General features: G+C 41.6%; 2 protein-coding genes across 3 annotated transcripts; both read right to left on the reverse strand.

The window, feature by feature from the left end:
• Positions 1 to 3,355: 3,355 nt before the first annotated feature.
• On the reverse strand, positions 3,356 to 21,582 carry LOC142209818 (FXYD domain-containing ion transport regulator 5-like). 2 transcript variants are annotated; one of them, XM_075278866.1, is made up of 10 exons: positions 21,409 to 21,582; positions 18,679 to 18,727; positions 17,802 to 17,843; positions 15,642 to 15,716; positions 14,484 to 14,555; positions 11,563 to 11,643; positions 9,107 to 9,148; positions 7,222 to 7,296; positions 5,055 to 5,097; positions 3,356 to 3,514 (listed from the first exon to the last, which is right to left on the reverse strand). In XM_075278866.1, the coding sequence occupies exons 1-10, from the start codon at positions 21,442 to 21,444 to the stop codon at positions 3,490 to 3,492; spliced, it is 540 nt and encodes a 179-aa protein (XP_075134967.1). In that variant the 5' UTR covers positions 21,445 to 21,582; the 3' UTR covers positions 3,356 to 3,489. The 2 variants fall into 2 exon arrangements, with proteins under 2 accessions (XP_075134967.1, XP_075134968.1); XM_075278867.1 differs by lacking the exon at positions 17,802 to 17,843.
• An 8,709-nt stretch (positions 21,583 to 30,291) lies between these two features.
• LOC142208998 (sodium/potassium-transporting ATPase subunit gamma-like) lies at positions 30,292 to 59,518 on the reverse strand. Its single transcript, XM_075277925.1, has 6 exons — positions 59,247 to 59,518; positions 37,653 to 37,688; positions 36,758 to 36,832; positions 34,795 to 34,828; positions 33,691 to 33,731; positions 30,292 to 31,151 (listed from the first exon to the last, which is right to left on the reverse strand). Exons 1-6 carry the CDS (start codon positions 59,275 to 59,277, stop codon positions 31,132 to 31,134), a joined length of 237 nt encoding a protein of 78 aa, XP_075134026.1. The 5' UTR covers positions 59,278 to 59,518; the 3' UTR covers positions 30,292 to 31,131.
• Positions 59,519 to 72,089: the final 12,571 nt, after the last annotated feature.

Consider the following 72,089-nt stretch of genomic DNA (forward strand, 5'->3'; position numbering starts at 1 on the left):
GTACATAGGAGCAGTATTATAGTAGTTATATTCTTGTACATAGGAGCAGTATTATAGTAGTTATATTCTTGTACATAGGAGCAGTATTATAGTAGTTATATTCTTGTACATAGGAGCAGTACTATAGTAGTTATATTCTAGTACATAGGAGCAGTATTATAGTAGTTATATTCTTGTACATAGGAGTAGTATTATAGTAGTTATATTCTTGTACATAGGAGTTGTATTATAGTACTTATATTCTTGTACATAGGAGGTAGTATTATAGTAGTTGTATTCTTGTACATAGGAGAAGTATTATAGTAGTTATAATCTTGTACATAGGAGCAGTATTATAGTAGTTATATTCTTGTACATAGGAGCAGTATTATAGTAGTTATATTCTTGTACATAGGAGCAGTACTATAGTAGTTATATTCTTATACATAGGAGTAGTATTATAGTAGTTATATTCTAGTACATAGGAGCAGTATTATAGTAGTTATATTCTTGTACATAGGAGTAGCATTATAATAGTTATATTCTTGTACATAGGAGGTAGTATTATAGTAGTTATATTCTTGTGCATAGGAGTAGTATTATAGTAGTTATATTCTTGTACATAGGAGCAGTATTAAAGTAGTTATATTCTTGTACATAGGAGCAGTATTATAGTAGTTATATTCTTGTATATAGGAGTAGTATTATAGTAGTTCTATTCTTGTACATAGGAGCAGTATTATAGTAGTTATATTCTTGTACATAGGAGGTAGTATTATAGTAGTTATATTCTTGTACATAGTAGCAGTATTATAGTAGTTATATTCTTGTACATAGGAGCAGTATTATAGTAGTTATATTCTTGTACATAGGAGCAGTATTATAGTAGTTATATTCTTGTACATAGGAGGCAGTATTATAGTAGTTATATTCTTGTACATAGGAGGTAGTATTATAGTAGTTATATTCTTGTACATAGGAGTAGTATTATAGTAGTTATATTCTTGTACATAGGAGTTGTATTATAGCACTTATATTCTTGTACATAGGAGGTAGTATTATAGTAGTTGTATTCTTGTACATAGGAGAAGTATTATAGTAGTTATAATCTTGTACATAGGAGCAGTATTATAGTAGTTATATTCTTGTACATAGGAGTAGCATTATAGTAGTTATATTCTTGTACATAGGAGCAGTATTATAGTAGTTATATTCTTGTACATAGGAGCAGTATTATAGTAGTTATATTCTTGTACATAGGAGCAGTATTATAGTAGTTATATTCTTGTACACAGGAGCAGTATTATAGTAGTTATATTCTTGTACATAGGGCAGTATTATAGTAGTTATATTCTTGTACATAGGAGGTAGTATTATAGTAGTTATATTCTTGTACATAGGAGTAGCATTATAATAGTTATATTCTTGTACATAGGAGGTAGTATTATAGTAGTTATATTCTTGTGCATAGGAGTAGTATTATAGTAGTTATATTCTTGTACATAGGAGCAGTATTAAAGTAGTTATATTCTTGTACATAGGAGCAGTATTATAGTAGTTATATTCTTGTACATAGGAGTAGTATTATAGTAGTTCTATTCTTGTACATAGGAGCAGTATTATAGTAGTTATGTTCTTGTACATAGGAGGTAGTATTATAGTAGTTATATTCTTGTACATAGGAGCAGTATTATAGTAGTTATGTTCTTGTACATAGGAGCAGTATTATAGTAGTTATATTCTTGTATATAGGAGCAGTATTATAGTAGTTATATTCTTGTAAATAGGAGCAGTATTATAGTAGTTATATTCTTGTACATAGGAGCAGTATTATAGTAGTTATATTCTTGTACATAGGAGCAGTATTATAGTAGTTATATTCATAGTGGCTAGTATTATAGCATTTTTGTAATTTTGTGTACCATAATTCTATTTAAGAGTATTTTTGCATAGTATAATGTCGGAGGGTTTTGTTTCCTTTACTTTCCTGTGACAGTGTATTTAGGTCACTCTATATAGAGAGAAACATTACTGAAAATGAGACATAGGCAGCTGTAAGATATATGAGAGAAAGGAAGTTTCATCTTTTGTGCTATGTTGATGTCCTGTTCTTATTTTAAGCACATTATTTCCCGTTCTCTGTGTCTGGTCTTCTGCTTTGTTTCCTGCCTATTACTTTACCATTGACACCGATGAATCTTTATTGTAGCAGTAAAAGATTTCTATTTTTCTGACCTTTTTCTGCAGCCTTGGACGTGTCGCTCATAGGATTTATAATGACGGCAATCTACACAATCACACAATTATGTAAGTCCGCATTATTTTGTTATTTTGTCTTTATACCTACCCTTTATATTACATTAATGTTTACCAATATATTGAGCTTTTTCCCCAACTATCGATATCTTGTTTATTTCTACTTTTATACGTCGGATTTGAGTAAATGTGAGGGGTCTCCAATCTCAGGATTCCCAGGCGCTGCTGAGAGTGAAGCTGGCGACATAAGTAGTATAGTATCATCAATAGGAAATTTTAATAAGGGTACTATATTGTAGCGGTCCGTTTTATATTGAATAGAATTGGCAGTATTATTTTACCTATCAACTGATTTACAAAAAGTTATTTTGTTCCGATTATCCTGCTGTCTACATAGGTGTCAGTGTTCACTGTAGTTCTGGATTGTATTCATAAATCAAATTAAGTTATCTTTATCTACTTCTGTCATCGTTTTTCAGGTTACTGATACTGAAGATCCCCGAATAATCGGTTTTATGCTGTCCTATATATACTCTGAGGACATTGAGCAACCAAGAAGCCGGAACATGGCGGAAGACCCAGCCGATGAGGAAGCCGATGTGCTCCTCCTACCCCTATGAAGTTGATAGGACTCATTGAGATAAATATGTGATGTCATCGCTCCGGGTCGCATGACATCACTAGCCAGTATTTTGCCTATTCCTGTGCAATACTCTGTCTTTACTAGGGGGAACTTTCTCTTTGACTATATTAAAGATAATATTTTCTCTGTCATATATTTTTTATTCTATGTCAAGAATTATGAAAGTTTAACCATTGCATCATCAGGGGCATATGAGACACTGAATGATATATTTCTTCTCTCATGCAACCACAATTTTACAATTCCAAAAAAAAAAACACCCCAAATTATTTTATATGAATGAACCTGGTATTTCATGTGTGATGCCATCAGCCAAGATGATGTCGGACTGTCCTGGAATTTCACAGGTGGCAGACAATTGCCGCGAAGCTAGAACACTGAGAATCTGTCACCAACGCTATTTCCACTAACTTGCACTTTTCCAGAATAACAGTAGGTGGCGCCGGAGAACCATCAGAGTCAATTAAATGGCATGAATATAATTTTATTGTACAGTCCAGTAAAAAAAAAAGACAAACAAAACCAGAGATTTACAGCAAAATGGATTCTTCTTACACAAGAAATGTGGCGTCTTCTCTTTTGGCCAGAGTTACAACTTTGTCTACAACTGCCTAGATCCCTGATACATTGTATCTCCTGAAAATGAATACATGGACAATGTCAGTAAATATTATTCTCAACCAGCGAAGCCACAATTTAAAGTAATAAAACATAAAAAGTGAGCGCAGCTCTGGAGTATAATACAGGATAAGTAATGTAATGTATGTACACAGTGACTGCACCAGCAGAATACTGAGCGCAGCTCTGGAGTATAATACAGGATGTAACTCAGGATCAGTACAGGATAAGTAATGTAATGTATGTACACAGTGACTGTACCAGCAGAATAGTGAGCGCAGCTCTGGAGTATAATACAGGATGTAACTCAGGATCAGTACAGGATAAGTAATGTAATGTATGTACACAGTGACTGCACCAGCAGAATAGTGAGCGCAGCTCTGGAGTATAATACAGGATGTAACTCAGGATCAGTACAGGATAAGTAATGTAATGTATGTACACAGTGACTGTACCAGCAGAATAGTGAGCGCAGCTCTGGAGTATAATACAGGATGTAACTCAGGATCAGTACAGGATAAGTAATGTAATATATGTACACAGTGACTGCACCAGCAGAATAGTGAGCGCAGCTCTGGAGTATAATACAGGATAAGTAATGTAATGTATGTGCACAGTGACTGTACCAGCAGAATAGTGAGTGCAGCTCTGGAGTATAATACAAGATGTAACTCAGGATCAGTACAGGATAAGTAATGTAATGTATGTACACAGTGACTGTACCAGCAGAATAGTGAGTGCAGCTCTGGAGTATAATACAGGATATAACTCAGGATCAGTACAGGATAAGTAATGTAATGTATGTACACACTGACTGTACCAGCAGAATAGTGAGCGCAGCTCTGGAGTATAATACAGGATGTAACTCAGGATCAGTACAGGATAAGTAATGTAATGTATGTACACAGTGACTGTACCAGCAGAATAGTGAGTGCAGCTCTGGAGTATAATACAAGATGTAACTCAGGATCAGTACAGGATAAGTAATGTAATGTATGTACACAGTGACTGCACCAGCAGAATAGTGAGCGCAGCTCTGGAGTATAATACAGGATAAGTAATGTAATGTATGTACACAGTGACTGTACCAGCAGAATAGTGAGCGCAGCTCTGGAGTATAATACAGGATGTAACTCAGGATCAGTACAGGATAAGTAATGTAATGTATGTACACAGTGACTGCACCAGCAGAATAGTGAGTGCAGCTCTGGAGTATAATACAGGATAAGTAATGTAATGTATGTACACAGTGACTGCACCAGCAGAATAGTGAGCGCAGCTCTGGAGTATAATACAGGATGTAACTCAGGATCAGTACAGGATAAGTAATGTAATGTATGTACACAGTGACTGTACCAGCAGAATAGTGAGCGCAGCTCTGGAGTATAATACAGGATGTAACTCAGGATCAGTACAGGATAAGTAATGTAATGTATGTACACAGTGACTGTACCAGCAGAATAGTGAGCGCAGCTCTGGGGTATAATATAAAAAATGGAGTTCATATTTCCTTTCCATATCATTCTCACACAAACAATTGTTACCAGTGGAAACTTACTGCTTTTGTCGTCTTCGGCAGGAGATTCCTCGACATCTTCCACCTGTAGAAAGCAATTTTAAAGGTGATTATAACTTTTTATATTTTTTTAGCCAGAGAGTGAAATGTAGTAGTTTTTTTTTTTTTTTTTTTTTTACATCTCAGACATGTCAACTTATTTTCCCTGGTTCTCCATTATTCTTACCTGGTCAATATTCACTCTTTTCACTATGATACTGTGATGTTATCTCAGTGCAGTGAATACTAATGAAGATGATGTTTTTACTATGTCCATCCTGGGTGTTGACCTCAGGACTTTGTGTATTAGTGGTCGGCATCCTCATAGTTGAGTCACAGCACCCACTACTCTAGATGAGTGGATTTCTTTGAACCACAACTTTATCAGTATTGTTCTATAGACGTGTAATGTATTGGTATATAGAGCTATATCTTTATGCCACTACATTGTATGAAATATATACATTTAGTAAGTATACAATGTACTGCCATATAGCCATATACCGTGTTGGCCAAAAGTATTGGCACCCCTGCAATTCTGTCAGATAATACTCGTTTTCTTCCAGAAAATGATTGCAAGCACAAATTCTTTGGTATTATCTTCATTTAATTTGTCTTCAATGGAAAACCACAAAAATAATTGTCAAAAAGCCAAATAAATATAATTCCACAGCAAACATAAAAAAGGGGGTGGACAAAAGTATTGGCACTGTTTGAAAAATCATGTGATGCTTCTCTAATTTGTGTAATTAACAGCACCTGTTACTTACCTGAGGAACCTAACAGGTGGTGGCAATAACTAAATCACACTTGCAGCCAGTTGATATGGATTAAAGTTGACTCAACCTCTGTCCTGTATCCTTGTGTGACCACATTGAGCATGGAGAAAAGAAAGAAGACCAAAGAACTGTCTGAGGACTTGAGAAACAAAATTGTGAGAAAGCCTGAGCAATCTCAAGGCTACAAGTCCATCTCCAAAGACCTGAATGTTCCTGTGTCTACCGTGCGCAGTGTCATCAAGAAGTGTAAAGCCCATGGCCCTGTGGCTAACCTCCCTAGATGTGGACAGAAAAGAAACATTGACGAGAGATTTCAACACAAGATTGTGCGGATGGCGGATAAAGAACCTCGACTAACATCCAAACAAGTCCAAGCTGCCCAGCAGTCCGAGGGTACAACAGTGTCACCCCGTACTATCCAGCGTCAGCGTCTGAATGAGAAGGGACTGTATGGTAGGAGACCCAGGAAGACCCCACTTCTTACCCGGAGACAGAAGCCAGGCTGGAGTTTGCCAAAACTTACCTGAGAAAGCCAAAAACGTTCTGGAAGAATGTTCTCTGGTCAGATGAGACAAAAGTAGGAAAAGGCCTCAACATAGAGATTACAGGAAAAAAAGAGGCCTTCAAAGAAAAGAAGACGCCCCCTACAGTCAGACATGGCAGAAGGTCCCTGATGTTTTGGGGTTGCTTTGATGCCTCTGGCACTGGACTGCTTGACCGTGTACATGGCATTATGAAGTCTGAAGACGACCAACACATTGTGCAGCATAATGTAGGGCCCAGTGTGAGAAAGCTGGGTCTCCCTCAGAGGTCAGGGCTCTTCCAGCAGGACAATGACCCAAAACACACTTCAGGTCAGCGCTAGAAAATGGTGGTGAGAGAAAGCCCTGGAGACTTGTAAAGTGGCAGCAATGAGTCCAGCCCTGAATCCCATAGAACACCTGTGGGGGAGGGGGAGAGATCTCCTGATGGCAGTTTGGAGAAGGCCCCCTTCACATCTCAGGGGGGACTGCGAGCAGTTTGCCAAAGAAGAAGGGTCTAAGATTCCAGCAGAGCCTTGTAAGAAACTCATTGCTGGTTACCGGAAGCGGTTGTGCGCAGTTATTGTGTCTAAAGGTTGTGCTACCAAGTATTAGGCTGAGGGGGCCAATACTTCTGTCCGGCCTATTTTTGGAGTTTTGTGTAAAATGATCAATGATTTGACTTTTTTTTCATTCTCTTTTGTGTTTTTTCATTGCAAGCAAAATAAATGAAGATATTACCAAAGAGTTTGTGCTTGTGATCATTATCTGGAGGAAACTGAGTATTATCTGACAGAATTGCAGGGGGGCCAATACTTTTAACCAACACTGTACCAATAAAAAAAAAACATACCGCACAAGTATACTCACTCATCAACACCAGGATCCCAATGATGCAGAGTATCAGTGCACAGATGAGGCCCCATTTTCTCAAATTACTGTAATCTGCAATGTGGAAACAATGTAACAATGTACAAGATATAAGTAGATAGATAGATAGATAGATAGATAGATAGATAGATAGATAGATAGATAGGAGATGGATAGATAGATAGATAGATGATAGATAGATAGATAGATAGATAGATAGATAGATAGATAGATAGATGATAGATAGATAGGAGATAGATAGATAGATAGATAGATAGATAGATAGATAGATAGATAGGAGATAGATAGATAGATAGATAGATAGATAGATAGATAGATAAATAGATAGATAGGAGATAGATAGATAGATAGATAGATAAGAGATAGATAGATAGATAGATAGATAGATAGATAGATAGATAGATAGTGAATTATCATTAACCCTTTAACCACCAATCATCTCTCTTTTCTAGGGTGACTGATATGGGGCCTTAATCCATAGGGCCGGTTTTTTATGGTGCTGTAGAGTGAACCCTGCCTGGTTGTTCTATGACAGGTCCAGGTGGTGGTTGACCATCTAATAACAGCCAAGCTCTTGCTCCAATGGCAGGGACCAGAGGAAACTGATCCTGACTTTCAACTCCTAAATCATAAATGGTCTGCAAAAGGTGGAGGCGACGTCTGTAAGTCTATCGGTGAGCCCACCATTTGCAGGGGACCAATAGCTTAACATGGCAGTCAGGAGCCTAAAAAGGGACTCCGGGTCCGACATGGGCATTATCCTATTAGGTTCCGCATAATGCAGGACCTATTAGGTTGTTTATTAGTATATAACTATCAATCCCATAGAAAAAAAATAAATAGAAGTAAATGAATAAACCACATGTATCACAAATGGTAAAACTTGCTCTGCAAAAAACAAGCCCTGATTGGGGAAAAATAAAAAAGTATGGGTGCAGAATGTGACAATGAAACAAAAATGCTTGGTCATTAAGGCCCACACTGTGTTGAGATGCCCAGCCAGATAGTCTGGGCACTTAGATGTTCTGTTACTTGATGGTGATCGCATGGGAAGTTGTGTCCTGCCACACAGGACAGAGGGGTCTGTAGTGGACCGAGGAGTCATGAGGGGGCAGAGGAGTCTGGAGGAAGCAGAAGAGTCTGGAGACAGCAGAAGAGTCTGGAGACAGCAGAGGCGTCTGGAGAGAGCAGAAGAGTCTGGAGACAGCAGAGGCGTCTGGAGAGAGCAGAAGAGTCTGGAGACAGCAGAGGCGTCTGGAGAGAGCAGAAGAGTCTGGAGACAGCAGAGGCGTCTGGAGAGAGCAGAAGAGTCTGGAGACAGCAGAGGCGTCTGGAGACAGCAGAAGAGTCTGGAGACAGCAGAGGTGTCTGGAGAGAGCAGAAGAGTCTGGAGACAGCAGAGGCGTCTGGAGAGAGCAGAAGAGTCTGGAGACAGCAGAGGCGTCTGGAGAGAGCAGAAGAGTCTGGAGGAAGCAGAAGAGTCTGGAGACAGCAGAGGCGTCTGGAGAGAGCAGAGGAGTCTGGAGAGAGCAGAAGAGTGTGGAAGAGGCAGAGGACTCTATAATGGGAAGATGAGTTTAAAGAGGACGGAGGTGTCTGGAAGGAGTAAAGGAGTCTAGAGAGGACAGAAGAGTCCGGAGAGAGCAGAGGAGTCTGGAGGGAAGAACAGAGACTGGTCATAGTTATTTCCAGATATTCCATGTCACAGAACAAAACATGCAGCGCTCAGCCAACAATGTTCTATGAAACGTATTAGAATTGTTAGTAATAATTAACATCAGTGCTAATAATAATAATAATAATAATAATAATAATCTAATATATGACACTACTTGATACAAGGAGATTAGTAAATGGCTCTCACCGTAGTGGAAAATCTCTCCATGATCTTTTATTTCCGTCTCATCTGGAATGTAAAGAATGTTTTATTAGATGATAAATGTCATTTTCTTTTCCTCTCCGCAGTAATTCATTTCTGTATTTCATTACATCTATTATTGATCGCCCGCACGCTGCTCCGGGACACGTGTTCTGCAGACTGCGCTCACTAATCCAATCATACTGTTAGTAACTCGTGTCACATGACGGATCATTCATCATCTAAGACTGGAGTATGCGAATAAACAATTGTATGAGACTGAAAAAAACATGGCTGCTTTCCTCTAAAAACAGCGCCACTTCCCTCCTTGGCTGTGTCTGGTATTGCAATTCAGCCCCATTTTGCAATACCAGACACAGCCTCCAGAGGGAGAAGATGCTATCTGTTGTCTATCTATCTATCTATCTATCTATCTATCTATCTATCTATCTCTTATCTATCTATCTATCTATCTATCTATCTATCTCCTATCTATCTATCTATCTATCTATCTCCTATCTATCTATCTATCTATCTATCTATCTATCTCTTATCTATCTATCTATCTATCTATCTCCTATCTATCTATCTATCTATCTATCTATCTATCTATCTCTTATCTATCTATCTATCTATCTATCTCCTATCTATCTATCTATCTATCTATCTATCTATCTATCTATCTATCATCTATCTATCTATCTATCTATCTATCTATCTCCTATCTATCTATCTATCTATCTATCTATCTATCTCCTATCTATCTATCTATCTTCTATCTATCTATCTATCTATCTATCTATCTATCTCCTATCTATCTATCTATCTATCTATCTATCTATCTATCTATCTATCTATCTCCTATCTATAGTATCTATCTATCTATCTATCTATCTATCTATCTATCTATCTATCTCCTATCTATCTATCTATCTATCTATCTATCTCCTATCTATCTATCTATCTATCTATCTATCTATCTATCTATCTCCTATCTATCTATCTATCTATCTATCTATCTATCTATCTCCTATCTATCTATCTATCTATCTATCTATCTATCTATCATCTATCTATCTATCTATCTATCTATCTATCTATCTCCTATCTATCTATCTATCTATCTATCTATCTATCTCCTATCTATCTATCTATCTATCTATCTATCTATCTATCATCTATCTATCTATCTATCTCCTATCTATCTATCTATCTATCTATCTATCTATCTATCTATCTCCTATCTATCTATCTATCTATCTATCTATCTATCTATCTCCTATCTATCTATCTATCTATCTATCTATCTATCTATCATCTATCTATCTATCTATCTATCTATCTATCTCCTATCTATCTATCTATCTATCTATCTATCTATCTATCTCCTATCTATCTATCTATCTATCTATCTATCTATCTATCTATCATCTATCTATCTATCCATCTATCTATCTATCTCCTATCTATCTATCTATCTATCTATCTATCTCCTATCTATCTATCTATCTATCTATCTATCTATCTCCTATCTATCTATCTATCTATCTATCTATCTATCTATCTATCTTCTATCTATCTATCTATCTATCTATCTATCTATCTATCTATCTATCTCCTATCTATAGTATCTATCTATCTATCTATCTATCTATCTCCTATCTATCTATCTATCTATCTCCTATCTATCTATCTATCTATCTATCTATCTATCTATCTCCTATCTATAGTATCTATCTATCTATCTATCTATCTATCTCCTATCTATCTATCTATCTATCTATCTATCTATCTATCTCCTATCTATCTATCTATCTATCATCTATCTATCTATCTATCTATCTATCTATCTATCTATCTATCTATCTATCTCTCCATCCATCCATCTATTGTCAGGAGTGGATGTAATGATAGGCCAGTGGTGTTATCTATAGAGGTGTTATCTTCTATTATAATACTGTCTGTGATGTCAATGAGGTGTCTACTATAAAAAAAAAAAAAAAAAAACTACAGAATTGGCAAGAGTCAGTCTATTATTAGGCTTAGTGGCCAGTGTGACAATTGCATGATGTAGCACTTTAAAAAAAAAAAAATACAGTAATAAGGAAAATATTTCATAAAATATAAAAATAATGAAAATATGTTTAACATAAAAACTTAAAATATAGGTAATGTTCTGGAGACTGAGCTATTATAATTAATAAGTAGAGCCCTACGAACTTTAGGTACCATTAATGGTCAGTTCCTACTGATATACTTTCCATGATGTCTCCCCATATGCTATATACAGGCTTTGTCACGGCAGAAGTCCTCATAAGACCCCTTTATATGAAGTCTCTTGGGTTTGGGGAATTCAATAATAATGGATACATAATAGAATTTGCATTAGTTCCATTCTTTCTTCCGATGCTCATGTCTATATAATATCTATAGGGGGCGCTGTGGGACACATCACTTCTCACCTAGGGTCCTGGTAGTGGTGGTGGTGGCTGCTGCACCGCGGCTTGGGGTTTTAGCTGGAGCTGTCATCACAGTGGTATATTCTGTATGGAATAATCGGATCACATATTAGTACATATGTCTGGTCCAGGAGATGGATATACATTAGAGATGAGCGAACAGTAAAATATTCGATGTTCGTTATTCGTTATGAATAGCTGCTCAATATTCAACGATTCAAACAAATATCGAACCCCATTATAGTCTATGGGAGAAAATGCTTAGTTTCAGGGGATCCCACCATTAGACTCAGGAGGGTCACCAAGTCCACTATGACACCTCAGGAAATGATGCCAACACCTCTGGAAGGACACTGGGACAGCAGGGGAAGCATGTCTGGGGGCATCTAACACACCAAACTCCCTCTATTACCCCAACATCACAGCCTAACAACTACACACTTTCCACACTCCAAAAAAACCTCTATCAAAGTGGGAAAATACCTGGAGGCCCTTAAGCTGAGCTACCAGCAGAGTGTTAGCCCCTTTAAAACTCTTTGCCCCTAAAACAGCGGCTCCAGAACCATCCCTCTCATTGTGTTGGATTGATGCAGTGGATTGGGCTGAGGACCCAGACATTGACCTTCATTTTGACTGTCAAATTGATAACATTTTGGCATCAAGTCCTGGGGGTAACTTTTATTTAGAGGACCGCAAAGGTGGAGAATTGGCTGCAACCACTACTAGCGGTAATGGTTCTCTAATATCGGACTCTACATTACCTCTACAGGGTTCTGATCAGGTGTTAATTATCCAAACAACATGCCCCAGTACTTTACATGTAGATCAGAAACCACTTTCCCTTCCGACACCGGATTTAACCAAGCTTCACCATCACCATCCTGCTGAGATGGAGCCACTAAAGCAAACCTTGCCTTCAAAGGCATGTCCTGGAGCTGCGACTGAGCCAAATCTAAACACAGAGTCCTTTTGAACGGAACAACATTCACCAGCAGTGTTTTTGGCCCTTGGGGTTAGTTGAGCCTTGCACCAGCGTGTGTCCCGTAACATCAGGCGGACCCTAAGCTCTGCGCTAAGTTGCACAAAGTTCCAAAAAGTGGGCAAGTGCATGCGGCCAGGGACGCTACATCTCAATCGCAGCACACTGGCTGAATGTAGTTGAGGCTGGGACCGGGTCGCAAACTGTGGCGGCCTGCCTTGTCTCCTCGCCCAATATTCCTGGCAGGAGTGCTGAAACACCACCCTCCTCCTCCTCCTCCTCCTCCGCCATTAAATCGACCCCACCTATGAGCAGCAAACGCTGCAACACTGGTGTGGGGAGATGTCAGCAGGCCGTGCTGAAGCTCATCAGCTTGGGGGACAGACAGCACAGTGCCTCCGAGGTGAGGGATGCCATCCTGGATGAGATGGCAATGTGGTTTTTCCCTGCTACACCTGGGGCCAGGCATTTTTGTCATGTGTGATAACAGCAGGAACCTGGTAGCGGCTCTGGAGCTTGCCAGCCTCCAACACAGTCCATGCTTGGCCCACGTTTTCAACTTATTGGTGCAACGGTCTTTAAAAAACATACCCCAATGTTCTCGAGCTACTGGTGAAAGTGCGACGCTTGTGCGCCCACTTTTGGCAAGTCTATAGTACCTGGTGCCAGCCTCAATACACTCCAGCAATGCCTACAATCTGCCTGAAGCACCGGCTGTTGTGTGAGGTCACCACACGCTGAAACCCTAGATACTGTATGATGAACAGGGTGTGTGAGCTGCAGAGACCTTTGATAGAGTACCATCTCCAAAACCCAAGGGTTCATCAACGTCAGCTCCCTCAGTTTCTGCACCACGAGTGCCCATGGGTGGCAGAGTTTTGTGAAATCCTACCCCATCCTTTCCACTGGACACTTTACAAACTCACTAGAACCTCTGAAAGTGGGAAAATTATTTGAAAACTTCTTTCCTCTACATTAATATGGACATAAAAATAATAATAATAATAATAACAATAATAATAATAATAATAATAATATAACATAATAATAATAAATAACATACTACTACTACTACTACTACTACTACTACTACTAATAATAATAATAATAATAATAATAATATTATAACATAATAATAATAATAATAATAATAATAATAATAATAATAATAGGAGCCCCATTATAGTCAAAGGGATCCCTCGGACTCCATTTATGTCCATTATTTTTGGGGTCCATTTTTCTATTCTTCTGATCCTGCCATGGAGCAGAAGAATGGAAAACAAAGTTGAGATGTGAAAGTAGCATCAATGCTACATATAACAAATCACTTGACCGGTATACAAAGTATCATTTGGCTTCTGGGTTTGAGTTTATGACAATTTTTAGGAACCCTCCTTTATGTCAGTAAATGGAAACATTTCTACAATTGTATTCAGTCTAGACAATACTTTGTGAATCCTAAATTTTGGCGGTGCTGATAGTTTGCAACAATGTATCACTGCAGGTAAAATGTCTCAATGTCTTGTGCTAGTTCTGATGCCTTGTGGATCCTTCGAAAGCTGATCAGTGAGGGTGCGGGAGTCAGATCCCCACCAATTTGGTATTCGTGACCTTTCCTATGAATCAATAATATTATTTCCTAGCTCATATATATTAAAGGGGTTTTCCAGGGTTAATAATTGTTGACCTATGGCTTGTGAAGTGGAAGCAGTGCACAGGGTACGTCGATGCTGCTTTAAACAGCTGATCTGCAGGGTTTCTAGGTGTTGGACTCCCACTGATCTTCAATTGATGATTTACGATAAGGATAGATAATCAATTAATAAGTTACAGAAAATCCCTTTAAAGTCCTGGAATATCCCTTTAAGACAAGATGAGCCTTTAAACATTGACTCGCTAAGACTTTACCATCCATTTAGATGTTACGTGTTCCATAGTTTCTCACCTGGACCCTCTGTAGTTTCTAGGGGGTCTGTAGTGTCGTCGCTGGGGCTGCTTTGTGATTGGTCAGAATAACCTGCATGAAATACAGAGACACAGGTTATAAATATGACCGTATACAGTGACTACTGGGGAGCGCTTGTACCCTCAGAGCAGCCTTCTGGTCACTGATATTATACGTAGAGACCTGGATATACCCCCAAACTGTAAGGGCCCATGTTACGGACCCCATACAGTAAGTGCCCCCATAGAGACCCCCACATACTGGATTATTCCAGCAGGTATCAGCCAGTTGTCACTTACCTATCTCTGCTCCTAGCTGTCTCCGCTTAGGCCAATAGGGGGTGCTGCATTGTACGTTGTCACAACATCTGGGATGTAATGTATAGCGCCCCCTAGATGCTCAAGCAGAGGTGGATGTGAGCAGGAGCAGGGATAGGTAAGTGAAAATAATCCATCATTGTCATCTGCTGGAATAATCTACTATGGTGGTAGGTGTACCCCTGAGTGGGGGTCTGACTGCTGACACCTCCGCTGATCATGGGAGCTGGGGTCCCATTTATGGAGCGACCAATAGCAGCCCCATAGAGTACGAACACAGCGGCACACTCAATGCTCCGCTCCATTCAGACAGGGGAACGAGACCCCCATTCTCATAATCAGAGGGGTCCTATAATTTGGGACAGAAATCAGAAATTACCCCCGATCCTATTGTGCATTCCTCCACATCTGCACAATCTCTGCTTACTGTCAATGAATAACAATAGTCTTATAAATATCCAGAGATGAAACCTCCCAGAACCTGACACTATTCTCAGCTGCAGATTTGCTACAATTGTATCCAGTCTTACAGCATCTCTCTCCGATTCTGATGATTTGCTACATTTTGTCTTCAGTGATACATTGTATCAATCTGGAATTCTAAAGAGATTGTAGAGACTGAAACAATTGTAACAAACCCTCAGAAGTCTCTACAAGATATCAACGGACAACAAGCAGAGATCTCAAGATAAAAGCCACAAAGCCGTGGAATAGCTGAGCCCGGATCCCGAGAGAGGAGAGGAAATCACTTCATATATTTATCTTATTGAGGGGTTTTTTTGTAACATTTCCCCCTTTTAGTTTTAGTTTTCATGGTGTGCGCCTTGGTGTGGATTATTACCCAGGGTCGTCCTCTGTGCTGCTGAATCCTCCGGGCTGTGCCTGGTACTGCCTGGTAATGTCGGCGCTGTAGGCCCTGTGTATAGGAAGGATGAGATCAGTACAGTAATCCAATATCAAATGGTATGAGATGGATAGATAGATAGATAGATAGATAGATAGATAGATAGATAGGAGATAGATAGATAGATAGATAGATAGATAGATAGGAGATAGATAGATAGATAGATAGATAGATAGATAGATAGATAGGAGATAGATAGATAGATAGATAGATAGGAGATAGATAGATAGATAGATAGATAGATAGATAGATAGATAGGAGATAGATAGATAGATAGATAGATAGATAGATAGATAGGAGATAGATAGATAGATAGATAGATAGGAGATAGATAGATAGATAATAGATAGGTAGATAGATAGATAGATAGATAGATAGATAGATAGATAGATAGATAGATAGGAGATAGATAGATAGATAGATAGATAGATAGGAGATAGATAGATAGATAAATAGATAGATAGATAGATAGATAGATAGGAGATAGATAGATAGATAGAAGATAGATAGATAGATAGATAGATAGATAGATAGGAGATAGATAGATAGATAGATAGATAGATAGATAGATAGGAGATAGATAGATAGATAGATAGATAGATAGATAATAGATAGGTAGATAGATAGATAGATAGATAGATAGATAGATAGATAGATAGATAGGAGATAGATAGATAGATAGATAGATAGATAGATAATAGATAGATAGATAGATAGATAGATAGATAGAAGATAGATAGATAGATAGATAGATAGATAGATAGGAGATAGATAGATAGATAGATAGATAGATAGATGATAGATAGATAGATAGATAGATAGATAGATAGGAGATAGATAGATAGATAGATAGATAGATAGATAGATAGATAGGAGATAAATAGATAGATAGATAGATAGATAGATGATAGATAGATAGATAGATAGATAGATAGATAGATAGGAGATAGATAGATAGATAGATAGATAGATAGGAGATAGATAGATAGATAGATAGGAGATAGATAGATAGATAGATAGATAGATAGGAGATAGATAGATAGATAGATAGATAGATAGATAGATAGATAGATAGATAGGAGATAGATAGATAGATAGATAGATAGATAGATGATAGATAGATAGATAGATAGATAGATAGATAGATAGATAGATAGATAGGAGATAGATAGATAGATAGATAGATAGATAGATAGATAGATAGGAGATAGATAGATAGATAGATAGGAGATAGATAGATAGATAGATAGATAGATAGATAGATAGATAGGAGATAGATAGATAGATAGATAGATAGATAGATAGATAGATAGATAGGAGATAGATAGATAGATAGATAGATAGATAGATGATAGATAGATAGATAGATAGATAGATAGATAGATAGATAGGAAATAGATAGATAGATAGATAGATAGATAGATAATTAAATGAAAAGATCCTGAAAATACAGATTTCATTCTAGTAAGTGCTATTCATAATCCTGGTGCTGTGTTATATGGTGGAGGGTCTGTTGTGCCCCCTCATCCTCCAATCCCTGGGTGTGACTGTATTCTCTGCTCTTAGACGTCTTCTAGTGCTTTCTCTCAGCTAGCCACCAGAGGGCACTCTGCTTCATTGCCTATTCCAAAGCAATGGCTTTGATGTTCTGGTCTCCTGTATAATTGACATTAGACCTCCCACCTAAGCCCCATTGACTTCCCATGTCACCTGCTCTATAATATCTACATCCATGCTGCTTTGTACAGTACGAGTTGGTTCTGTCTTACTGCTGCTGCACCGTCACTTATCTGCTGCGCCCCCTATAACATGTATGTACATACAGTATATGTACCATGATTTCTAAACTGCTATGGAATATGTTGACGCTGTATAAATAAAAATTGTTATCATTTATAGGATTTAGCTATAGTGAGTGCAGACGTATTAGTCTCACTCGGGCGCCCTCTATCACATAGGAAGGCACTGGTATTACACATAGCACATGGTAGGTGGGGGCCATGTTACAGATTAGGCATTGGGGGATATGAGCTATACATTATGTTATAGATTATGGGCCCTCTAGAGCCCCAGCACCGCCCTCTTGTTCTTCCTTACTTGTTGTGCTGCCCTCTGCTGGACTGGTGACTGTAATGGAGGCTGCAGAGAAGTAACACAAGTTTACGTATTACAGCGCTATTCAGTATATAATGAATATAATCTATATACTGTGCAGTTATCTGGCCGTAAAGAGAGGCCGCCCTCTCACTAAAGCTTCTATACAGGGAATGTGTGGTGAGAAATTACCTATGGCTGGCATCAAGTATTTTAGGATTTTTTATTTCCTATATTTATTCCTATATTTATTATTTTTAAGTCAATGTTTTAGATTTTTAATGAATTTTTTTATTTTATTGAAAATTTCCCATGTCACTCTATAAGTAAAAAAAAAAAAAAAGCAATTTTCACTCTGGTGACAAAGCCTAATTATAGATTTCTGTAAGAGTTTTCTTTGCAGAAGTCACCTCGTTTACATCATAGACAGGATTACAATAAAAGATAAGACCTCTATAGATAAGACCATTGGCCCATCATGACATCAACTATTTATAATAGATGATGTCACGGCTTAACCCCTTCCCCCGCTGCACAGAGCATGTCTACAAAACTCTCTTATAGACCTCGATGAGTTGGCTCCAGATTATTTCTGAGTGGCTGTAAAGCAGATCACTAAATGCTGTTAACAGAGCGGAGAAAAAAAAATGGCCGTGGACAGAAAATAGAATTTCAAAATATCTACAATCAAAAAATAAAAAATAAAAATCTTAGAAAAAAAGTGAAAGATTTCAGTGTCTGGTGATATGAAATATTGATGACACATTCCCTTTAAAAAATATGTTCAGCCTAAAAACAAGATGTAAACAATCGGTCATTTTTGGCCACACATTCCCTTTAAGATGTACAAAAAAATCATCTTAGTTCTTTGACATCTTACCTGAATGTACCGGAAGGATGAGAAGAAGTAGGAGGAGGCCGGGGACGTTCTGAGGAGGAATAAGAGAAGTACACCAATAATCCAACTCTGTGAGGGATGGGATGGGATTGGGCGGGGCCCTGCAGGAGAAGCTCCACCTCTTATTAACCTCTTCCTGTTTTGGAATCTTTTTACATTCATTTGTTTCATTGTTGCCACAGCCGTAGCCTTATGAGGGCTTATGTTTTACAAGATGAGTTGTATTTAGTATCTATGGCCATTATAGGGTAAGTGTAACCGATTTTATATATTCACTGTCCATAGCTGGGAATCTGTTCCTTTTGGAATAGAAATATTGGTTTGGCAATAATTCCCACACCATATCACTAGGCTTATTAACTGAGTCATGCATGATGTTAAGGATGCTGCCCTCTAGAGGGCAGCATACAGAGTGCACTGTTCTCCTAATTACATCCTGGAGAATAGATTTGCATATTTTTTACCCAGATTCCCCAGCGGAGCAGGAATGACTTGTAAGTCTCCGTACGCCTATGTAGTCGCACACTCTCCCTAGATTATCCCCTGTACCTGGAAACCGTCAGCAATCAGAGGAGTTGCCTGTGATTGGGCCTCAACGGTGATGTTGGGCGTGTCAACGATATGATGCTTTGGCACAAGCGTTAGGGTAAGTTCACACAGAGGTTTTTTATGGTCCGGAACCTGAGCCAAATACGGACCAGACCAAAATACAGGTAGCTGCGACTGGATGCCGGTGCACAGCTGCGCACTCCACTCCAGATTAGGCCAAAATGAATGGGCCTAGTCCGGAGGAGGGAGTGTCTTCGGGCAGATGTCGCGAGGTGAATCCGCCTGATTTCAATGGGAGCTGTCTTTTTGGTCAGAATTTTGAGGCAGATACGACTTCAAACTCCTGACCAAAAAACCCAGTGCGAACTTACCCTTATGATGCTAATGTCTCCCAAGTGACCACTAAGGCCTAATCATAGATCTCAGCGGTCAACCAGGTCCAATTGTTACAGAGGAGCCCCAAAAAAGGTGAGTGTGACCGTTTCTTATGTTTCCACAACTCCCCTAGAAAAGACCCCGCAGTATAATAATCATTTGTGGATGGTAAAACTCAAAAATCTTGCATCGACCCGAAATTTTTCGGAGACTGTTAATAGACTTGGCTCATTCCTGGCAACTTTGCTCACTCACACATTGGAATATACCGCTTATTCGGGGGTGTTTCCACCCCAGAATCCATGGCAGATTCCGCCCCTAATGTGCCTCACATTGTCTTCAAGGGAAGGGGAGGGGGGGGGGTCAGAGTTCCCAGTAGGACACTTTAAAAAATCAGTGTCTGCTAAGTCTTGCCGCGGATTCTGTGGCTGGGAGTCTCGAGCTGATTAGACCTATTTATCTGGAGCGGAAAGCCACGAATGAATACTGATGTCCTGAATCGGCATGCCGTGGCCGCTACTCCACGGCCAGAGACGGCAGCAGAAAATGAAAAGGAATTACTCTTCATTTTCATCTGTATGAATTAACCCTAAGTCACTTTGTGAGGGGTCCCAGCTAGGGTCGAGCCAATATTGACTTTTCAGGATCGATTTTAAAATCCGATTTCCGATCATTTTTCATTCAAACCCGATCTCGATCCCAATTCCGATCCCAATGCAAGTCAATGGGATTTTTTTTTATTAATCAGAGATCAGATTTTAAAATTAATCCTATTCACTATACAGCATGGAATCTAACAATTGAACGCTTTAATTGTTAGAATCCACGCTGTGTAGTGAATCACTAAGTAGCCAGAGGATTTTTTTTAATCCTCTGGCTACTTAGTCCCCCCTGGTGTCCACTTACCTGCAGAGATGGCTGGTCCTGTGCCCGGTGTTCTTGTTCTTCTTCGCCTCGCTGCCCCCTGCCTTCCAGGTTCGGAGAGTGTGGGCGGGTACTGGGAGGGGAGACGTCACGTTTCCCTGCCCTGTACCCGCCCACAGTCTCCTAAGTCACAAGCCCCGCCTTCTTCCTAGCTCTTTAACACTTACCTGGGGGCAGCGAGGCGAAGAAGAACGAGAACACCGGGCACCGGACCTGCCATCTCTGCAGGTAAGTAGCTACTAGAGATGTTAGCTAGTCTCTCATTAGAATGAATGGACGCAGCCAGCGCGCAGGGGGTTAAGGCTGTGTGCCGGCTGCTTCCATTCATTTCTATGGAACCGCAGCGGAGCCTTCACACTGAGTATACACTCCGCTCAGAATGAGCGGAATGTATACTCAGTGTGAAGGCTAAGCATTGTGGGAAATAATCACCGATCTCGATCCCACCTAAAAAGATCGTGTTCGGATTTCTGATCGCGATCATGAAATTTTCTCGAACGCCGATCGGAATCCGATCTTTTCCGAACACGATCGCTCAACCCTAGTCCTGGCCTAAAGGTGACTTGTGCTGTTCACTTTAAGACTCCTTCTTTACTGGAGAAACAGCACATGACGTGTAATGTAGCGATAGAATGTAACAATATAAAGTAGCAATACAATGGAACGATATAAGGTTAGGATATAATGTATGGATAGAATGTAACGATATAAAGTAACAATAGAATGTAACTATATAAGGTTACAAATATAATGTAGGGATAGAATGTAACAATATAACGTAACTGTAATGTAACAAAGTTTCCGCCCTGTTCTCCTGTTCTCTCCATCTGTTCAGTTCCATGGTCTCTTCCCTTCGCCGCTTACCTTATTGATACATGGATCTCGCTTATAAGAAATCATGGTGAACAAGTCCAGATGTGCTGAGGCCCCGAGTAACCCGAGATCTGCAGTTTAGTGGGGTGCCGGCGGCCGAAGGGGGCTGTACTGGGAGGATGAGAAGAATCAGCTCTGAACACGTGAAACTTGTGCCTCTAACATGAGAGGAAGTACCACCGCGTGCAATTTCCTCCACTCACCACATCCTCTAATGACTAATCCGATATACTGCTAGGAAGGTGGAACACAACCAGAGCGAGAGGAGAAAATCTCCAGACACCTCACATACAGTGCCCAACACTACGCCCAAAACCCACACATAGTAGTCAATAGGAAACATAGCCCCAGGGACTGTCTGCTGAGCCGGTGTATCTAAGCCTATTATATCTGATACCGTCTACTGAGTTACTGCATCTAATTCTGTCACTATGATACTACCTGCTGAACTACCGTATCCCAGTACTGTGACATCACTGTGTGTATTATCTCTGTACTGTGACATCACTGTGTGTATTATCCTGTACTGTGACATCACTGTGTGTATTATCCTGTACTGTGACATCACTGTGTGTATTATCCCTGTACTGTGACATCACTGTGTGTATTATCCCTGTACTGTGACATCACTGTGTGTATTATCTCTGTACTGTGACATCACTGTGTGTATTACCTCTGTACTGTGACATCACTGTGTGTATTATCCCTGTACTGTGACATCACTGTGTGTATTATCCCTGTACTGTGACATCACTGTGTGTATTATCTCTGTACTGTGACATCACTGTGTGTATTACCTCTGTACTGTGACATCACTGTGTGTATTATCCCTGTACTGTGACATCACTGTGTGTATTATCCCTGTACTGTGACATCACTGTGTGTATTATCTCTGTACTGTGACATCACTGTGTGTATTATCTCTGTACTGTGACATCACTGTGTGTATTATCCCTGTACTGTGACATCACTGTGTGTATTATCCCTGTACTGTGACATCACTGTGTGTATTATCCCTGTACTGTGATATCACTGTGTGTATTATCCTGTACTGTGACATCACTGTGTGTATTATCTCTGTACTGTGACATCACTGTGTGTATTATCCCTGTACCGTGGCATCACTGTGTGTATTATCCCTGTACTGTGACATCACTGTGTGTATTATCCTGTACTGTGACATCACTGTGTGTATTATCTCTGTACTGTGACATCACTGTGTGTATTATCCCTGTACTGTGACATCACTGTGTGTATTATCTCTGTACTGTGACATCACTGTGTGTATTATCCTGTACTGTGACATCACTGTGTGTATTATCTCTGTACTGTGACATCACTGTGTGTATTATCCCTGTACCGTGGAATCACTGTGTGTATTATCCCTGTACTGTGACATCACTGTGTGTATTATCTCTGTACTGTGACATCACTGTGTGTATTATCTCTGTACTGTGACATCTCTGTGTGTATTATCCCTGTACTGTGACATCACTGTGTGTATTATCCCTGTACTGTGACATCACTGTGTGTATTATCCTGTACTGTGACATCACTGTGTATTATCCCTGTACTGTGACATCACTGTGTGTATTATCCCTGTACTGTGACATCACTGTGTGTATTATCTCTGTACTGTGACATCACTGTGTGTGTTATCCCTGTACTGTGACATCACTGTGTATTATCCCTGTACTGTGACATCACTGTGTGTATGATCTCTGTACTGTGACATCACTGTGTGTATTATCTCTGTACTGTGACATCACTGTGTGTATTATCTCTGTACTGTGACATCACTGTGTGTATTATCCCTGTACTGTGACATCACTGTGTGTATTATCTCTGTACTGTGACATCACTGTGTGTATTATCCCTGTACTGTGACATCACTGTGTGTATGATCTCTGTACTGTGACATCACTGTGTGTATTATCTCTGTACTGTGACATCACTGTGTGTATTATCTCTGTACTGTGACATCACTGTGTGTATTATCTCTGTACTGTGACATCACTGTGTGTATTATCCCTGTACTGTGACATCACTGTGTGTATTATCCCTGTACTGTGACATCACTGTGTGTATTATCCCTGTACTGTGACATCACTGTGTGTATTATCTCTGTACTGTGACATCACTGTGTGTATTATCCCTGTACCGTGGCATCACTGTGTGTATTATCCCTGTACTGTGACATCACTGTGTGTATTATCCTGTACTGTGACATCACTGTGTGTATTATCTCTGTACTGTGACATCACTGTGTGTATTATCCCTGTACTGTGACATCACTGTGTGTATTATCTCTGTACTGTGACATCACTGTGTGTATTATCCTGTACTGTGACATCACTGTGTGTATTATCTCTGTACTGTGACATCACTGTGTGTATTATCCCTGTACCGTGGAATCACTGTGTGTATTATCCCTGTACTGTGACATCACTGTGTGTATTATCTCTGTACTGTGACATCACTGTGTGTATTATCTCTGTACTGTGACATCTCTGTGTGTATTATCCCTGTACTGTGACATCACTGTGTGTATTATCCCTGTACTGTGACATCACTGTGTGTATTATCCTGTACTGTGACATCACTGTGTATTATCCCTGTACTGTGACATCACTGTGTGTATTATCCCTGTACTGTGACATCACTGTGTGTATTATCTCTGTACTGTGACATCACTGTGTGTGTTATCCCTGTACTGTGACATCACTGTGTATTATCCCTGTACTGTGACATCACTGTGTGTATGATCTCTGTACTGTGACATCACTGTGTGTATTATCTCTGTACTGTGACATCACTGTGTGTATTATCTCTGTACTGTGACATCACTGTGTGTATTATCCCTGTACTGTGACATCACTGTGTGTATTATCTCTGTACTGTGACATCACTTTGTGTATTATCCCTGTACTGTGACATCACTGTGTGTATGATCTCTGTACTGTGACATCACTGTGTGTATTATCTCTGTACTGTGACATCACTGTGTGTATTATCTCTGTACTGTGACATCACTGTGTGTATTATCTCTGTACTGTGACATCACTGTGTGTATTATCCCTGTACTGTGACATCACTGTGTGTATTATCCCTGTACTGTGACATCACTGTGTGTATTATCCCTGTACTGTGACATCACTGTGTGTATTATCTCTGTACTGTGACATCACTGTGTGTATTATCTCTGTACTGTGACATCACTGTGTGTATTATCCCTGTACTGTGACATCACTGTGTGTATTATCTCTGTACTGTGACATCACTGTGTGTATTATCCCTGTACTGTGACATCACTGTGTGTATGATCTCTGTACTGTGACATCACTGTGTGTATTATCTCTGTACTGTGACATCACTGTGTGTATTATCCCTGTACTGTGACATCACTGTGTGTATTATCTCTGTACTGTGACATCACTGTGTGTATTATCCCTGTACTGTGACATCACTGTGTGTATGATCTCTGTACTATGACATCACTGTGTGTATTAGCTCTGTACTGTGACATCACTGTGTGTATTATCTCTGTACTGTGACATCACTGTGTGTATGATCTCTGTACTGTGACATCACTGTGTGTATTATCCCTGTACTGTGACATCACTGTGTGTATTATCCTGTACTGTGACATCACTGTGTGTATTATCCTGTACTGTGACATCACTGTGTGTATTATCTCTGTACTCTGACATCACTGTGTGTATTATCCTGTACTGTGACATCACTGTGTGTATTATCTCTGTACTGTGACATCACTGTGTGTATTATCTCTGTACTGTGACATCACTGTGTGTATTATCCTGTACTGTGACATCACTGTGTGTATTATCCCTGTACTGTGACATCACTGTGTGTATTATCTCTGTACTGTGACATCACTGTGTGTATTATCCTGTACTGTGACATCACTGTGTGTATTATCTCTGTACTGTGACATCACTGTGTGTATTATCTCTGTACTGTGACATCACTGTGTGTATTATCTCTGTACTGTGACATCACTGTGTGTATTATCTCTGTACTGTGACATCACTGTGTGTATTATCCCTGTACTGTGACATCACTGTGTGTATTATCTCTGTACTCTGACATCACTGTGTGTATTATCTCTGTACTCTGACATCACTGTGTGTATTATCTCTGTACTGTGACATCACTGTGTGTACTATCCCTGTACTGTGACATCACTGTGTGTATTATCTCTGTACTGTGACATCACTGTGTGTATTATCTCTGTACTGTGACATCACTGTGTGTATTATCTCTGTACTGTGACATCACTGTGTGTATTATCTCTGTACTGTGACATCACTGTATGTATTATCCCTGTACTGTGACATCACTGTGTGTATTATCTCTGTACTGTGACATCACTGTGTGTATTATCTCTGTACTGTGACATCACTGTGTGTATTATCCCTGTACTGTGACATCACTGTGTGTATTATCTCTGTACTCTGACATCACTGTGTGTATTATCCTGTACTGTGACATCACTGTGTGTATTATCTCTGTACTGTGACATCACTGTGTGTATTATCCTGTACTGTGACATCACTGTGTGTATTATCCTGTACTGTGACATCACTGTGTGTATTATCCTGTACTGTGACATCACTGTGTGTATTATCTCTGTACTGTGACATCACTGTGTGTATTATCCCTGTACTGTGACATCACTGTGTGTATTATCTCTGTACTGTGACATCACTGTGTGTATTATCTCTGTACTGTGACATCACTGTGTGTATTATCCCTGTACTGTGACATCACTGTGTGTATTATCCTGTACTGTGACATCACTGTGTGTATTATCCTGTACTGTGACATCACTGTGTGTATTATCCTGTACTGTGACATCACTGTGTGTATTATCCTGTACTGTGACATCACTGTGTGTATTATCTCTGTACTGTGACATCACTGTGTGTATTATCCCTGTACTGTGACATCACTGTGTGTATTATCTCTGTACTGTGACATCACTGTGTGTATTATCTCTGTACTGTGACATCACTGTGTGTATTATCCCTGTACTGTGACATCACTGTGTGTATTATCCTGTACTGTGACATCACTGTGTGTATTATCCTGTACTGTGACATCACTGTGTGTATTATCCTGTACTGTGACATCACTGTGTGTATTATCCTGTACTGTGACATCACTGTGTGTATTATCCCTGTACTGTGACATCACTGTGTGTATTATCCTGTACTGTGACATCACTGTGTGTATTATCCTGTACTGTGACATCACTGTGTGTATTATCCCTGTACTGTGACATCACTGTGTGTATTATCCCTGTACTGTGACATCACTGTGTGTATTAGAAAAACGTTTTCCCTATAGGTATAACGGAAGCAAATAGTCTGCAGAGGAAACCTCTGCGGATTTTCTGTGAAAAGCTTTGCGGAAAAAACTGTGATGTGTTTCCGCCACGCTTTTTCCCACAGTGCTTTATGGCTGCGGCCCACTACGTGGCGCCTTAACCTCATCGTAAATTCACATGGGTTTTTTTGGTCAGGATTTTGAGGCCGTATCCGTCTCAAAATCCTGACTAAAAAGACGGCTCCTGTTGAAATCAATGGGATCCGGTCAGTTCTTTTTTCTGGGAGCCGTTTGTTCCGGCAAGGCGAAGGCGAATCCGCAAGGCGAATCCGCCTGAAGACACTCCCTCCTCCTGACTAGGCCATTTATTTGGGCCTAATCCAGAGCGGAGTGCGCGACTGGATACCAGTTCACTGCACCGGGATCCAGTCACAGCTACCCGTATTTTGGACTGGAATCTGAGGCGGCCTTAGTAGGGTGGGGCCCAGTTCTTGCTATGGGGCCCATGCCTATCATGTATGATCCCGTGTGCCATATCTGAGCTCATACATATGTGACAGTGTCTCCATATACTGATAACAGTAACTATTGTGTATTTTGTTACTATTATTCTTCACTTTACGTCTCTTTTACAGCAATAACTTTTAGATTGAAAAGAGATGAAGACATATGATACGTGACGGCAGTGTAATCGGCCATTGAAGGGTTAATAGTGCAGCGTTTTCTGGCCTTGCGCAGCAGCGGTGGAGACAGTGATGCATTGCACAGCACAATGGCGGTGGTTATGGGGTTAATACTGCAGTAGATTGCAGGGTTTCCTCTTAGTTGTGCATAGACTCTGCATATTATTGGGTCTGTGCAGCGCAGGGTTAATGGCAGGGGCAGGCGTCCCTGGGTGGGGGGGGGGGGGGTGCTGGCAGGTGGAGGAGAAAACAATGAAATTCCTTCTCCATTATTTATAAGAATCATTCTCTTTAATAATTCACCTTCCTGTGTACAGACGAGATGTATGAAATAAAGAGGCCTGAGGCGCGGGGGATGGGGGCTGCGGTGGGGGGTAATATCTGTATCTCTCATCTGATGACATCATCATTATTCCTACACCCCCCTTAATATGCCTAATCAATGGCCTAACTGGTGCAGGGACCCACCAGAGTCTTTGGCGTCTTCATAAATCTGCGCCAAAGTGGACTGGAAGGAACTAGAGTAGATTCTATTGGGAGTTATAATAGATTAGTGTACCCCAATCCCAGCCCTTCTCTGCCCTCATTTGCACAATCAGGGCATCTGATCCATGTTTGGGACAAAAGAGGGGCTTATGCCAAATGGGCACCTCAATATCATCCCTCTGCACCACAAGACTGGCATGGAAGGAATGATGGGTTCCTTGGGTGGTTGCCTTTTGGCTGCTTTCTGAGGTGGCCATGTTGGATTCTCTCTGAGGTACTTCCGTTGACTGATCTTCCAGCGTGCCATTTGTTGACTGCAATCTAAGGTGGTTCACCTGGCTGGTACTTGATGGTAGCTCTAGTGACTGCCCTCCAGGGAGGGATCTATTGACTGCTCTACAGTGTACTTATTTCGTCTGCTCCTTTGGGATGGCTCCCTTGACTACTCCTAGTATGTAGCACTGTTAGCTACTTCTTTGGAATGGCTCTAACAGTTTTCCAGGATTATCTTGCTTGACTGGTCCCAAGGGTGGCTCCGTTGGGTGATCCCTAGGGGTGGACACCCTGCCTGCTATCTGAGAGTGGCTCTGTTGGCTGTCCCCTGAGAGTAGGACCATTGGCTGCTCCCGAGGGTACTTCTGGTGGCTTCCCTGCAGGAATGGCTCTGATGGATGCTTCTGTTGGCTGCTCTCTTTGGGGGGATTTATTGTCTGCTCCTTGGTGTTCTTCTATTGGCTCTATAGGCACCTTGTTCCACCATTGGCTACGCACTGGGGTGTTTCTCATGGCTTCTCTGGGGTGGGTACTGTTGAATTCTCCCTTAGATGGCTCTGTTTCCTGTTTCCTAACCAGGGGCTCTATTAGCTATTCCCTGGAGTCATTCTGGTGGCTTCTACCTTGGATTGGTTTTGTTGACAGTTTCCTAAGCAAGGGCTCTATTGGCTACTCCATGAGGTGCTTCTGGTGACTGCTGCCTGGGGGTGGGTCTGGGGGCTGCTCCATGGGGGTGGGTCTATTGGCTATGTCCTGGGGTGGGTCAAGTGTCTGCTCCATGGGCGTGGTTCTATTAGCTGCTACCTGGTGGTGGGTCTATTGGCTACTCCATGGGGTGCTTCTGGTGGCTGCTCCCTGGGCGTGGGTCTATTGGCTATTGCCTGGAGGTGGGTCTGGTGTCTGTTCCGTGAGCATGAGTCTATTGGCTATTGCCTGGGGGTGGGTCTATTGGCTATTGCCTGGGGATGGATCTGGTGGCTTCTCCCTGGGCATGCTTCTATTGGCTATTGCCTGGGGGTGGATCTGGTGTCTGCTCCCTGGGCATGGGTCTATTGGCTATTGCCTGGGGATGGGTCTGGTGTCTGTTCTCTGGGCATGGATCTATTGGCTGCTGCCTGGGGGTGGGTCTGGTGTCTGCTCCCTGGGCGTGGGTCTATTGGCTATTGCCTGGGGGTGTGTCTGGTGTCTTCTCCCTGGGCGTGAGTCTATTGGCTATTGCCTGGGGATGGGTCTGGTGTCTGTTCTCTGGGCATGGATCTATTGGCTGCTGCCTGGGGGTGGGTCTGGTGTCTGCACCCTGGGCGTGGGTCTATTGGCTATTGCCTGGGGATGGGTCTGGTGTCTGTTTCCTGGGCGTGGGTCTATTGGCTATTGCCTGGGGATGGGTCTGGTGTCTGTTTCCTGGGCGTGGGTCTAGTGGCTATTGCCTGGGGATGGGTCTGGTGTCTGTTCCCTGGGCGTGGGTCTATTGGCTATTGCCTGGGGGGTGGGTCTGGTGGCTGCTCCCTGGGCGTGGGTCTATTGGCTACTCCATGGGGTGCTTCTGGTGTCTGCTCCCTGGGCATGGGTCTATTGGCTATTGCCTGGGGGTGGGTCTGGTGTCTGTTCCCTGGGCGTGGGTCTATTGGTTATTGCCTGGGGATGGGTCTGGTGTCTGATCCCTGGGCGTGGGTCTATTGGCTACTCTCTGGGATGCTTCTATTGACTGATCCCTGAGGGTGTCCTGTTGTCTGGTCACTCTGATAACTATTATTTTTTACCATACAAGTTTTATTCGCCATTATATTGAATGAGAATATTCATATTCTTTTTTTGCACCTACAGTTTTATCTCCATTCGCTGTGCAGGTGAATATATCGCTCTCTGTTATCAGCCATTTCTGGTTGGGTAGCGGCTGACTGTTGTGTTTTTTATGTGATGTGTAACCTCCACGTTCCATATCATCACTATTTATCACTTCACATTTCCGGAGACATTTACCACCACACATGACCCTGACGTGAAACATACTACATGTAACTCATGGCTCCATTAATCCTGAGACACAAGAAACACACGCGGCCAAATATAGAAATAACTTGTTTTATTGGCGCGTCCGGGGAAGAAGAGCGAAAAACCCAATTTGCATATATTATCCATGCGCATGTATCATATATAGATCTGTCCTCTTATAGCCATTTATTAATATAGATATAGATTTATGTCACATGCTATATACAAATAATTTAAAGGGGCAGGGGTCACTTTTACTGCAATGTCCACCCAATTAACCCTTTCATCCATAAAAGAGAGACCTGCAGGAGAGCAATAAACTTTGGTGGTCCATGGTCAAGCAGACCACATAGAGTGCTAGCTTCTTAGATTAATATGGGGGGGGGGGTCAATATTACCCATAGCCCCCCAATATTCCTGTCCCCTAAAGCTAGTAGATTGGGAATCTGTCTAATTCTCTATTATTAGGTCCAATTTTTTTTGGGTTGCTGCTTAAATCTATCTATATCAACACTCTAGATGGGGAGGAGGTGGGGGAGGGGAAGAGGTAGCCTGCAGCTTTGTGCTAAGACTTGATATCCTAAATTACGGGGGGATAACCTTACTAGATGTACGTCAGTGCTTTAAAGTGTCTGCTCAGTTATAGTGCCCCCTGTCTGAATCTCTTTGTGCATCTTGCTCAGTGTATTGGGTTGGAGGTGTCTTGGAGTCAGTCTTCTAGGAGGAGAAATGGAAGCTCTGTGTGTTTTTGGTCGTAGGAAGGGGGTTGTCACGCGAGGGAGAGTCAGGCATGCATTGAACACGCTATCCGGGACATTGACATTGATGGGAGGGGGCAAATTCCTCTCTATCCCTTTCCCCATCGTATGGTCACGAGGGGGAGACCGGAGACTGGATCCAGCAGCAGAAATGAAGGATGGAGGACCGTTGACTATACACTTCCACCAGGAGCTGGGGGAAAAACAGACACAAAAAGGACAACATGGTTACCTTCAATAATATCGAAGGAACATTTCCCATCCTCTTCAAGAAAATCTGTGAACATTTCCCAACCCTCTTTAAGAAATCTGGCAGGACATCCCATATCCTTCAAAAAATCCTTCAAAAAACCCCAAAACCCTAACAATATCATCTCCACCCTATCTCTCAAATCTAAGCCCCCTACTCTCTTCAAAAAATCTGGCTTCACTCCACGTTCCTTTCAAGAAATATGACACCACTCCTTCTTCTCCAAACTTACCATCCTCTTCAAGAAACTTGTTGTTACCTCGATACCTTCAAAAATATCTGAACTCATCACTATCCCCTTCAAAATACTTGGCACCACCTCCACGCCCTTCAAGGAATCTTGAATAAATCTCCATCCTCTTCAAGAAATCTGTCATCCTATCCATCGTCTTCAAGACTAAAGATGGGTGGAACCCAACATTTTTGGAAAATTCTGGTCGAATCTAGTTCTATATGAACTGGTTGGCTCATCTCTACTCAAGATTTGGTAGTATGTCCTACCAACCTTCAATAAATCTGCCAATACCTCTACACATCTTCAAGAAATCTGGCAGCTACTTGGTATCCTCTTCAAGAAGTCTTGCAGGGGTGTCTTCTTCAAGAAATTTGATAGCACTTACCTTACTCTTCAAGAAATCTGCCACTAGCTACACCCCTTCAGAAAAATTTGGACTGCCCTCCCGTTCCCTACAACCTCTTCAAAAAATCTGGCATCAGTTCCACGTATTTAAAGAAATTTGCCACCACTTCCCATTCCTTCAAGAATACTGGCACTTTCATCTTCTTCTAAACATGTTCCCATCTTCTTCAATAGATCTCCTCTCCTCCATCTGCTATCTTGCTTCCGACCACTACAAGAAATCGTCCATAAAGCCTCATCCCTTTCAAGAAATCAGGCACCACTTCTACCTTCAGAAAAATGTTGAATCTTCTCCACCCTATTGAAGAAATCTATCACCATCTCCACGCCCTTCAACACATCTTCCACCACTTACCATTCCCTTCAAGAAATCTTGTATCACTATCCATCCCCTTGGTTCCACCTGGCATCAAAGCCATCTTCTTCAAGACATCTGGCACCACTTCCCATCCTCTTTAAGAAACATGGCACCATCCCCATTCCCTTCAAGAAATCTGCCCCTACTTCCCATCTCCATCAAGAAATCTTGCACCACGTTCATCTTCAAAACATTTGAAGAGCTCAACGGAAAAATGGCCTAAGTCCACATTTTGTCATATTTCAAATTATTACCTAGAAAGCTTCTTTGTACCTCGTTCTATGCATTGGGTTTACAAGGTACCTAGGATTAATGACCTGTCCATATATTTCAATGCAGAAGAATTTACATTCAATGAAATAATGGCCTAAGTCCAATACAAATTTACTTACTTCACTCTCGTTGGTCATTTTTTCATTGAAATCGTGACTTCCGGTCTGTTGTTTATATTAGTGTAAAAACTTTGTCTTATTGTTTAAAAGGCTCTAAATCGACTTTTGCGCATATTTAGCGCCGAAAAGGGAGGCAGGTAATTATTATTCTTCATCGTTTAATAATTTTTACGGTATATTTGACGATATTAGCATAAGATTGCACTTAAGCCGACTGCTGCGGCAACCATAAACCATGTGCTGTAGCGCCTTCGATGTGTAAGCCATATTTAAGATGTGCCTTTATTTCTGTTATGCAATTTTTGTATTAAATTTTGGAACTTATACAGCTTTGAAGGTACTCCTGTTAGATGTCGTGCAACTTTTGTTATAAGCGTGCTCGCTTAGTCCCGGTCAGAATTTGTACACCCATGATTAGGATTAACGGTGTTCATTAGCTGATTACATTGGATAGATATATTCCACAATAATGCCCGTTTGCTTTAGGCTAAAACTTTAAATTTTGTTTTTCTCACAATATTGATTTTTGGACTTAGGCCATTTTTCCGTTGAGCTCTTCATTTGGTAACACTTCTCATCCTCTTCAACAAAAGCCATATTAACTCTACCCCTTTCAGAAAATTTTTGAATCCTCTTCATCACCTTAAAAAAATCTGGAACCAACTTAACAACCTTCAAGAAAACTTTCACCATTTTCTAACTCCTTCAAGAAATCTGGCGCGACGCCCATGTTCTTCAAGACATCTGGCGCCACTTCCCATCCATTTCACTAATTCTGTCACCACCTCTACCACGTTCAAGAAATCTTGCGCAACCTCCACCTCTTCAAGGCATACAACACCACCCCGGTCCTCTTCAAAAAAATCTGCCGCCACACCCTATCCCCTATAAATCTGTCTTGACCCCTACTCCCCACCTCTGGAGGATCCAGCATGTCCACACATTACACAGAGAACCCATTGATTTCAATGGGAACTGTGTAATGCTTCATTTGTCCTGTGGAGGCACTACAGAAGAATCAAACATTTGCTGATTCAGACTGATCACTGGAGATCCAAGCAGAACAACAACTGGATCTTGGTCACAACTTACTTTGAGTTTGTAGAGGTTGTCGTCCATCAGACTGGGATCCACTAGGGCAGAAATAAAAGAAAAATTTGATTAAATATCTATATTAAAAAGTGTGTTGGCCATAAACTGTCCTGTACGTCACGTGCATACTTAAAGGGAATGTGTCACCAATTTAAAAATAAGTACAACTGCAATTCTCACTCTAACCACCAAGCTTAATAATAGAGCGCAACTTGCTAATTTTGTAAGGATTTTTTTGTAGCAGTAACCCAATCTACACAGCATGCAGTGTTACAATAGAAGATAACACCTCCATAGACAACACTGCTGAGTCATAGTTTACCTCCTACCCCCTCCCTGCACAGAGCATGCTTATAAAACTCTCCTATAGACTTAAATGAGTCGATTGCTGCCTATGGCCATGACTATGCTGTACAATGTTGTTTCATAAGGTGTTAAATGTTGCCCCCTGGTGGTAGCTATAAAAAATGTCATAAATTACGGAATTTCAAATTGGCCTTGCGGGATCGCAGCAATATTCTGCCCCCTGGTGGTTGCTTTAGTGAATAAACTACTTTACAAAACAGATACCAAGCACTCCCAAGTTATTGTAATTGTACCCCAGGGGGATAGGGGGGGCAGGATACCGCGGCTTCTTATCCCCATTGAAGCTGCTTTGAATTATTGAAGTCGATTTAGAAGCTAATGATGATGAATAAGGACAAAGCGGGAGACGATTCCTCTATAAATATAACATTTCTGTCTGAGCCTCAGCTGCAGCTTGTGTCGGCTGGCATGAAAGGACTGGGCAATTCATTATAGAAGCTGGCACAGCGGGTGCAGCGCCTCTGATGGCAGCAGGTTCACCCAGAGACGACCGCTCACTGAGGGCAGATTGACAAAAATGACTTGTCTGTAACAGCTGCTATTGTTAGGAACGGTATCACACTGGCGCTCTTACACTGTATTCATCCTGCCCGGCAGGAGAGCCATCGCAGAGACGGAGAAGGAATATTCTGTCTCAGAGAATTGTTCTAAAGAGTTTTAACCTGAAGGAAAGGGCAGATAGAGAACTACCAGGAGATTTAAGCAGGGGCGGGGCAAGGGGAGGGGCTTGATACTTACTTTGCATTTCTTTGTTTGCATTTGAATTTGTTACCTGTGGAATAACAGAAAATAGATTATAACAAATCTGATAGGAATTAGAAATATTCATGCTCAGATTTTTACGGATGAATTATTTTCCCACCGGATATGAGTAGACAATAATCATGAGCATAAGGCCCGGTATTCCGTTTGGGGAGTCTGCTCGTGTGGACACCGAGAGGAAACCACATGGACCCCATTACAGTCTATGGGGTCTGTGTGGTTACTTAGCTAACAGCTTTTTAATGAGTATAGGTTTCTGTTCAGGGGGTCTTCAGGCGGACTCCCCAAATGGGAAACAGGCCTTACACTCTACACTTTATGTATATTGTACTCTTATCCCTGCAGTTCAGTCTGTTCTGATCAGACACCATCTTAATTTATAGAATTATCTTTATGCTCTACAATCTATCCCATGTTGTCTTATCATTACATTAAATGGACAGCTAGAGACTATACCATCTTTGCCTGATGGGGAAAGTGTCATTCACCTTCTAGCCCCACTGTTGGCTCCCAGACCATCCCTCTTACCTTTGGACAGTGTGAACTTCCTTAGGGTTGAGCCTATGATCACACTGCCATTGCCTCCTGCTATGAGTGGTAAAAGAAAGGGCTATATGGTTGCAAACTGAGGGAAAACAAGGGGGCTCATGGACAGAGAAGTGAAAATGGAACCCCTTTATTCTATATACACCCCTGAAAATAAGTGTAGTTTATTGCCTGGATTCACACTAGCGTGGGAGTCTTCGTACGAGACCTCTCTACTGAATCCACCTAAAATCAGTGGAGAGAAAAGTCCTGCAAGGAGGACTTTTCTCTCCACTGGTTTCATTATAAAATCGTCTGAAACCATTCGGTGGGTTTCTGTGTGTAACTGCCTTTTAAGCAGACAAGGTTTCCCCATGCGGACCAGGACAGAAACCCGAATGCTAGTGTTAACTTGGGCCCGGGTCACATCAGTGTTCAGGTTCAGGCTTAGGGACCCCCTGAACGGAAACCTATATGCATTAAAAAGGGGTTACCTAAGAAATCACGTGGACCCCATAGACTATAACGGGGTCCATGTGTTTTCCGCTCGATTTCCGCATGACTCATATAGACACCGTGCAGAAAACACAGATATGAATGGGACCTTACACTGCTCAGAGATTGTTACAATGTATCAATGTAATGACTATATAAATATTTACATAACAGATCTTTCGCTACTATTCTATACATCTGGATGGGGTTTCGAAAAATCTATGCACGCGCTGCAGAAACAATTCATGTACGAAACATAGTCAGATGAAATCTCTATGTGTGAGGAGCAGCACAGATTCCTTCCTGTTCTTAAGATCTGCTGCTCATACAACCGCAGTCCTGGTTAGAGGAAATAGCGCTGATATATTGTCACAAGACAATGATCTTGTTTCTTTTTACTGACCACAAGTGATGGAGAAGAATTACAGAAGCTGTACATCAGCAGATAGGTTACATTGCACTCCTATCCCTGCAGTTTATCCTTCTGACTGCTCTGATCAGACACCATCTTCATTTATAGAAATCACTTTATGCCTCAGCATTGTTTAACATGGACTGCTAGAGACCGGACCATCTCTACCTGCTGGACAATATAATTATCCTTCTATATACTCCCAAATAATCTAAAAGACCATATATATCTATGCAGGAGGCTGCAGTGCCATCTGTATTATAACTGTGTGACAGGAGGCTGTCTGATCACTAGCAGTAACTGTGCTAGGAGTGTGTGTATATCCCCTATGCAGCCTACAATTGAAGGATGCAAAGAGGTGGAGGTGGTGAAAGGTCTCCCTTAAAGTGAATGTCACTGAACTGCAAAGCCACACACAACCGACAAACCAGTATGGGGATGTTTTTAGAAGAAAGACGCCACGGTGTTCAATCCCTTTAATGATGGACACAGAATGAAGATACTTACTAATAGCAGTGATGATGCCCAGTGCAAACATGACAATTGCAAGAATAAGCCCGGTCATCCGGAGAGTTTCATAGTCTGAATGAAAGTGGAGAAAGTTAGTGACATGATAATAAGCGGGAACAGGGGGAAGGGGTGGGTAAGTTGTATGGATGTACTTCTGCACTGCCCTGAGATGGTGCCAGTCATACCGTAGACCACGCCTGCTGAGCACATTGCTCTGGTACTGACCTCTAGGGATCAGCACAATAGAATGAAGTATGACAGGTTCTATATGCTAATAATTATATGGACACTGTATGGCGGCATTAGTTACTGCACTGTTGTACATTAGTATTATGTGGGCATGACTACTTCATTTGTTATGAAATTTCCAAAGCTGAAACTTTTGGGCTTCGTCAACCCCAAATCAATATTATAATATGGGGTCTCCAGAAGTGTATAATAAATGGAGACCCAGGGGAGGTGAGGGAACATAATAAACACTGATACTCACCTCTCCCGGGCTCCTCCACAAGTGGCATGTCTCACATGATTGCTGAGGTCCAATCACAAGACTCAATGGTCACCCAGGACCCCGTGATGTTACCAAGGGTGCTGGAAGAGGCGAGAAGATGATTGAAGAGGACCACAAGGGAGTACTGGACACTATGAGGGAGCTTAGGTAGGTTTATTATGTTTCTGCACCTCTGCTTATTATATTCTGGGGTCTGAGAAGACCCCAGAACTTCCTGTACAAAATGAAACAGTGTGTATAACACAATGCAAAAGAATATTATATCACACAAAAACCTAAGTTGACAGCCCATGATTCAGGGCAGTCATACCACTATCTCATGTACAGATGTTTTCTGCCATCTACTTGAGGCCATTCGAGATCTAGAAGCCATCTACTTACCATAGACAAAAGGGTCTTCATTTCCGTATATGTTAACTGCCAGGAAGATAGAAAAGTTTGCGTTATTATCATATACTAATCACATGACCTAGAAAATATCAACCTCATATAGCCCCACCATAAATAATGACTCAGCACTGTTTCTCATGGACAGCTAGAGACAGTACTATCTCTGCCTGCTGGACAGTGACAATGCTGGAATACATTGGCATACTGGAGATGAAATCTGCAACCTTGATGAAATTTGGAAAACTCAAACCTCAACTTTGAGATCATCCCCTGCCCAAAATCTTACTACTATCATGTCTATTGAACTACGGTAGTACCTATTGAACAGGACTTTTTTGCTGGGGTTCCATGTCATTTAGTAGTATTAGGGTACCCTTTTATAGACCCTGTAGTACCACAGGCTATGCTCCACACAACATCAATAGATAAAGCTGACCATAGGTGTCATTGGTTGGTGAGATATCTGGTGGAAGCACCAACAATGAGTGGGTCTATGTTGTCCTTACTTCTTCTTAATTGAGAAGACTATGGGCTGTTTAGTGGGTCTAGATTTCAATGGTTGGCGAGCCAACCAAATGGCAGATGTCAATGGTTGGCGAGCCATCTGTTGGTTCTTCTCTACCCTGGTGGCACCAATGGTTCAAGGAAGGTCAACTTGACTGTTTATGGATGTCATAAATAGCTTTTGACGTAGATAAGGCATTGTTGGGGTGGTTTACGCTGCTGAGCTATAATGGTCATAGATCCCTTAGTGATATGTCTATATGATAGCCGATTTGTGACACCTGTCTACTCTATTGTTATATAAAATACAACTTGAATACTCCTGACTCAGGGTCACTGTTCTAGTACTCCAATGGTCAGTATACCCCTGGATAATATGATGGTCTGAAGAACTTAATATTCCCCTTCCCCTGCCCTACGGTGTGTAACCATTGTACGAAGCCTCCACACTATTCTTATTCTCCTTGGTCTCTGTCCAGCAATAGCGATGACTGACGATCAGAATAACAAAATCTTACTGATATTAAACTGCCATTTGCCTCAAGTCTCGATGTCCTTAAAGAGTCACAAGTGATCCTTAAGGGTGAAGTTCACATTTACCGTGGAATTTGAATATATTAATATGGAAATGGCTCCTGGTATATAGAAATATAAGTCATTTCCCTTCCAGAGCTCCTTGCTCTGCAAACTTAAAGGGGAATTCTGACTTCAGGTCATAGAATTCTGCAGGCACCTTTTACAACATGACCTCAGCATGTGCAAAATGGTTAGCTGTTGGGGGTACTGTTTCTCATTAAGGAGACTTCCCATAGGCACAGGCAATGCTCCCTGGGAGTAGATGTGCAAATTAACATAACACTTTGTTCCATGGAAATTCATTCATGTATTTCTGGTTAACACATCCAAGACAATCTTACCAGTAAGACTTACATTTAATGTAAACATGTGTGCATACTAAAAAGTCTATAGGATTCATGAATAAGAGAACCCTGCCCAACCTCTGAGGAAGGGAACCTTGTCTCAACCCTGATGAAGGGAACCCTGCCCCCAAGGAAGTTAATAAATCCCACTTTGGAGCAAAATAATTTTACCCATAGCCCTGAGGAAGGTAATCCCTTCTGACATCAGAAGACGGGAACCCTGCTCTCCCTCAAACGAAATGAATTGTAGCCCAAGCATGAGAACTCTATCCCACCCCTGAGAAAGATAACTCTAACACACCTTTGAGGAAGGAAAACATTCATAACCCTAGTGAAGGAAACCTTACTCCCAAGTGAGACAAACCTTCCCCACCCCTGAAGAAGGAAACACTGCCACACCTCTGAGGAAGGAAACACTGGCCCATCTCTGAGGAAGGAAACACTGCCCCACCTCTGAGGAAGGGAAACATTCCTAACCCCAGTGAAAGAAACCTTACACCGAAGTGAGACAAACCTGCCCAACCCCTGAGGAAGAAAACACTGGCCACCTCTGAAGAATGAAACACTGGCCCACCTCTGAGGAAGGAAACACTCCCCAACCCCTGATGAAGGAAACACTACCCTACCTCTGTGGAAGGAAACACTGGCCCATCTCTGAGGAAGGAAACACTGCCCAACCCCTGAGGAAGGAAACACTACCCTACCTCTGAGGAAGGGAAACATTCCTAACCCCAGTGAAAGAAACCTTACACCAAAGTGAGAGAAACCTGCCCAACCCCTGAGGAAGAAAACACTGGCCACCTCTGAAGAATGAAACAATGGCCCACCTCTGAGGAAGGGAACCATTCCTAACCTCAGTGAAAGAAACCTTAAACCAAAGTGAGACAAACCTGCCCAACCCCTGAGGAAGAAAACATCGGCCAACTCTGAAGAATGAAACACTGGCCCACCTCTGAGGAAGGGAAAAATTCCTAATCCCAGTGAAAGAAACCTTACACCCAAGTGAGACAAACATGCCCCACCCCTTCCGAAGGAAATACTGACCACCTCTGAGGAATGGCATACTGGCCCACCTCTGAGGAAGGAAAACATTCTTAACCCCAAGTGAAAGAAACCTTACACTGAAGTGAGACAAAACCTGCCCCACTCGAGAGGATATAAACACTGGCTACCTATGAGGAATGAAACACTGGCCCACCACTGAGGGAGGGAAACATTCCTAACCCCAGCAAAGAAACCTTATACCCAAGTGAGACAAACCTGCCCCACCCCTGAGGAAGGAAACACTGCCCCACTTCTGAGGAAGGAAACACTTCCCTACCTCTGAGGAAGGAAACACTGAACCAACTCTGAGGAAGGAAACACTTCCTTACCTCTGAGGAAGGAAACACTGAACAAACTCTGAGGAAGGAAACACTTCCTTACCTCTGAGGAAGGAAACACTGCCCCACCCCTGAGGAAGGAAACACTGCCCCACTTCTGAGGAAGGAAACACTTCCCTACCTCTGAGGAAGGAAACACTGCCCCACCCCTGAGGAAGGAAACACTGCCCCACCCCTGAGGAAGGAAACACTTCCCTACCTCTGAGGAAGGAAACACTGCCCCACCCCTGAGGAAGGAAACACTGGCCCATCTCTGAGAAATTGAAACATTCCTACCCCACAGTGAAAGAAACCTTACCTGCTCCATCTCTGAGGAAGGAAGCACTGGCCCACCTCTGAGGAAGGGAACCTCTCCCACCTCTAAGGAAGGGTGTCTTGCCCCAAATCTAAATAAGAGAACCCTATCTTAACCCTGAGGAAGGGAATCCTCACCCATCTACGAGCAAGGGGAACTTATCCTACCCCTATGGACCAGTGCGGGTACCCTCTCCATAAGTCCTCCATAATTAATGCAAGGATTTTATAAAGGAGAAGGGAGAATTGAGAAAAAAAAATCATGGAGGGAATTATTAAAAAAACATCTGAAAAGGGTTGGAAGAATTGACCTTGAATAATAAATTATCAAACTCACTTATTTAGATTTACTTAGTATAGCCATTAGGAGGCGCTGCACCATAGCACAGGAAAATCCAGACAACACAGTAAGACTTTGCAAAGGGGTTGAAAATGACCATCTTTCTGTTTGAATACATTCAAGGGTCTCTGCAGTGCACAAGGCAAAAAAAATAATGAATCTGGGTCTATTACAGCAAGAGTGCAAAGTGAGTTCAGGAATCTTAAGAGCATTAATTCCTCAGGGCCGGAACTAAAAGTCTAGAATTGATTTAATTTCTAAGTAGCTGAGTCTACTTTTAGCGCCGTGCTGGGAATCTAATGGCTGCGTATTTTTTTTGTATGGTTTAACAGCCCAGATCAGTCTTTCAACGCTCGATAAGTCTGAGAATACAAATGCTATTCCTCATCTCTTCACTAGGGGCAGACAAGAGCAAGAGCTGGAAGATGTTTACTGAAAACCAAATTATGCAGCAAAATAAAGTTAATTAGTATCAGACCTATAGAGGAAGATTGAATTAAGCGGCGGGATCGTGGATCTCATTTATACTGCTTGTCTGGAACGGCACCAAAATAAAAACAGGATTGATGTAGTTCACAGTTTTCAGTGTATCGGGAGGATAAGAAAGAGAATTTCAGGACAAAAAAGCATTGTAAGTAATATAAATCTTATACTGGTGTAATGTTTAATGCACAACTGGAGCACGCACAGGGGAACCTAAGAATAATACATTTATATTATATCAAAGCTGCTTAGAAACTCTACAATACTGATTAGGACAAGTGCAATACAAGTGACAACAGTATGAGCCATTCAGTGGCGTAACTACCGTGGTAGCAGTGGTAGAGGCTGCCACAGGGCCCGGGACATTAGGGGGCCTGGTGACAGCCGCTACTGCTGCGTGGTTTTTTGTTTTTTTTTTGTTTTTTTTTTAATAGGCCGTTACGAGCCCTATTTACTTACCGATCCTGGCAGGGCCGGGATCGGTAAGTGACACTGCGGGCCCCTCAAACACTATCATTATACCAGGGGGTCTTTGCAGAGGCCCGGGACAGGTAAGAAACATAAAAAAACACTGCTACTTACCTCTCCACGATCCTGCCAGGCCTCCTTCCTAGTTGTCTGACGTCTCTTACATCACATGAACCTGGCCTGCGCCCCGGGTCATGTGACGTCCGACGTCATTGAAGAAGGACAAGAGCGGTGGCCGACAGCGTAGGAGCTGGGGACAGGTAAGAAACAAAAGTTTTATATGTTATTATTCCCCCGGGTTTCCGATTATTATACTCTGGGGTCTGAAAAGAACCCAGAGTATAATTGTTTATGGGTGTCCACAGTGGGACATAATACTGTGTGCAGGGGCCACTATTGGGGTTAATATTGTGTGCAGGGGCCACTATGGGGGATAATACTGTGTGAAGGGGCCACTATGGGGGATAATACTGTGTGCAGGGGCCACTATGGGGGATAATACTGTGTGCAGGGGCCACTATGGGGCATAATACTGTGTGCAGGGGCTGCTATAGGGCATAATACTGTGTGCAGGGGCCACTATGGGACATAATACTGTTTGCAGGGGCCACTATGGGGATAATACTGTGTGCAGGGGCCACTATGGGACATAATACTGTGTGCAGGGGCCACTATGGGGGATAATACTGTGTGCATGGGCCACTGTGGGGGATAATACTGTGTGCAGGGGCCACTGTGGGGGATAATAATGTGTGCAGGGGCCACTATGGGGGATAATACTGTGTGCAGGGGCCACTATGGGGGATAATACTGTGTGCAGGGGCCACTATGGGGGAAAATACTGTGTGCAGGGGCCACTATGGGGGATAATACTGTGTGCAGGGGCCACTATGGGGGATAATACTGTGTGCAGAGGCCACTATGGGGGATAATACTGTGTGCATGGGCCACTGTGGGGGATAATACTGTGTGCAGGGGCCACTGTGGGACATAATACTGTGTGCAGGGGCCACTATGGGGGATAATAGTGTGTGCATGGGCCACTGTGGGGGATAATACTGTGTGCAGGGGCCACTAAGGGACATAATACTGTGTGCATGGGCCACTGTGGGGGATAATACTGTGTGCAGGGGCCACTATGGGGGAAAATACTGTGTGCAGGGGCCACTATGGGGGATAATACTGTGTGCAGAGGCCACTATGGGGGATAATACTGTGTGCATGGGCCACTGTGGGGGATAATACTGTGTGCATGGGCCACTGTGGGGGATAATACTGTGTGCAGGGGCCACTATGGGACATAATACTGTGTGCAGGGGCCACTATGGGGGATAATACTGTGTGCAGGGGCCACTATGGGGGATAATACTGTGTGCAGGGGCCACTATGGGGGATAATACTGTGTGCAAGCGCCACTATGGGGGATAATACTGTGTGCAGGGGCCACTAAGGAACATAATAGAGCGCATAGGAATGCGGAGGAGGGGGTCGGTCGAGGTCTTTGGCATCAGTGTCGGTTGGGGGGGGGACATGTCAAAAGTTTGCCACAGGCCCCGCCATTCCTAGTTACGCCACTTGAAGCATTGACTATTATAATACTGCTCCTATGTACGAGAATATAACTACTATAATACTACTCCTATGTACAAGAATATAACTACTATAATACTACTCCTATATACAAGATTATAACTACTATAATACTACTCCTATGTATAAGAATATAACTACTATAATACTACCTCCTATGTACAGGAATATAGCTACTATAATACTACTCCTATGTACAAGAATATAACTACTATAATACTGCTCCTATGTACAAGATATAACTACTATAATACTACCTCCTATGTACAAGAATATAACTACTATAATACTGCTCCTATGTACAAGAATATAACTACTATAATACTCCTCCTATGTACAAGAATATAACTACTATAATACTACCCCGATGTACAAGAATATAACTACTATAATACTGCCCCTATGTACAAGAATATAACTACTATAATACTACCTCCTATGTACAAGAATATAACTACTATAATACTGCTCCTATGTACAAGAATATAACTACTATAATACTGCTCCTATGTACAAGAATATAGCTACTATAATACTACTTCTATGTATAAGAATGTAATTACTATAATACTACCCCCTATGTACAAGACTATACCTACTATAATACTACTCCTATGTACAAGAATATAACTACTATAATACTGCTCCTATGTACAAGAGTATAACTACTATAATACTGTCCCCTATGTACAAGAATATAACTACTATAATACTACTCCTATGTACAAGAATATAACTACTACTAGCTTTTACCCGCGACTTCGTCTGCGGTGAGTTGAGTATTGGGCGGACACAGACGTGTGAAACTGTAAAAGTGCTTTAAAAAGTTTGGTGGGCTAGCAAATGTGATTTGATGTGTTATATTGTGTATGTTGTGATACAGACAATGTGATGTGTTATACAGCCTGTGTACAGGAGTATATATGTATCAGGTACTGTATATAGCAGTGATAGGAGATACATGTAATATAAAGTATATACAGTCTGTGTACAGGAGTATATATGTATCAGGTACTGTATATAGCAGTGATAGGAGATACATGTAATATATAGTATATACAGCCTGTGTACAGGAGTATATATGTATCAGGTACTGTATATAGCAGTGATAGGAGATACATGTAATATATAGTATATACAGCCTGTGTACAGGAGTATATATGTATCAGGTACTGTATATAGCAGTGATAGGAGATACATGTAATTATATAGTATATATAGCCTGTGTACAGGAGTATATATGTATCAGGTACTGTATATAGCAGTGATAGGAGATACATGTAATTATATAGTATATACAGCCTGTGTACAGGAGTATATATGTATCAGGCACTGTATATAGCAGTGATAGGAGATACATGTAATTATATAGTATATACAGTCTGTGTACAGGGGTATATATGTATCAGGTACTGTATATAGCAGTGATAGGAGATACATGTAATTATATAGTATATACAGCCTGTGTACATGAGTATATATGTATCAGGTACTGTATATAGCAGTGATAGGAGATACATGTAATTACAATGTGATGTGTTATATAGTGGAAAGCTATATGTAAATGTGAGTGAGTAGAGTGAGGGCTACTCCTGAGGTGACAGTAAGGAGTGTGCAGGCAGGTTGAGGCAGGAAATGCCAGGCAGTGTGTGTGAGTCTATAGCTGGGGCTAGGAGTCCTGCTTTTGTGAGTCTCCTGCTAGGAAGGCATGTTGTTTAGTGGCACCAAAAGTAGCCTGCGACTCAATCCTGAGGGAAAACTATGTTTGTGGAAAATTTCACGCAAATCCGTCCAGGCGTTTTAGCGTGATTGAGGAACAAACATCCAAACTCACAAACATCCAAACATCCAAACACACAAACTTTCACATTTATAATATTAGTAGGATAATACTGCTCCTATGTACAAGAGTATAACTACTATAATACTACTCCTATGTACAAGAATATAACTACTATAATACTACTCCTATGTACAAGAATATAACTACTATAATACTACTCCTATGTACAAGAATATAACTACTATAATACTACTCCTATGTACAAGAATATAACTACTATAATACTACTCCTATGTACAAGAATATAACTACTATAATACTGCTCCTATGTACAAGAATATAACTACTATAATACTACCTCCTATGTACAAGACTATAACTACTATAATACTGCTCCTATGTACAAGAGTATAACTACTATAATACTACCTCCTATGTACAGGAATATAACTACTATAATACTACTCCTATGTACAAGAATATAACTACTATAATACTACTCCTATGTACAAGAATATAACTACTATAATACTGCTGCTATGTACAAGAATATAACTACTATAATACTACTCCTATGTACAAGAGTATAACTACTATAATACTACTCCTATGTACAAGAATATAACTACTATAATACTACTCCTATGTACAAGGATATAACTACTATAATACTACTCCTATGTACAAGAATATAACTACTATAATACTGCTCCTATGTACAAGACTATATGTACTATAATACTGCTCCAATGTACAAGAATATAACTACTATAATACTGCTCCTATGTACAAGAATATAACTACTATAATACTACTCCTATGTACAAGAATATAACTACTATAATACTGCTCCTATGTACAAGAATATAACTACTATAATACTGCTCCTATGTACAAGAATATAACTACTATAATACTACTCCTATGTACAAGAATATAACTACTATAATACTGCTCCTATGTACAATACTTCTGCATTCGTTCGCTCACTCCCTATGGTTCCCCAGTAATATTTAATCTATACCCCTAGTCATTTTCGTCCTGTTTCCTACAAGGCACCATGACCACAAACTAGACATCTTCTTCCCGGCCCAATAGGGCGCAATGGTGTCACAGTGATGTAGTAAGACACAGACCTGAAGGGGTTTGCGGTCTGCAACTCAGAGCAAAAATTAGAAGAAGATGAGGCGGTGACTGTGCGTCAAGGGATCAGAGACAGGCGAGTATAATTAATTTTTTCTTTTGCAGACTTTGTGAGGTATTATTTATTATTATTTATAGGTCAGGGCAATTGCAGTTATATTATTTTACGATTGCAGTTATATACGGGGACCTTATTACCATAAGCGGTATCATTTATACAAGGGATCATTGGGGGGCATTATTAAGACAAGGGGGGCTATTTCCATTTGTGCTTGCTTTTTTCTCCTACCCCGTGCCCCTTTTCCCTCCCAAACCCCATGCCCCTTCCCCCGTGTTACCTACCCCATGCCCCCTTTTTCCCACCACCCCATGCCCCCTTCCCTGTCTTACCTACCCAGTGACCCCTCCCCCCCCAGACCCTGTGTTACCTTTCCCCCCACCAACCTGTGCCCACAGCCCCACCAAACCCCGGGCTCCCCATGCAGCGATGTTACAGGGGTGCCTATGCGGGGCCCCCTCCCGCAGCAAGTCATGTGCTTCAATTCCATTTGTGGGCGCTGTGGCGGCCCTGTCCCCGTCCCCCTTCCAGGGGCCCCCGGGTTTACTTGCCAAGGCCCCCCATTCCCGCGTCCCCCCCTGGACCAGCAACCTCCTCACTCCTAACACCCCACCCCTCTCCCTTCGCAAAGTCCCCTAACTCGCCTGTCGTCACAACCCTTCTCCTGCGGCCGAATGACACTGTAGATAGCCCTGAGCAGACATCGGCGACATCCCCGATGGACATGTAGAGTCCAGAGGCCGCAGCTGCCACGGGACAGCAGGCCGAACCGGCATTCCAGTTTTGTGGGGGTCCTGGCAAAAACGTATGTCTGCGATTGTGACGAAAAGTAGCCTATCGTTCAATCCTTCCTAGGAACTATGTTTGTTGAAAATTTGAGCCAAATCGGTTGAGCAGTTTTTGCGTGATTGAGGAACAAACATCCAAACATCTAAACATCCAAATACACAAACATCCAAACGCACAAACACACAAACATCCAAACGCACAAACATCCAAACACACATACTTTCACATTTATAATATTAGTAGGATTTCATCAACTAATTTTTATTGATGATCTATCCTCAGGAAAGGTCATCAATACGAGACCTGAAGCCCGGGCTCCCCTGCTGATCAGCTGTTTGAAAGGACCACAGAGCACATGTGAATATGGTGACCACTTCACTGTTAGCCTTGTATGTTGTTTGTGTTATTGAGGCCATGCGATGTAATTACACTCTCGTCCCATAGAGGTAAATAGGACGAGACTCTCCGTTGCGCAGCTACTTTGAAACAATCAATAAAATGTAAACAGTGAAGAGGTCACGGTTGTTACACTGAGGTCGTAATTAAAGGGGTTGTCCAAGGAGATAAAATTGACTTAACTGATCCAACAGATGAAGATGATGGTCCCAGGGGTTACGGCCTTTGGGTAATGGCATCTTAAGAAGTGCTCCATGTTGCTCCGCCCACCCCAAGTTAGACCGCCCCCTTCTTCCCGGATCTTACGGATATTAGTTACCTGGCTGACTAAAGTTGGCCTCATTATGTGACTTTGAGGTTCGGTCACGTCTAGCATCATTATCCGCTAGATCAGGTAAGTTAATCTCCCTAGATTTAAGGGGGCTTTGCTAATTTAAGGGGTCACAGAAGGAGATCTATACTTTATAAATTTTATAATTGGGGGGTAGCAGCAGGATGGAGACTTTGTATAGGTGAGGAAAATGGTGGTTGGGTACTTGGAAAATTGGGGGGCTTGAATTTTGGCCCAGAAACCTCCTGCACACCTAGCTCTGCCCCTGGCCTAAGGATATTGACTCCTACTTGAGTTTGCCCTTCTGAACCACCGTGGTGTGAACCTGCATCTGGATATGAAATTTTTCAGGCATCTAACATTAGAAAATGGAATAATCCTTCATAACTTCACTAAAAGCCCCCAAATAAATGAAGCTTCACGGAGAATGGGGGGACGTAGATGGACAGGGAGCACTTTGGGGATTTCAGAGGTCAGCAGGGAATCCTCAGCGCATCTCATGAAGCTTCTCTCATTCACTGTCTTGTAAGGAGACGTTGAGTCAGCACATTCACACCCGACTGCTCCTGACAAGAGCCGGAGGAAAGCCGTCCATTAGCCACAACGATATGGGCAACAGCACGAACGCAACTCTACCTATCAGCTCGAATTCAGTAGATCGGATCCCTGAGCCTCAAAGTGCCGGGAAGGGATAAAGGAGCAAAGAACATTTGTATCATCTCTACAAGCAAATGGTATCAAATCCGATTTGTAGCAAATATGAGAATTTCCATTAATAATTGTAAGTCTATGTTATCTTTATATATTATCGCTATAAACACTCCTTCATTTACCATCTCCGCAGAGAAGAGCCTCATAGCCTAACCTGAAGTGACACTAATGAATGCTGAGCAGTAAGCATCTAAACACAGCCTGTCCTTGGTGGCCGAGGGAAGGTCACTGTAGAGATTTGGATGGACACTTTACTGAGACAGCAGATTCAGAAAATGACTTTAGGTGACATAATGCAAATTGAGAAAACACTTAAAGGGGATGTCCATATAGTTTATCTCATTGTCTCCAGTGTAAATTGGAATGAACATCACTGGTAACAGCATTATAGTAGTTATATTCTAGTACATAGTGGCAGTATTATAGTAGTTATATTCTTGTACATAGGAGTAGTATTATAGTAGTTATATTCTTGTACATAGGAGCAGTATTATAGTAGTTATATTCTTGTACATAGGAGGTAGTATTATAGTAGTTATATTCTTGTACATAGGAGCAGTATTATAGTAGTTATATTCTTGTACATAGGAGCAGTATTATAGTAGATATATTCTTGTACATAGGAGCAGTATTATAGTAGTTATATTCTTGTACATAGGGGCAGTATTATAGTAGTTATATTCTTGTACATAGGAGTAGTATTATAGTAGTTATATTCTTGTACATAGGAGGTAGTATTATAGTAGTTATATTCTTGTACATAGGAGTAGTATTATAGTAGTTATATTCTTGTACATAGGAGCAGTATTATAGTAGTTATATTCTAGTACATAGTGGCAGTATTATAGTACTTATGTTCTTGTACATAGGAGTAGTATTATAGTAGTTATATTCTTGTACATAGGAGGTAGTATTATAGTAGTTATATTCTAGTACATAGTGGCAGTATTATAGTAGTTATATTCTTGTACATAGGAAGTAGCATTATAGTAGTTATATTCTTGTACATAGGAGGTAGTATTATAGTAGTTATATTCTTGTACATAGGGGCAGTATTATAGTAGTTATATTCTTGTACATAGGAGCAGTATTATAGTAGCTATATTCTTGTACATAGGAGTAGTATTATAGTAGTTATATTCTTGTACATAGGAGCAGTATTATAGTAGTTATATTCTAGTACATAGTGGCAGTATTATAGTACTTATATTCTTGTACATAGGAGTAGTATTATAGTAGTTATATTCTTGTACATAGGAGGTAGTATTATAGTAGTTATATTCTAGTACATAGTGGCAGTATTATAGTAGTTATATTCTTGTACATAGGAAGTAGCATTATAGTAGTTATATTCTTGTACATATGAGGTAGTATTATAGTAGTTATATTCTTGTACATAGGAGCAGTATTATAGTAGTTATATTCTAGTACATAGGAGGTAGTATTATAGTAGTTATATTCTTGTACATAGGAGCAGTATTATAGTAGTTATATTCTTGTACATAGGAGCAGTATTATAGTAGTTATATTCTAGTACATAGGAGGTAGTATTATAGTAGTTATATTCTTGTACATAGGAGCAGTATTATAGTAGTTATATTCTTGTACATAGGAGCAGTATTATAGTAGTTATATTCTTGTACATAGGAGCAATATTATAGTAGTTATATTCTTGTACATAGGAGCAGTATTATAGTAGTTATATTCTTGTACATAGGAGTAGTATTATAGTAGTTATATTCTTGTATATAGGAGCAGTATTATAGTAGTTATATTCTTGTACATAGGGGCAGTATTATAGTAGTTATATTCTTGTACATAGGAGCAGTATTATAGTAGTTATATTCTTGTACATAGGAGTAGTATTATAGTAGTTATATTCTTGTACATAGGAGCAGTATTATAGTAGTTATATTCTTGTACATAGGAGTAGTATTATAGTAGTTATATTCTTGTACATAGGAGCAGTATTATAGTAGTTATATTCTTGTACATAGGAGGTAGTATTATAATAGTTATATTCTTGTACATAGGAGCAGTATTATAGTAGTTATATTCTTGTACATAGGAGTAGTATTATAGTAGTTATATTCTTGTACATAGGAGCAGTATTATAGTAGGTATATTCTTGTACATAGGAGTAGTATTATAGTAGTTATATTCTTGTACATAGGAGCAGTATTATAGTAGTTAAATTCTTGTACATAGGAGGTAGTATTATAGTAGTTATATTCTTGTATATAGGAGGTAGTATTATAGCAGTTATATTCTTGTTCATGGGAGCAGTATTATAGTAGTTATATTCTTGTACATAGGGGTAGTATTATAGTAGTTATATTCTTGTACATAGGGGTAGTATTATAGTAGTTATATTCTATTACATAGGGGCAGTATTATAGTAGTTATATTCTTGTACATAGGAGGTAGTATTATAGCAGTTATATTCTTGTTCATGGGAGCAGTATTATAGTAGTTATATTCTTGTACATAGGCGTAGTATTATAGCAGTTATATTCTTGTACATAGGAGCAGTATTATAGTAGTTAAATTCTTGTACATAGGAGGTAGTATTATAGTAGTTATTTTCTTGTACATAGGAGGTAGTATTATAGCAGTTATATTCTTGTTCATGGGAGCAGTATTATAGTAGTTATATTCTTGTACATAGGGGTAGTATTATAGTAGTTATATTCTTGTACATAGGAGCAGTATTATAGTAGTTAAATTCTTGTACATAGGAGCAGTATTATAGTAGTTATATTCTTGTACATAGGAGGTAGTATTATAGCAGTTATATTCTTGTTCATAGGAGCATTATTATAGTAGTTATATTCTTGTACATAGGAGCAGTATTATAGTAGTTAAATTCTTGTACATAGGAGCAATATTATAGTAGTTATATTCTTGTACATAGGAGGTAGTATTATAGCAGTTATATTCTTGTACATAGGAGCAGTATTATAGTAGTTATATTCTTGTACATAGGAGCAGTATTATAGTAGTTATATTCTTGTACATAGGGGCAGTATTATAGTAGTTATATTCTTGTACATAGGGGTAGTGTTATAGTAGTTATATTCTTTTACATAGGGGCAGTATTATAGTAGTTATATTCTTGTACATAGGAGGTAGTATTATAGTAGTTATATTCTTCTTGTACATAGGAGCAGTATTATAGTCCTTATATTCTTATAACTACTATAACTACTATAATACTACTCCTATATACAAGAATATAGCTACTATAATACTGCTCCTATGTACAAGAATATAACTACTATAATACTACTCCTTTGTATAAGAATACAACTACTATAATACTACTCCTATGTACAAGAATATACAGTGTTGGCTAAAAGTATTGGCACCCCTGTAATTCTGTCAGATAGTACTCTATTTCTTCCAGAAAATGATTGCAATCACAAATTCTTTGGTATTATCTTCATTTAATTTGTCTTCAATGGAAAACCACAAAAAGAATTGTCAAAAAGCCAAATTGGATATAATTCCACACCAAACATAAAAAGGGGTGGACAAAAGTATTGGCACTGTTTGAAAAATCATGTGATGCTTCTCTAATTTGTGTAATTAACAGCACCTGTTACTTACCTGAGACACCTAACAGGTGGTGGCAATAACTAAATCACACTTTCAGCCAGTTGAAATGGATTAAAATTGACTCCACCTCTGTCCTGTGTCCTTGTGTGACCACATTGAGCATGGAGAAAAGAAAGAAGACCAAAGAACTGTCTGAGGACTTGAGAAACAAAATTGTGAGGGAACATGAGCAATCTCAAGGCTACAAGTCCATCTCTAAAGACCTGAATGTTCCTGTGTCTACCGTGCGCAGTGTCATCAAGAAGTGTAAAGCCCATGGCACTGTGGCTAACCTCCATAGATGGGGACGGAAAAGAAAAATTGACGAGAGATTTCAACGCAAGATTGTGCGGATGGCGGATAAAGAACCTCGACTAACATCCAAACAAGTTCAAGCTGCCCTGCAGTCCAAGGGTACAACAGTGTCACCCCGTACTATCCGTCAGCGTCTAAATGAAAAGGGACTGTATGGTAGGAGACCCAGGAAGACCCCACTTCTTACCCACAGACATAAGCCAGGCTGGAGTTTGCCAAAACTTACCTGAGAAAGCCAAAAACGTTTTGGAAGAATGTTCTCTGGTCAGATGAGACAAAAGTAGGAAAAGGCCTCAACATAGAGTTTACAGGAAAAAAAGAGGCCTTCAAAGAGAAGAAGACGCCCCCTACAGTCAGACATGGCGGAGTTCCCTGATGTTTTGGGGTTGCTTTGCTGCCTCTGGCATTGGACTGCTTGACCGTGTACATGGCATTATGAAGTCTGAAGACGGCCAACACATTGTGCAGCATAATGTAGGGCCCAGTGTTAGAAAGCTGGGTCTCCCTCAGAGGTCAGGGGTCTTCCAGCAGGACAATGACCCAAAACACACTTCAGGTCAGCACTAGATAATGGTGGTGAGAGAAAGCCCTGGAGACTTGTAAAGTGGCAGCAATGAGTCCAGCCCTGAATCCCATAGAACACCTGTGGGGGAGGGGGAGAGATCTCTTGATGGCAGTTTGGAGAAGGCCCCCTTCACATCTCAGGGGGGACCTGGAGCAGTTTGCCAAAGAAGAAGGGTCTAAGATTCCAGCAGAGCCTTGTAAGAAACTCATTGCTGGTTACCGGAAGCGGTTGTGCGCAGTTATTGTGTCTAAAGGTTGTGCTACCAAGTATTAGGCTGAGGGGGCCAATACTTCTGTCCGGACCAGTTTTGGAGTTTTGTGTAAAATGATCAATGATTTGACTTTTTTTTCATTCTCTTTTGTGTTTTTTCATTGCAAGCAAAATAAATGAAGATATTACCAAAGAGTTTGTGCTTGTGATTATTGTCTGGAAGAACACGAGGATTATCTGACAGAATTGCAGGGGGGCCAATACTTTTGGCCAACACTGTAACTACTATAATACTACTCCTATACTGAAATTGAGATCAGCTACTATTAGCGCAATATTTCTGGCAAAAAGATGGACTCTTGTGCGGGACCCCACTATAAGTTAATGGAGTTTGCTGGAAGCTGTTGGTGTTTGTCTTATATCTGGCAATGCATTGTATTGTTATGAAGATACATTTTATAGACATGTGAACAGAGTTCTATATAGCTATACTAGAAGTGTCTCCTCCTGTGCAGTTACTACGGTCTGGGGTTATTTGATGTCTTGAGTATTTTGTGTATTTTTGTGATTTTGCAATCTCCTGAGATATCTTAACCATGTCTTTGCATTTACATTGTGCAATCTCTCCATGTTTTTCACCTGGTTAGTATTATTTCTGCACTTTCAGTGGTTTCAATGTTACAGTGTGTGGATATTGATTTATTTTCTGATTTTCTGCACACTCAGTATTAGGAAGAATATGGATCAGGGCACTCGGTCAGATTATTAGTGATGTCATTAGTGATTCACTGGATTGGGTATTGATTTAGTAGCAGATGCTGTGTGCTATGAGCTTGAGATAACGGGATTGTGAGTAGCAGTTTAGGTAAACTCCTTATAGTAAGTGTCTGGGTTATTGCCTACTACAGGGTTACTTTCTCCGTATCCAAGAATTATTGTTATCTAACTGGGAGACACACAAAATATTCAAATATAAAATAATTAATTAAAATTATTAAAATATTTTTTTTTTTAAATTGCATCTCTTTTATTTATCTAACTTTCTAAACTCAACTAAGCTCCCTTATGACCACAGGTGATATAGCAGACCTCTAAACAAAATCTTTTCTTTTCATATCTATAAATGTAATCAAAATCACAGGCCTCAACAAATAACAATTACAAATGCCCTCTAGGTCAGGTGCCTAACTAACCTAAGCTCCCCCATGCCATAGATGGGATAGGACTTAAAGGGATCCTATCATTAAAACTCAATTTTTTTTGTCCCTAACACGTTGGAATAGCCTAAAGAAAGGCTATTCTTCTCCTACCTTTAGATGTCTTCTCCGCGCCACCATTCGGTAGAAATCCTGGTTTTCGTTGGTATGCAAATGAGTTCTCTCACAGCACTGGGGGCGGGCCCCAGCACTCAAACAGCACTGGGGCGTCCCCAATGCTGTGAGAGAACTCTCCAGCACCGCCTCCATCTTCTTCAGGAATGGCTTCTCTTCGCATCTTCAAACATCTAGGCTTCGAGCAGCCGACTGCCCATGCCCAGTACTGTAAGCGGCCATTTTCTTGTGGCTGGCGGGCATGCGCAGTCGGCTTTACCCAAGGCCTAAAAGTTTGAAGCCAGCGCCGGAAGAAGACACGTAATGAGCCTGTTCCTGAACTCATTTGCATACCAACAAAAACCGGGATTTATACCAAACGGTGGCATGGAGAAGACATCTAAAGGTAGGAGAAGAATAGCCTTTCTTAAGGCTATTCCTACATGGTAGTGAGAAAAAATTGAGTTTTACTGATAGGATCCCTTTAATAATGATGCTAACTCTGTAATAGTCTATGAACATAAATAATAAAACTTGCAGGACCCAAGCTCCCCTATTACCATGGATGACACTGCTGTAAATACTAATAAGATATTATTATATACTAATGATATTAAATGTACATTAAGCCATAAGCATAAAACATTAAAACTTGGAAGACTCAATGAAAAAAATTGTATGAACCACACTCTAACTCATCTGCAGAAGTAAACTAAGCTCCCTTATAACTATGGGTGACACAACAGAACTGGTAATGTAAAAGATGGGGTTGAGCCGATCTTAACTTTTCAGGATCGATTTTGAATTCCGATTTCCGATCATTTTTCATTCGAACCCGATCTCGATCCCAATTCCGATCCCAATGCAAGTCAATGGGATTTTTTTACTAATCAGAGATCGGATTTTAAAAACAATCCTATTCACTATACAGCATGGAATCTAACAATTGAACGCTTTAATTGTTAGAATCCATGCTGTATAGTGATTTTTTTTTAATCACTAAGTAGCCAGGATTTTTTTTTTTTTAATCCTCTGGCTACTTAGTCCCCCCTGGTGTCCACTTACCTGCAGAGATGGCTGCTCCGGTGCCCGGTGTTCTTGTTCTTCTTCGCCTCGCTGCCCCCTGCCACCCAGGATAGGAGAGTGTGGGCGGGTTAGGAGAGTGTGGGCGGGTCTCCACGCCCTGTACCCGCCCACACTCTTCTAAGCCACAAGCCCCGCCTTCTTCCTAGCTCTTTAAACACTAACCTGGGAGGCGGGGGCAGCGAGGCGAAGAAGAACGAGAACACTGGGCACCGGACCAGCCATCTCTGCAGGTAAGTAGCTACTAGAGATGTCAGCTAGTCTCCCATTAGAATGAATGGAGGCAGCCGGCACGCAGGGGGTTAAGGTTGTGTGCCGGCTGCTTCCATTCATTCCTATGGAACCGCAGCAGAGCCTTCACATTGAGTATACACTTCGCTCAGAATGAGTGGAATGTATACTCAGTGTGAAGGCTAACATTGTTAGCTTTTCCCACAATGCTTGGCCAGTAGCAAAGCATTGTGGGAAATAATCACCGATCTCGATCCCACCTAAAAAGATCGTGTTCGGATTTCCGATCGCGATCCTGAAATTTTCTCAATCGCCGATCGGAATCCGATCTTTTCCAAACACGATCGCTCAACCCTAGTAAAGGACTTTCTAGAGATATTAAGAGCATACTAAGCCATAAGATGAAAATATTTAAGCATCCACTAATAGGACAAAAGAAACTCTAGGTCACCTATATAACTAAACTAAGCTCCCCTATAACCACAGGTGACGGTATACAACTATAAATACATTCTGATAAATATAGAATAGTAATAACTTTATTTAGATAGTGTCAACACATCCTGCAGCAATATGCAAATCAGGGGATGCATGAGAGATCATATCAAACAGAAGTCGCTACCGGGCCCTAGACTATAAAGGGGCCCCTAAGGTCTAACACTAAATGGCACAGGATAGATAGAACCCCTATTACAGATGTTTTATTAGGGCCCATGAGCTCCAAGTTCCACCTCTTGGACTCTAGGCCATCTATATAACTCATCTAAACTCCCTTATAACCAAGGAGATGACACTGCAAAGATAGAAAATATGTAATAGGAGCGCATTACACAAAATCAATAGGCCGGCGATCTGATGGTCGGTATGACGGGTCCTACGGAGGAAGGGGGCCAATTCCTGAACAGATCAATGGGGGCCCCATTAATACAAAATTCTATTATAGGATATTTTGACGACCCCTTTAACTTTTCCGCTACCCTGTTACGTAGACCTAAGCTATGGGGCCACCTCTACTCATGGTGGCCGGACTATACCCGCCATCCTCCTCTAAGGATACGACCGCCATCCTATGCAGTGTATACTTTATATTAGTGGGTATGATTGACATCGGAAAATTAAGATACCAGCGAGGGGAGAAGCCCACACATGGTTTCCTGAATATAGGATCTTGAGTAGTTGCTAGGTGACTGACCAGGCGAGGGAAGAAGCCTTGGAGAAGTCAGAGCCAATTAGTTAGGTGATGCCGCTACTGAATGTAAAGCTATTTCTTTTTATAGGTCAGCGCTTTGGTTCAGCGCCTTCATTACTGCTGAATACATTAAAACATCTGCACAGCCCGGCAGCACCGAGCCGCACCGGGAGGGGCGGCCGGCATCCCTTATTCTTGGAGAACACATCAGTTAAACTCAGGAGATCCTATTTCGGGAGTCCCCTAATGGAGGCGCGGGGGAAACCTGAGCAGCTGCAGCTCCATGATTCATCCAGGGGCAACCGGGACGCGGTGATGGGAGTCCAAATCACCAGCACTAAGATTTATCATGGGGTGTTACCCTATCAGCAGCCTAGGAAGCCCCCTCCGAAAGCAGGGTGTAGCTCGGTAGGACCACCAGCCACTAGTCCATCAGTCCTGAAGTGATGTGTGATACTTAATTGTCCCTGTGGAGGCGCTAAAGGGAAATGAAGAAATGACTCCATAAATCCCCCTTTCGTGATCAAAGGGGTCCGGTAGCCTCATCAACTAAGCTTTGGTGGACCATCGAGAGCCCCTGCCCTTTTCCATTTATGAATCACCTACCCCGAAAATAGTGTCTCGCACTTCGTTACGGCTTCAGGTCTGATGAGTACAAAGAACTAGTCCAATCTATTAACCTCTTATGGACTAGGGTGTTGGCCATCACTTGTGAGACTTACTAGAGTTAGTAACACCAGAGATTTTGGAGCTAGACACACCATATATATGTTGGGGTGACCTACTATGTCTAGTAACACCCAATATATTTGGAGAGACTCACTATAGCCAGTTACACCAGATATTTTTAGGGTGACCTACTATGCCTAGTCACACCATATCTATGTTGGGGTGACCCACTATGTCTACTAACACCAGATATTTTTGGAGAGACTCCCTACGGCTAGTGATACCAGATATTTTTGGGAAGATCTACTATGTCTAGTAACACCAGATATTTTTGGGGTGACCTACTCTGGCCAGTTGCCCCAAATATTTTTGGAGACTTTCTATGGCTAGTAACAATGCATGTTTTTGGAGCCACCTACCATGGATTGCAAGAAAAAAATTGTATACCCTGTCGGTACCCCCCCCCCCCTCCCCAAGTTGTGCCAGGATGCTCTTCATCATCACCATCACCCCCAACATCCTCCCCATCACCCCCTAGACTGTGGTGTTGTACAGAACAAGCCTACTAGTCACCCCTTCCCCCTCCCTTCTCCATTCATCCCTTGCCTCACTTTCTCCAAGTCTCCTTCCAGCAGATCCTGCCCCTTCTTCTATCACTGCAGCTCAGCCCCAATCTTTCATTCTGCAGAGAATCCAGGGCACTATTTTTGCGCCCCCCATCTAGTTGCCCCTCCCTTGGTGACCACCAAAGTGTGATAACTGCAGACAACTTTACACCCACCCAGATAGCCTTAAGAGTTCGGGAATGACCCTAAAAACCCAGCACGTTGCCCCCTGTATAAAAATCCTCCCGAAAATGTGGCCAGTCCCCCTGCAGACTGAGCCCCGCTGATCTATTATTAACCCCCTGTGCTCCAGACTGCAGCAGTGCATAGAGAGAGCCACTCAGCTGGGACACTGCAATGCACCTGCAGTAAGGATGGAGGAGGAACCTACTGCAGAGCGGATCTCCCCTGCAGAATACCGACTCGGGACCAGACCTGGCCCATTAAAAAAAATAAATTAACCCTTTCCCTTCTCTAGATAAAGACGTTGCAGGCATGCACCAGGGTGTGTTATCCTCTGCAGCGCGGGTTCGGAAACCCAATTCCCAGTCCCACATGGCACCTAAGCGTCCCCTACCCCACAGACACTTTTTTTTGTTCCTCTTCTTCTTGGTCCTACCTGTTCCGCTTCTTTCAGTTGGGGTAGCCATGCCGTACCGCAGGAGAGAGCGACACTAGTATGCCTGTCCCTGTACTGAGGTGTGCAGTGCGGTGCCAATCTATGGGATGCTTAAAGATATCCTATAGGGTGTGTGCATGGGTGGACACGATGCCAAGAGTCAATGCATGTAGCAGAGCCGGGTGCGTGCAGTGGGGTGTAATGGATAGAGTGTAGTGTCTGCTCTGTTACAGTGGAGATGCTGCAGACCTGAAGTCACACAGCTGGTTAAGGTGGGGAGGGAGAGCAGGAGGAGGGGGGTCCTTACATTTATTCTTTTTCGCTCCCTCTCTCCCAAGGGGCTCTCTCCGTCGGCCAATCAGAAGCAGCCTGAGACACCGTCAGCCCTGTCATTGGCCCTTTGCTTTTGAGAGATGGTTCGGCTGGTTGCAGCTGATTTAGTGCTGAGAGTGCGGAGGAGATGCGGGAAAAATTTTATGTCCCTTTTCTTTATGAATTGACCCCATCTCTAGGAACGTCGGGGACCCCGACATCTCCACCGACCAGTAAGAATATGCACATACCCATAGTAGTAAGAATTGTATTAATATAGCGCCAACATATTCTGCAGCACTGTACATTGTAACGCTTTATTAGGTTTACCTGCAGTCCTATGTAAAGACATGAATTTTACATTGCAATATAGTCATGGCTTGTGCCAGATGACAGGTTGGCTCTGCTACATTGGCTCTGATGGATCCGATCACAGAGCTTGGCTGTACCTGTAGTGCCTGGCACTGCCACACCTAATCCCCTCCCTCTTGTTACAGCCAAAAACTCCTTCTGGCTACATAGACATGTTATTCTGAACCTGACATGCTCATCCCTACTACACTGACTGACATACTCAGCCCTACTACACTGACCCTATCCTGCATCTAATATACTCATCCCAACTACAGTGACCCTACATGCTTACCTATACAGCACTCTCGTACTCAGCTCTACTAAATGCACTTACCTATGCAGCTCCTGACATACTCAGCCCTACTACATGTGCTCACCTATGCCGTACCTGGCATACTCAGCCCTACTACATTGACCCTATGCTGTACCTGACATACTCAGCTCTACTAAATGTGCTCACCTATTCCGTACCTGACATACTCAGCCCTATACATTGACCCTATGCCGTACCTGACATACTCAGCCCTATACATTGACCCTATGCTGTACCTGACATACTCAGCTCTACTACATGTGCTCACCTATGCCATACCTGACATACTCAGCCCTATACATTAACCCTATGCTGTACCTGACATACTCAGCTCTACTACATGTGCTCACCTATGCTGTACCTGACATACTCCTCCCTACTACATTGACCCTATGCTGTACCTGACATACTCAGCTCTACTACATGTGCTCACCTATGCCATACCTGACATACTCAGCCCTATACATTAACCCTATGCTGTACCTGACATACTCAGCCCTACTACATTGACCCTATGCTGTACCTGACATACTCAGCTCTACTACATTGACCCTATGCTGTACCTGACATACTCAGCTCTACTACATGTGCTCACCTATGCCGTACCTGACATACTCCTCCCTACTACATTGACCCTATGCTGTACCTGACATACTCAGCCCTACTACATTGACCCTATGCTGTACCTGACATACTCAGCTCTACTACATTGACCCTATGCTGTACCTGACATACTCAGCCCTACTACATTGACCCTATACTGTACCTGACATACTCAGCCCTACTACATTGACCCTATGCTGTACCTGACATACTCCTCCCTACGACATTGACCCTATGCTGTACCTGACATACTCCTCCCTACGACATTGACCCTATGCTGTACCTGACATACTCAGCCCTACTACATTGACCCTATGCTGTACCTGACATACTCAGCCCTACTACATTGACCCTATGCTGTACCTAACATACTCAGCCCTACTACATTGACCCTATGCTGTACCTGACATACTCAGCCCTACTACATTGACCCTATGCTGTACCTGACATACTCCTCCCTACTACATTGACCCTATGCTGTACCTGACATACTCCTCCCTACTACATTGACCCTATGCTGTACCTGACATACTCAGCCCTACTACATTGACCCTATGCTGTACCTGACATACTCAGCCCTACTACATTGACCCTATGCTGTAGCTGACATACTCAGCCCTACTACATTGACCCTATGCTGTACCTGACATACTCAGCCCTACTACACTGACCCTATGCTGTACCTGACATACTCAGCCCTACTACACTGACCCTATGCTGTACCTGACATACTCAGCCCTACTACACTGACCCTATGCTGCACCTGACATACTCAGCCCTACTACGCTGACCCTAATTGCTCACCTATTCTGTATTTATACATTCATCCCTGCTACTTTCTCTCATGTGCTACACCTCTCTTTTATTTGCTTTTATTTCGGGTAGGTTTTAAACTCATGTAAAGTTGCATACTCAGCTCTACTACATTGACCCTATGTCCTCACCTATGCTGTATCTACACATTCATCCCTGTTACATTGTCCCTATGTCCTCACCTGTGGTGCACATGACATATTCAGCTATGCTACATTGACCCTATAAGCAACCACTGGTGCGCTCCTCTTGACACACTGATTCTTGTGCTCTTCTTAGGAGTTAACTGATCCCTACTACACCAACATATTCAGCTCTGCTGCATGGGAAAGTCTAACACATCTTGCTTTGCTCTGCCGCAGCCATTGCACCTAACACACCCAGCTCTGCTACTCCGTTATTTTAATACATTTATCCCTGACACATAGATGTCTTCATCTCTGCTGCACCAGACACACTCAGCCCCACCTCATTTCATATCCTCAATCCTGCTAAAGTGACACCCTCAGCCCTGCTACATCTGTCCCCTTTCCCACTTGTCCTCACATAACCCATCCTTCCATTGGCATCCCTCCTAACCCTCCTCATTCCTCCAACTACCTCTTATTCCAGCACCAGACCGCACACCTGCACCCGTACCCCGGGGCTGAGCATCGCTCCTCCAACCCCCTGTCTGTCTCCTGCATCCCCCTCCCCCACACTCCGATGAACCTGCCCTCCGCTCGCTCTTCACTTGTCTCAATTTTCCATTATCCTCTCTATAGAAAATCCTGGAAACTGAGCAGTCGCTGCCGAGCATTCTGGGATTTCCAGGGATATTCCTTCACATTCAGCCATTTCTGAGTTATCTCGTTCTTCTCCACAGGTAACAGATGCTCGGTGACTACTGACAGTCACTATAGGGGTCACAGGGTCATGGCTACCATCGCCACACGTCACCCTCAACACACTAGGGCTGGTTAAACTTCTTTGATCTCCGTCCTGATTTCCTTTCTGTACACTGTAAATTTATTATTTGAGACCACCATCAATTTTATAGACAATCCTCTTGGCTACCTCATACATAAATGTGACTTGTAACTATTTAGCAGATTTTTGTCATGTAACTACATTGTTACTGTTTTGCTCTTGGTGGTGGAAAAATCTTTTTCTTCTTGTAGACTACACATTACAACCTGTCCTCACATTCCCTAAAGCTTGGAGAATCCCAAGGGAATGGTCGATGGTTCCTATAGAGGATCAGCCATGAAGATTTCCCAAGAGAAGAGAAACCGCATCATCCAGCTCATCGAAAGAGATGAAAATGGCCAAACTGCATCATGTGAGCCCCATGACAGCCAGAAGAATATGACATGGATTCTGTCCATCCATTCAAAAGCCAAGAGGTGACGTCCAGGCAAAATATCAGCGTCAACAAGGCTCACCACAAGGTCTATTCGTTCTGGCGCAACAAACCCGGCAGTGAAGGCGACTCGTAATAGTCAGATCACAGACGTCCAGGAGTGGTGGCCCGAAAAAAGGTGAAGAAACCAAGACTTCAATAGGATCATGAGTAGCGTTGGCTCCAGTTCGCAAAAATGCACAAAAAAGTAGTAGATTGGAAACAGATGATGTGGAGCGATGAGAAGAAAGTCAATAGACTGGGCTCTGGTGGGAGCAAATGGGTCTAGAAGGGACAATGGGGCTAACGGATCGAGACATTGAAGGAACTGTCAAGTTTGGTGGATGAAGCCTATAGATATGGGCAGGTTTCACAGCCAAAAGTGTTAGATACTTGACCAAGACTGATGGTGGCCTCAATGCTGAGCTATATGTGGGTATCTTACAAGACTTCATACACACAAGTACTATGGGTATGAAAGGAAGACATGGTGTTCCAGCAGGACAACGACCCGAAGCATACATGGAGATTAACGAAAAAATGGTTCAATGACAATGAAGTAGAGGATCTGGATTGTTCCCCAAAGTCCCCAGACACAATCAATCGCTTGCGGATAGACCATTATGCACCGACATTGGGAACGTATGGGACAGTAATAGACAAGGACTGTAAAGTGCATATGGGGGGCATCGATAGGGGATGGAAATGATGAGAAACTTGTGTACACCGACATGTTGTGAACAAGTAGCCATGGCGGTCCGGACCCAGCTAAGGAAAGTATAAATGTTGCAAAAATATATGGACCGGACATAACTGATGGTTGGGAGGAGAAGTTGCACAAGGGGGCCCAAGCTTAGCTCTTGTATCAAGGTCCATGGGGCTTTAGTTGCGCCCCTGTCAGTGACCAATAGCAATACAGTGCCCAAGGGATGTCCACGTCTTTTACAGAGCCTGAATGGACCTTGTACTGCGGCGGTCTACAGAATTTCCTGTTCGTTGTGTGTAATCTTGGCCTTTAGTCTTCAGGAATTTACATTTTAACGGCCTATCCTTAGAATACTTCAACAACATGAGAATGATCGGGACTCGGCACCAGGGACCCCAACAGATCAGCTGAACCCTGCAGCCTGAACTGGATACATGATACACCAGCAACTAAGCCCCTTTCAAGTGAATAGGGCTGAGCTGCAATACCAAGCACAACCACTACATAATGTACAGCACTGTGCTAGGTAAGCAGAGAAGAGGCTACAGTGATCACATGAAACCAGACACTGCCATCTCTTCAACCGGCTGACCAACAGAGATTTTTGTTGCTTTTTTGTTCTCGGTTTGTTCAGTGTCCTATTCCGGTGTACTTGGAAAGCTCGGTGACACATTTTTTAGCCTCAATTATAAGAAAGGCATGCCACCCATCTTTCCTATAGATCTAAATGTCGGAACAGACTTTTGTGAAGTGTCAGGGATTTGGCATGAATTTGCTGAAATTTTGGGAATTTTAAGGGTTTTCTTAAAAGGAACATTCTAGTCATGCCGGGGAGGCGGAGCATGACAGACTCATTTTATGCCTGTGGTGTCAAGCCCCGCCCCCCAGACCCTGTAGTTAGCAGAATACAATGTATCAATTTTCCAAGTGTCTTCCATTCAGTCAGTTTGTGGATCTCTGCTGTTAACCACTTGTGTTCTGGTTGGATACTGAATTTCCCGTTTTTCTCTGCTTCTCCTATGTCTCGGGGTGTAATAAATTATAAATCACATGGTATTGATAAAATCTTTCAGAACCGTAAGTGAAGAAATGGAGCTGGTTGTGGTGTGTAAGATCTGTAACCTCCGGGACCCCTCCCCATGCATCAGTATGTAGGAGAGAAATATATTTTACTGACAAACAGTATCAAAATGGACACTGCGCCCAAAACCAAACTTTCCCATGTGCTCCATTATAGTATTTCATGATTCACATCTGCGCCGGGGACTCCATAAGCGGTTATACAAAGATGTGAACCCAGACTTATAATTTTTCTTGCTGCATTTATCTGCGACAGTGTGAATCGGACATCAGTGACAAAGCTAGATGTCACCCATAACAGGCAATAATAGAACTTCCTGCATGGTGAGATTGCATGGAATGTTCCACACGGACTGTCCATGGGGGGGGGGGGGCACAAACTGATATAACAGCTACTGCTGATGGTTAGACAGGCTCCTGCCACACAGTTATAATGGTGAAGATAACATCGCAGCCTCCATAACTGTATATATATATATATATACACTGCGGGGACACAAGGAGGGGATATTACACTGTGGGGACACCATTTGTATACAGTCCTATGAAAAAGTTTGTGCACCCCTATTAATCTTAATCATTTTTTGTTCTAAATATTTTGGTGTTTGCAACAGCCATTTCAGTTTGATATATCTAATAACTGATGGACACAGTAATATTTCAGGATTGAAATGAGGTTTATTGTACTAACAGAAAATGTGCAATATGCATTAAACCAAAATTTGAACATATATATATATATATATATATATATATATATATATATATATATATACACTGTGGGGACACAAGGAGGGGATATTATACTGTGGGGATACCATTTGTATATGTAAAATTGGGCAAGACAAAGAAAAAAACCTCCTACCCCAGCTATGGCTGATGATTAGACAGGCCCCTGTCACACAGTTATATTGATGAAGCTATCTATACTTATGGACTATTTTACATACCAATTAAGATACAACGGGAACATCAGGACAGGGACATTACTCTGTGGGATACCAGAAATTGCATTATAATGTAGGGGCACCATTTTTATATGGAAGAAGGGGGATAATTTGATTTATAACCTTTTTTTTAATATTTTAATTTTTTTATATATTTATTTATTTATTTGTTTTAATTTTTTTAACATTTTTAACTCTTTGGTTTTAGCCGTCCTTAGAGGTCTTGGGCTTGTCCCCTACATTAGGGGAGCTTGAGTATCTTCATACTTTACACTGTAGAGTTCTGTATTGTATCTTCCAAAATTCTAATTATTTTATAAATCTTTCCTAAAGATATATTTGGACATTTTGGCAATCATTTATGTTCAGTCATTGGTTGTGACAAGCTGCGGGCGATTATTTAGCACGGAGCTTATTATCATATCAATCGGGAAATTTTCAGTGTTGAGATAAATTTCGATGATTTAATAACCAGATATCTGGATGATGATTTTTTTTTCCATTTTTTAAAAACATTTATTTTGATCAAGGGAATTGTTTGAAGAAAAGATTTTAATTGATTTTGTAACTCATTAACCCTAAAAGAAAACCAATTAAGTCCTGTTTTTTTTTACAAGAGTAACATTTAATAAATTATACAAAATAATAGTTATGTCTATGAATTATATATATTGGATACTGTTACAATATTATAAATATTTGTGTGAAGAATATGCAAATCTGTCTTCCATGATGTAATTAGGAAGTCAGGTGCCTCAGTGTTGCAAACCAATAGAGGGCGCTCACTATAATGTGCAAGCCTGTCTTCCCTGATGTAATTAGGAAGACAGAATCTCAGTGATATGGCCCAATAAAGGCTGCTCCCTTTAACATCATGCTCGACCTTCGTTTGTTTTGCAATGATGCATTCCAGTGAGCGCCCTCTATTGGTTTGCAACACTGAGGCACCTGACTTCCTAATTACATCATGGAAGACAGATTTGCATATTTTTCCCATGGTCCCTTGCAAAGTGAAGTGCTAAAGGCTTAATAAGACTCCCCACACCTATATGGTGGTCTCTCCTTTAAGAGTGACGATATCCCCTTAACCCTGTCTAAGCCTCTCACCTCTACCAGGTTAATCTTCTCTACACCGGGCTGACGAGATGTAAAAACATTGAAACGGCCGTCCTCGGTTGAGAGACTGTACCTGGTAATAATCCCAGCATCATTGCAAAACAAAGGCCTCTTGGAAGGTCGAGCATGATGTTAAAGGGAGCAGCCTTTATTGGGCCATATCACTGAGATTCTGTCTTCCTAATTACATCAGGGAAGACAGGCTTGCATATTCCAGTGAGCGCCCTCTATTGGTTTGCAACACTGAGGCACCTAACTTCCTAATTAAATCATGGAAGACAGATTTACATATTCCTCCCATGGTCCCTTGCAAAGTGGAGCGCTAAAGGCTTAATAAGTCTCCCCACACCTATATGGTAATCTCTCCCTAAGGAGTGACGATATCCCCTTAAATATTTGAGTGTCTAACTGATACATCAGATAGCTTTCTTATATCCATTACTACAATAGGGTGAACCAACATTCTAAGGTCAAATGACAAATTTTATGGCAATTTACAAATACTGACCAATTACTGCAGTGTGAATGTGATTCTTTCTTCATTTGTGGGCAGAATGCTGATCCTCCTGAGCAGACCTCCAAGATGTTCATCACCTTGTCACTCGCCTCCTTGGCTATTGATTTATTCTTGTCCTGCCTGACTAATCGGATATATAAGGACAAGTCGTCTACTGATAACCGACAATGATCAACATAAAATATTCACATGTAGAATAAGAGGATGAAAGCCAAAGAACATAGTGCGGAATGTACTGACAGCCCGGATGATGGAGGTTATCTTATCAGCCTGTCACTATACAGAATGTAATTGTTTACATAAAGAATGAAAACCTTTCCCTGCTCTGGCATCAAATAGACAGAAATAGAACAAGTTTTCATAAACGCTCCTCTATATTACTATAAATTATTATCCCGTACTGATCCTGAGTTACATCCTGCATTATACTCCAGAGCTGCGCTCACTATTCTGCTGGTACAGTCACTGTGTACATACATTACATTACTTATCCTGTACTGATCCTGAGTTACATCCTGTATTATACTCCAGAGCTGCACTCACTATTCTGCTGGTACAGTCACTGTGTACTTACATTACATTACTTATCCTGTACTGATCCTGAGTTACATCCTGTATTATACCCCAGAGCTGCGCTCACTATTCTGCTGGTGCAGTCACTGTGCACATACATTACATTACTTATCCTGTACTCATCCTGAGTTACATCCTGTATTATACCCCAGAGCTGCGCTCACTATTCTGCTGGTACAGTCACTGTGTACTTACATTACATTACTTATCCTGTACTGATCCTGAGTTACATCCTGTATTATACTCCAGAGCTGCGCTCACTATTCTGCTGGTACAGTCACTGTGTACTTACATTACATTACTTATCCTGTACTGATCCTGAGTTACATCCTGTATTATACTCCAGAGCTGCACTCACTATTCTGCTGGTACAGTCACTGTGTACATACATTACATTACTTATCCTGTACTGATCCTGAGTTACATCCTGTATTATACTCCAGAGCTGCACTCACTATTCTGCTGGTACAGTCACTGGGCACATACATTACATTACTTATCCTGTACTGATCCTGAGTTACATCCTGCATTATACTCCAGAGCTGCACTCACTATTCTGCTGGTACAGTCACTGTGTACATACATTACATTACTTATCCTGTACTGATCCTGAGTTACATCCTGTATTATACTCCAGAACTGTGCTCACTATTCTGCTGGTGCAGTCACTGTGTACATACATTACATTACTTATCCTGTACTGATCCTGAGTTACATCCTGTATTATACTCCAGAGCTGCGCTCACTATTCTGCTGGTGCAGTCACTGTGTACATACATTACATTACTTATCCTGTATTATACTCCAGAGCTGCACTCACTATTCTGCTGATGCAGTCACTGTGTACATACATTACATTACTTATCCTGTACTGATCCTGAGTTACATCCTGTATTATACTCTAGAGCTGCACTCACTATTCTGCTGGTGTAGTCACTGTATACATACATTACATTACTTATCCTGTACTGATCCTGAGTTATATCCTGTATTATACTCCAGAGCTGCGCTCACTATTCTGCTGGTGCAGTCACTGTGTACATACATTACATTACTTATCCTGTACTGATCCTGAGTTACATCCTGTATTATACTCTAGAGCTGCACTCACTATTCTGCTGGTGCAGTCGCTGTGTACATACATTACATTACTTATCCTGTACTGATCCTGAGTTATATCCTGTATTATACTCCAGAGCTGCACTCACTATTCTGCTGGTGCAGTCACTGTGTACATACATTACATTACTTATCCTGTACTGATCCTGAGTTACATCCTGTATTATACTCTAGAGCTGCACTCACTATTCTGCTGGTGCAGTCACTGTGTACATACATTACATTACTTATCCTGTACTGATCCTGAGTTACATCCTGTATTATACTCTAGAGCTGCACTCACTATTCTGCTGGTGCAGTCACATACATTACATTACTTAGAACATGTCAGTAATTGTCGATGTCTGACAACTCCCTTTAGGCTCTAGATAAATCAGTGATCTAGAACACAATACAATCCATATATTCCTGTTAATCACATTTCGGTTGTTGTCCCTGTGCTGCCATATTTTCCTCGCTCACCCCACATGACCCGCCATTACCCTCACTGATGTATTATTCCCTATGGAGTCCGGGATTATCTTGTACAGATACAATTTCAGGCCTAGAAGAAGTTGCTGTGATTGTAGAGTCCTTGTCCTGCGGCGAGAGGGATGATGAATCAGCAGTAGGGACAATCCAATAACCTCCTGTGTAGAAGAGGAGATCTCCCACTACTTCTAGGAATCTGACTCACTACTGCCATCCTCTGCAGACTGCAAGGACTGCCACATGGTGCAATATGTTATTATCTTACTGCAAAAAATCAAAGATCGTAGAAGTGATAGGTCAAAATGGGAACTACACACTGTTATGGAGATGATAAACTTTTATGCGAGTTTTGTAGAGGACACTGTTATGGGGGATCTTTATGTAATTCACTGTTATAGGGATCTGCAGATGACACTGCTATGGGGGACCTTTGGATAAAACTATTATGAGAGATCTGCAGATGAAAATTTTATGGGGGATCTGTAGCTGATACACTGATATAGGGGATCTGTAGATGACACTGTTATGGGGGATCTGTAGATGACACTGTTATGGGGGATCTGCAGATGACACTGTTATGGGGATCTGTAGATGACACTGTTATGGGGATCTGCAGATGACACTGTTATGGGGGATCTGTAGATGACACTGTTATGGGGATCTGTAGAGGACACTGTTATGGGGATCTGTAGAGGACACTGTTATGGGGATCTGTAGAGGACACTGTTATGGGGGATCTGTATATGACACTGTTATGGGGGATCTGTAGATGACACTGTTATGGGGATCTGTAGAGGACACTGTTATGGGGATCTGTAGAGGACACTGTTATGGGGATCTGTAGAGGACACTGTTATGGGGGATCTGTATATGACACTGTTATGGGGGATCTGTAGATGACACTGTTATGGGGATCTATAGATGACACTGATATGGGGGATCTGTAGAGGACACTGTTATGGGGATCTATAGATGACACTGATATGGGGGATCTGTAGAGGACACTGTTATGGGGGATCTGTAGATGACACTGTTATGGGGGATCTATAGATGACACTGTTATGGATGATCTGTAGAGGACACTGTTATGGGAGGATCTGTAGAGGACACTGTTATGGGGGATCTGTAAAGGACACTATTATGGGGATCTGTAAAGGACACTGTTATGGGGGGATCTGTAGATGACACCGTAATATGGGGATCTGTAGATGACACTTTTATGGGGGATCTATAGATGACTCTGTTATGGGGGATCTGTAGAGGACACTGTTATGGGGGATCTGTAAAGGACACTATTATGGGGATCTGTAAAGGACACTGTTATGGGGGGATCTGTAGATGACACTGTTATGGGGGATCTGTAGAGGACACGGTTATGGGGGATCTGTAGAGGACACTGTTATGGGGGATCTGTAGAGGACACTGTTATGGGGGATCTATAGATGACACTGTTATGGGGGATCTGTAGAGGACACTGTTATGGGGGATCTGTAGAGGACACTGATATAGGGGATCTGTAGATGACACGGTTATGGGGGATCTGTAGATGACACTGTTATGGGGGATCTGTAGATGACACTGTTATGGGGATCTGTAGATGACACTGTTATGGGGGATCTGTAGGTGACACTGTTATAGGGGATCTGTAGATGACTCTGTTATGAGGAATCTGTGGATGACACTATTATGGGGGATTTGTAGATGACACTTATGGTGGATCTGTAGATGACACTGTTATGGGGGATCCGTAGATGACACTGTTATGGGGGATCTGTAGATGACACTGTTATGGGGGATCTGTAGATGACACTGTTATGGGGGATTTGTAGATGACACTGTTATGGGGGATCTGTAGATGACACTGTTATGGGGGATCTGTAGGGGACACGGTTATGGGGGATCTGTAGATGACACTGTTATGGGGGATCTGTAGATGACACTGTTATGGGGGATTTGTAGATGACACTTATGGTGGATCTGTAGATGACACTGTTATGGGGGATCTGTAGAGGACACTGTTATGGGGGATTTGTAGATGATACTGTTATGGGGGATCTGTAGAGGACACTGTTATGGGGGATCTGTAGATGACACTGTTATGGGGATTTGTAGATGACACTGTTATGGGGGATCTGTAGATGACACTGTTATGGGGGATCTGTAGAGGACACTGTTATGGGGGATCTGTAGAGGACACTGATATAGGGGATCTGTAAATGACACGGTTATGGGGGATCTGTAGATGACACTGTTATGGGGGATCTGTAGATGACACTGTTATGGGGGATCTGTAGGTGACACTGTTATAGGGGATCTGTAGATGACTCTGTTATGAGGAATCTGTGGATGACACTATTATGGGGGATTTGTAGATGACACTTATGGTGGATCTGTAGATGACACTGTTATGGGGGATCCGTAGATGACACTGTTATGGGGGATCTGTAGATGACACTGTTATGGGGGATCTGTAGATGACACTGTTATGGGGGATTTGTAGATGACACTGTTATGGGGGATCTGTAGATGACACTGTTA

Source organism: Leptodactylus fuscus, chromosome 6 (genome assembly GCF_031893055.1).
Source record: "Leptodactylus fuscus isolate aLepFus1 chromosome 6, aLepFus1.hap2, whole genome shotgun sequence".
Lineage (NCBI taxonomy): Eukaryota > Metazoa > Chordata > Amphibia > Anura > Leptodactylidae > Leptodactylus > Leptodactylus fuscus.

Coding starts and splice junctions, on each gene's coding strand:
- LOC142209818 (XM_075278866.1), bottom strand. CDS start 21,444: ATGATTTCTTATAAGCGAGATCCATGTATCAATAAG. Junction 11,644..14,483: donor AGAAACTACAGAGGGTCCAG/GTGAGAAACTAT, acceptor TATTCCATACAG/AATATACCACTGTGATGACA. Junction 9,149..11,562: donor CACCACTACCAGGACCCTAG/GTGAGAAGTGAT, acceptor TTTACATTCCAG/ATGAGACGGAAATAAAAGAT.
- LOC142208998 (XM_075277925.1), bottom strand. CDS start 59,277: ATGGCTACCCCAACTGAAAGAAGCGGAACAG. Junction 37,689..59,246: donor AACTGAAAGAAGCGGAACAG/GTAGGACCAAGA, acceptor TCTTCCTGGCAG/TTAACATATACGGAAATGAA. Junction 31,152..33,690: donor ACAACCTCTACAAACTCAAA/GTAAGTTGTGAC, acceptor TTTTTCCCCCAG/CTCCTGGTGGAAGTGTATAG.